This window comes from Diadema setosum, chromosome 6 (genome assembly GCF_964275005.1).
Source record: "Diadema setosum chromosome 6, eeDiaSeto1, whole genome shotgun sequence".
Lineage (NCBI taxonomy): Eukaryota > Metazoa > Echinodermata > Echinoidea > Diadematoida > Diadematidae > Diadema > Diadema setosum.
The window spans coordinates 1927930-1988877 of record NC_092690.1 but is presented as its reverse complement, the minus strand read 5'-3'; the positions used below and the strand labels follow the sequence as shown (position 1 = coordinate 1988877).

The 60948-nt window shown below is 38.0% G+C and overlaps 3 protein-coding genes across 3 annotated transcripts; 2 read left to right on the top strand and 1 right to left on the bottom strand.

The window, feature by feature from the left end:
* Positions 1-2842: 2842 nt before the first annotated feature.
* On the bottom strand, positions 2843-10944 carry LOC140229889 (uncharacterized). Its single transcript, XM_072310094.1, has 2 exons — positions 10734-10944; positions 2843-4683 (listed from the first exon to the last, which is right to left on the bottom strand). Exon 2 carries the CDS (start codon positions 4549-4551, stop codon positions 3052-3054), a length of 1500 nt encoding a protein of 499 aa, XP_072166195.1. The 5' UTR covers positions 4552-4683; positions 10734-10944; the 3' UTR covers positions 2843-3051.
* A 10525-nt stretch (positions 10945-21469) lies between these two features.
* On the top strand, positions 21470-22774 carry LOC140230135 (uncharacterized). The gene has a single exon (XM_072310328.1). The coding sequence runs from the start codon at positions 21470-21472 to the stop codon at positions 22772-22774; it is 1305 nt and encodes a 434-aa protein (XP_072166429.1).
* Positions 22775-26814: 4040 nt separating this feature from the next.
* LOC140230134 (uncharacterized) lies at positions 26815-41115 on the top strand. The gene is made up of 8 exons (XM_072310327.1): positions 26815-26934; positions 31589-31819; positions 32846-33292; positions 33918-34145; positions 34764-35030; positions 36493-36654; positions 37165-37626; positions 38430-41115. The coding sequence occupies exons 1-8, from the start codon at positions 26931-26933 to the stop codon at positions 38870-38872; spliced, it is 2244 nt and encodes a 747-aa protein (XP_072166428.1). The 5' UTR covers positions 26815-26930; the 3' UTR covers positions 38873-41115.
* Positions 41116-60948: the final 19833 nt, after the last annotated feature.

The window sequence follows — 60948 nt, the reverse complement described above, 5'->3', positions numbered from 1 at the left end:
ATCCATTGCACAGCAACATACCTTCATTATGTTGGCTGCATCTCGGCGTACGCTGCGTCATGTGTCGATCACCTGTATACGCATTTGCGCAGTCGAAATTTGCATAATAAGTGACACTAGATTTAAGCAACCTGCTATAAATTCTGGCCTAATTATGATTTACGAAACCACATGAGTTTACAATGGAGAACATTGCTTTCAGAGTCAGCTTGATTATTTTAATGTTAGTGCGCCCTCACAACTTCCATTTTTAGGCAGTTATTTACGACAATCTTACAGTGACACATAGTCAATCTATGCTAATGAAGATGGTCCAGTTCATACCAATAATTATATTCATTTTTTCTATTTTTCTTTATGGGGGGGGGGGTCGGAGGTAAAATTACTATAAAGTGTTCCCGTTTTTACTGTACAAATTCAATACGATGTTGATTCATATCTTTCTTCTTCTTTTTTTTCTCATGTATACTACATAATGATATACATTAATTTTGTATACAATAATGCTAACACTCGGTGAGCTTGTCTATCACTGTATCGGCAATGCAAAACAAGAATATCTGAAATGATCTGAACTCCCATGAAGGAAGAATAAATAATATTCATATTAAGGATTTCAGTCTTGATAGAAAGTACCACGCATAGACCTGCCACATGCACTTATTTCGAGCTCTTACTTTTATTCGGTCTTTACCTTTTTCCCTGAAAGAACATTCCTAAAAAAATATTATGCATACATTGACCTCCAGTACAACAAAGTTGCAACTACTCTTCAATCGTTAAGCGTATGGTGATCTTTCGGATCAGAAGGCCGCTTCTTGAAGACCCGGTAGCGTGGGGGATACAATGGGGGTGGGAAAGCCGTTCCGGTTCGTATACGACGTTCGAGAACCCCCTTTACGAAGTGTGTACAGCCGTATCACTGATCTCTATGTAAGTACACACAGAACCGAAGAATCATGGTTCGCTCATCGGGAACGATCGACTCCAGTCGAGAATCTTCGGCTCTGTGTGAACTTCCATAGAGATCAGTGATGAAGCTGTACACAACTCGTTATGCCGATTCTCGATCACAATTCGAACCGGACCATACGCAATCACATGGATATCGGGCGCTACTTGTGGTTTTGGAATGCCCATGCCACTGACTGTGGTCAGTGAATTCATTCGGACCACGCATGATTGCCCACTCTACCGGGTTTTAATAATAACAGTAATAATAATAATAATAATAATAATAATAATAATAATAATAATAATAATAATAATAATTATAATAATAACAATAATAACAGTAATGATAATAATAATGGTAATTATGATAATGATAATAATACTAATAATGATAATGATAATAATAATGAAAATTATTGCCATACTATCAGACTCGTGCTATCGTTCAAGAAAGACACATATTCCACGTCGTCCAATCAATCTAACTGAAATAATAATAACAGTTACAACAACAACAACAACAACAAAACGCGTTGTTTAACATTGTCATTAATCTGAAATAATTGTGAGCTCCATGTTCCGACATCCTACCATCACATTCGCTATTGCCAATAACTAAAAATGGAATACGTGACAAAGGTAACGCTTGAAAAGAAGCGTTAAAGTCTTTAAAATTGTTAATCCCTGAGTGACCAAAGTTAATATATACCTCATTTTATTTTTACATAATCAGTATAAGCATAAACAATGTAAGTAATGTGGTGCATGATAATGCATGTACAATATTGTGTGCTATGATGATGCTGATAGCATAATTTCATAAATGTGATATAATTGCAATTAAATGCATGCTTAGTTGTTTTTCACCTACTTGGAAATCACTGAATACATATCTCAATCCGCAAGTTCTATATCTTTTTCCCCCTTCACATTGAACAACAAAATTGGTAAACCGTGTCTCACATTCTAGGCCTAGAATAGGTGGAACGACTGGACATGGACTCGACTTGTCCATGGGGCTCTTCTGATTGTTAAGACAAGAGGCGCACACGGCGAAAGTGATACTTCAAAGGTATAATATGACTTTAAGTCGGCCACTGCCCGCCAGCAAAGAACAAAATTTAGCAATATTCTGTCGGATCTCTATGTACGAGCTTGAGGTAGACCCAAAGTTTTGAATCAGCTACTTGCATTAAGTTACACATATCAAACTAGAAGTGTATTATGATGTAATGCATTATAAAGCACAGAGGAAGTAAAGTTAAACATATAAGCAACAGCTCCATGAGTTTAGTACATATAGCATAATCACAGATTAATAGAGAGTGATATGGATCAGACACGGAAAATACAGAAGTGACAAGCAATAAACTGGAAACATGTAGAACATAAAGTGTCAATTAAACCGCTTTTTGGAGTGGGTAGTTTCGCAGTTGAAGCTCTAGGCATAACTATACGTAATGCCGTCACGCTTACACGTACAGTTGCGCGTGAGTCATAGAGGCTCCGATATTTTTTTTTTATTTGAATGCAATGTATAATATGCATATTTCAGTGCCACAGAAGGCAGCTTGAGCTGCAGATAGTAAGGTCCATGCTTAAAAAAAAACAAAAAAAAAGTTTCACTTCCAGTGTCGCAGAATGTATTAACTTTCGGTGAAATTTTGTACGTTGTGCACAGTTCACTTTTCAGTTAAATGGAGTGGAAATGAAGACAGTTGTCACTTCTATTGAAATTTCATTTCACATAGTGCCGGCAGCCTTCATTACATACATCAGATACACACATTGCATGGACTGGTAATTTGAGAGGAATTCAACAGAGTTGTTCAGGAAGAAAAAGAAAATCATAAAAAAAAAAACGGTCACAACCTACATCACTTAACATCTTGAGTACAGAAAGATAAAGAAGAGTCGAAAATTCAGCTTGCAGACCACTGAATGTCACAAGTTCACAATATGACGTAATCAATTAATTTTTGTCAGAGTCCAACATCCTGCCTATGGCGATAGCGCGCATCGGAAGCGCTCGCCCAAAGGTTTGTGGAAGGCATTGATGCACGTATTTCTTGAGGCCACGCTGGGCCTCATTCTTCATCATGTTAGTCCCTGTTTTAGCTTTGCTATTTTGTCCATCATATCCACCATGCTCGTGTCCAGTACGTTGAATTTGGGCAGTCGAAAGTTCCTCCTTCGGGGATTATCTCCGCGGTAATGGACCATCCGAAGCTCCGTCCAGGGGTCGATGGTCACGGCCGTACCGCCGAGCTTCATGGCGTGAATCTTGAAGTAGTGGACGTTGATCGGCCTAAGAATGTTCTTGTCGTGCGACGCGTTGGGCTCTGTGGGTTCGCGAGCGCGCCACGGATTTCTCTGCACTAGGGACTTCCCGCCTTGAGGCTCGGACAAGTTGGGCCGACCGAAGAACCAATTCTGCAGACGAACGGCACCCACTCGATCATACAGCGGATCGCGCAGGTAGTCTCCAATGAACGGTTTAGTCACATTCATCGGCTGCACGTACTCGTCGACATCGATCTTCAACATCCACTTGGAAGTGTGTCGGTTCCGCCACAGGCAGTCGTTTTCGTGAGCGATCTGGACCTCGAGGTAAATCTTGCACTTCGTTGGTGTGTGCGCCCAAGGAATGACCGTGACCACGCCCCTTTCGATGTATTCCGCTACGGTCGTCCGGAGTTTGCTCAGCTCCTCGAGTTGGTTGTCGTAGATGAAGACATGGTCGACTCCGACATGCAGATGAAAGTCAAGCCAGTCGCCGATAAATTCGTCAGCGTCTTTCAACATAGTGCACATTGTCAGAAAACGGCGCTGACGTTGCTCGCTTCCGGACAAACAAACAGTAATATCCTGGTATGAAAATTCGTTTGAGAAGGTACCGCCAACTTTTCGGTACAAAGACATAGTGAAATTTGTCCTGTCGTAGAATCGACGAGGTATCGGGCACGTAATCACAATCAGGTACTGTGGCTTATACCCAAAACTCCTGTCATCGTGAACGACTGGGTCGGAGGCTACACGTTCGCTGTTTTCAAACTGGCACACAAAATCGTCACCCCGCCAGTCCGTGTTCTGAAGTCGGACACCGTTAATGACAACATTATGGGAAATGGGATCAGCGAAAACTGAATGCAATGTCGGCATGCCCCGCCGTGTCAGTTTCTCCTGAAAGAAACACATGTTCGCTCTAGGTGAAGAATACAGATATCTACCGGGTAATGACTCATTAAGAGGAAGAACGTGTGGGTCTATCGCCTGTCCATTTTCTAACTGCTCCCGGCTTTGGATTTCCAATCGAACAGCCTTGTAAGTCAGTGCGGGCGCTGACGTAGTGTGGAGATAGATAATCGTTGTGACGATGAATATTCCGATCACTACAAGTATGACTCCCATGGAAGGTAACATGTCCTTAGCAATGTCTGACGATGACGATGACCGCTGATCCTGTTTGGAGGTCGATAGGTGGCGCTGTCGCGGTTCTTGCCTCAGTTGGTGGAGATGCGCCAAGTGACCTGATGAGTTTGGATTCACAAGGTCGTCCGCACCGCCCGTTCCATCAAGGTCACTAGAGTCCGCCATGGCGGGTAAGGAAAGAAGAATGCTAAGCCAAGATGGAGAGAAGGAACGGATCCGCTAATCACGTGATTGAGTTCTGCTGAGCTGATTGAGCTGCTACCGTGACGGATGATACATCTCAGTGGTTTTGGTCATCTGCAAGAGAAAAAGAACGTTAACAAAAATAAATACTCAAGAGCATTATAGGTATTACGCAATACCCGCACTGAGAAGATAACAAAACGGGGGAAGAGGTGTGTTTTTCCTCGTAACAATTTTAAATTCCGTGGTCTTGCAATAAACTCATCTTTGCGAGATTCTAATATACACTTTATTCGTGGCTTACCGATTTCCTGTAAACAAATAATGGGTATGAAGACATAAATCCCGTTTTCCCAAAGATCTAAATAGAAGGGATATGTCCGATACTGTATTATATGTCTTGTGGTTTATTCGGAAAAAAAAATCAGTGTTGCTGGTTTCCTGGTGACAATCATGATCATGCCAACAGACATTCACTATGATTTTTTTTTTTAATGGAAAAAATAATAATCTGATAATAATGATAATAACAAGAATGTCTTCTTTTTCCAGAGTAGCCTCTTCAGTTATGCCACTGTAATGCCAGAGGGCTTTACCATTATCCTTACCCTAGCGTTACCCAGTTGGTATCAATCATACACATGGATAGAGAGGGACATGGTGAGTGGGGGAAAAATGTCAAAGGGCGTAGATCACCTGACGAGATTCGACCCCGAGACGTGTTATTCAAAACCAATGGTCTCATCCACCTCGCAACAGTACGGTGCCTTCAGATATCTTCATCAGAATGTCTAATTCTTAAAACACAAAATGTTTTGCCGAGAAGCTTCACACCATTAAGCGTGGACAACAGAAGCATTGATCGTGAGTGATCAACGCCTCACAAACCCCGTAAAGAGTACACAATACCCACACCCCAGCGACACAGAGCTACACGTACATGTATATTGTTCTATATCTACCTACAACTATTTTCACGCTGCATCGCCGTAAATGTATATCGGCCTACAATTTCATGTACGATATAGATCATAGTGTTTTTGTGTTATGCGTGAAGAGAACATTCATAATTTCTTGTCACGGGCTAACCAGAGTAAGGCTTTCATGTCGAGCTTAACGCCGAGCCCATACCTATTTTTACTGCTTACTTTGGTAGGATAATGGAACCAAGATTAAATGTTTTGTTCTTTTTTCAGAGTCCAAAGGTGTATTTTGTGGTGACACGACATTTGCTCCTGCGACAATTGCTGCTGTATTCTTTCCTGCAAGGACTTAGGGTTAGGGTTAGGGTTGTGATTAGGTGTTAGGTTTAGTTTGATATGAGGAATGGTATTAGGGTTAGGATTAGGGTTATGTTTGTAGGTATTTTTTTTTTTTTTTAGGTATGGCTTTATAATGGCGAGTAGATATTTCATGGGAGCATAATTATCACAGGAGCAAGTGCCATGAACTATATTTTTTACTGAAGAAGGTAGCGACTGTTACTTCAGAATCACCTGTCTAAATCCACAAAAAAGAATTTAGTCATCCTGCACTTTCCGAAACCATATTATTCGTTAGCTTATTTTACATGTACATTAGTACATGTATAGAAGTGTTTTTCCCGTGTTGTCTTGTACATTGTACGTACACCTTTGGAGAGGTTGATTGGTCACAAATATTCATTGCTGCCTTTACGGCCACATAAAACAAATCCAACTATATAAAAAATGACCTTCAGAAGGTTCCAAGATTCTTCCTCTCCAAGCGGGAGGGGGTACCATTGACTGTAGCCCCCCCCCCCACACACACACACACATACACAAATAAACACACATAGGGGAAAAATCGAGGGCCCCTGGATATTAATATCACTGTCAGACTGGACTGTATACAATAATAGTAATGATGATGGTTTAAAAACCACAACAACAAAAGCACCAGCACTTCCACTTCCACTATAATTGTTACTACGATGATCAGAGGAAATACTGAAAAGGCTGCCCTGGATAAAGAAGACATTGTCATAATAATAATAGTAATAATAATAATAATAATAATAATAATAATAATAATAATAATAATAACAATAATAATAATGATAATAATCGTTATCATTATCATCAATTATTATTATTATTATTATCATTATTATTATTATTATAGTTATTATTATTACTACTACTACTATTGTAATTATTATCGCTATTTTATTCTGTTACTATTATAAAGAAGATGATGCTGATAATGAGAATGAAATTTTTAGATCACAAAGTAATCCAGTGATTCTATCATTTTGTTTACAGCAAATTCTGGTGTGACTTGACCGACACATTACAGAAATAAATGTTCACTTTTACATTTTTGGTGATGAGAGATGGCTCCGTTCATGCATAGTACACACACACACACACACACACACACACACATTCAGGGGCGGATCCCGGAATTCTGTAAAGGGGGGGGGGGGTGCGCAAAGGAACCACTTCTAAGTTGGGTCCATCAACTGACAAGCAAAAAAAATAAAAGCCCTAAGCGCATTTTTTTTAAATCATTATTTCTTTTAATACAAAAAAAAAGAAACCAAAGTAAAGGGGGGGGGGGGGGGGAGGTGCACGTCCGGTGCGCTCCTCCTGGATACGCCACTGCATACATTATAATAGTTACATTTTAGTTATAACAACACTGCAACATCACAAGCTTTGTTTATACTTCCTTCCTTAGCGCTCCTGGATTGTTAACTGATATGATTTTCTATGAATACGTCAAGTGGAGTGGTGACGCGAAGTGCGTGAATCAACTCGAGATAAGCTCACTTTAAAAGCTTTATTTACCATATGCAGATGAAACAAAGACCCAGCTCTAGTGCTTAAAAATATTCCCAAAGTATGTGAGAAAAGCATACAACCAACCACTGTAAAAATGTTAATCCGTATAATCATTAGTATTGTTGAGTATACAAAATGTGAACAATTATTGTTAGAGTAAAATTATTGTTTCTAGAATAAACCGTCTACAGTTATTCATGTTGTATGATTTATTTGTTATGGTTTATAAGAAAAATGGTGATATATCTCCTGATATTTTAGGCTTCATTGTGATTTTTTTAAATAATAATAGAAGGATGCATTTTTGTGATACAACTAATTTACAAATGCATGAAATGTGATATCTCGAACATTGTTTGTTAAATTACTGCCTCCAAAGGTAAACAATACCTTTAAATGCGAAGTATCACCAGCAAGAGCAGCAACAACAACCCCTTAACTCCTTGTATTTAAGTTTACCATGGATCAAAGTTTATCTGTCGGTAAGCGCAAGACGCACTTTTGATTACCACGAAAAACTCTTATTATGCAATCTAAATGTCAACTTGAAATCCTACCAAGACATCCGCGTCTAAAAAAAAAAAAAAAAAAAAAAAAAAAAAAAAAAAAAAAAAAAAAAAAAAAAACACGACCGTGTCTTGGAATGGCCCCGGGTAAAATCGCCAATAATGTTTTCTGTTCTTATCCTACACAGTCGCTGACCAAAGCCAGCTTTTCTGACTAACGATGCTATACCAGGTTCTTTAAAGAGAGCTGTTGGTACAGACTCGTAATTTGTATAACCAAAAGCAGAATTTTATTATTATTATTTTTGTCATTATTATCATCATTATTTTACATCGGCTATCTTTAAAAACAACTCGATAACTATCGCCACGTGCATGTGTAGTCACGTTACACTTCAACTTATAAATTGAATAAATAGTTATGATACTTAAAGTATGTATACATGTCATGTTGCATCCTCAATTAATATCTCAGTCTTGTTTACATTCTGGTGTTACCTATGGGTACCTAGGGATGTGACTGAACGGTGGGTTTAAGCCTCTGTATACAGTAGTCAGGTTCGGATTATGTCGACGCCGTAAGTCGACTTGGTCATTGTCACGTGAGATGGCTTTCAACTTAAACTTGAGGGTTTCGTTCTTCAAAGTTGTTTTTTTTTTTCCAGACGGATTTCGAAAACTGTAGATACGAATGTAGGTGCATCTTTTATTTTTTTCTTTTTGTTGAACTATTCAAATTGTTATTTTTTGTTAAACTATTCTAAGCATTGATATGAAACCACATATAAAATGAGATTTTACGTGAAGTGGTACTTCAGTGCTCTAGCAATCCACAGTTTTTTCATCATATTCTTCTGTGATTTCATTGAATCAGGCCAAGGCAGGTCCTCCATTTCGATCATAGTACTGTATCTGCGAGAGAGGTTAAATTCTTCAATTATTATAGTTATAATGATAAAAGAAATAGAATATATCTACACTGCAGCCCTTCCTGGAAAAAAAAAAAGAGGATTAGAGTTTTAATCTTGGAACGTCAGGAAAATGTTTCATAAACATACATGTACATGTATAAGAGATGCATGTACATAGTAAGACTATACATCACCAGCTATTGTTTTATAATCTGCAATATCCCTTTGATAACACCTTTCATTACTCCGAATAGCGATGACCAAGAACATAATAATTTGCAGCCAAGAAAATCAGACAACTAATAGCGTGCTATAGTCATGTTATTACACTTTGTAGAACAGAAATATTGTCCGTCTGGTTGTTTTTGTTTTGTTCGCGAGGACGATACTGGTTAGATGCATATCAAGCAATCTCTAACAAATACTATCATTCTTTCTTTTTTTTTTTTTCAAAACTAACATACTTCATTGAGCATTAAACCAACGCCACCACAGCTTCTTCTTCCTCTTCTTCGGAGACAATAAATTCGTCGGTTGAATACCTCCAGATGATTTTCCCACTACAGTTTGTATATTATGTATGACCTAACAGGACAAGGAAAATCACAACATGCTTCTCAAAAACCTGCAGTCCAAAAGAAAACATCTACAAGTTCCCCTTTGTACAACAATCAATATGCCTGAGCGGAATGATTTACAAAGTTCGGTGATTGATTTTAGTCCTCAATTTAAAAAAAAAAAAAAGTGTTACTGTCTTCTTACACATCATCTCACATCAGGCTCTACAGCTCTATGGGTAAGGCTACGATCCTCCTCAAAGCAACCAAACAAATCGAATTCATCTTCTTGATACACGCGGGTTGATATCCTCCCTCTCCGACCGGAGAAAACCCTCTCTGTTTCAAAATCTATCTCGGAGCTTTCTTCTTGACTTACATTTGACTTACATATCAAACGTACAGCTGTATACGTATCATTGTAATCCCGTGACCTTGTATACTGTTCATTCACAAACCTCGCGTTTTAGACAACTAGACTGCAATTTTGGCAGAGCTCTTGACTGGAGGAATTCAAGTAAAGAAGAAGGTTTTGCATACAGCAGTCCTTTCGTATACTTAGACGTTAGAAGAAGAATTCCCAAGATTTGAAGAAGAAGAAGGAGAAGAACAGCGAAAAGGGCGCATAACAAGAAGGGCCAGTGTTGGGAATAACTGAATGACTCTATGACCTAACAATCTGGCCTTTTTTTTTTTATCTATTTCTCACTATAAACAACATTTTAGACCGCGAGGAAGGGGAGAAATGGATTCATTTCTACTTCATTACACTGCACCCTACATTCTTTCCGATAATGCCGCTAATGACGTACAACTGTAATCTGGTGGTGGAGAGACCCTTGTCAAATATTTGCATAAAGACCGACTACAGTCCCACATGTTCCGATTAGACTACGTGTGGGGGTTGCCTTACTTGACGAGAAAAGACCACAGAAAACTTGCCTTGGTCCAGCTGAATGTGATAACTCTCCTGTCCTTTCAAGTAAAGGAAATGACAGAGAAATTAATTATCTCCGATATATTAAAAGGGAAGGAATAAAAGAGTCACAAAATAAGCACACAGATAAGCCGTGAACGGAGATTAACATTAAATGTTATTCACTTATTGACATGCCTACACACACTAATACGTTTGTTTGTACATGACAATGTACACATGATTACAGCATCGCCGATTACATGGTCATCTACTGTTCTGAACGTGGACGTATATAATACTTTTATGATATGTGTGAATGCGCCTACAGACAACAGTGTATGTGTATATTATGTGTGCATATTTGCTATTGCTACACACAACGAAAACGCGAGAAAACAAGCCATGAATGCATCCCAGGTAATTTGAGCGCGTAAGCAAAAAGAGCACGTTGTGATTTCACTTACCTTTACAACAGAACGTGTACGCCATAGAGCTGGCGGAAAAGCTGACGCCATGTCACAATGCATTGTCAGAAGCCACCACGAAAAATCCATACATTTTCACTGCACGGTGATCACGCCACGACACTTGCAGCCACGTATGCACCCCTCGCCGCTATTATCTACGTGTGTGTGTATGTGTGTGTATATGGGGTGACGTGTGAACCAAACTGATTCCAAGTTCTGCCGCAACGACTATCAAACTGGACTTGGACCGACTCTTAGCTTGTTTGACGTACCACCACCGATCAGCGACTACGAGGGGGAACAGTGTTTGTCTTGCACTCCTCAGATAGTGGCATGACCGAAGTGCTGGGGAGATGATGGACTAGGTGTGGTATGCGAGTTGGTACAGCACCTGGTAGACCCACTGTAGAATAACTGGTAAGGTGGATACCCGGTTGGAATGTATCAAGTCTTTGAAAAGATCACGCTGTGCTGCATATTACGCATCGCCGAATGTGCCAATGGTTCCTTAAGGAAGACAGCGAGTCAGTACAATAGTTGGGGGTCACTGGAGCGATGGGTCATTATCTTTGGTCAGTATGGTCTCAGATTGGTCTTGGGATTACGGGCAAGGGGGGGGGGGGAGGGGGAGGGGGGAGGTTCTTTGGTAGGGTGGGGCAAAATAAGAGCCGAACCGGGTTTTAGAGTGACTTGGCTTGAAATACAGCAAGGTGATTATGGTCACTCTCTGGCACACTGATTTTTTTTTTCTGTTCTTTTTTCTTGTTTTTTTTTCACTAATCGGGTGAGCTCTCACGAATTCAATCTGCAAAGATTAAAACACCGACGAAAAAATTCAAGACCCAACCAAACAGTGAAAAAAAAAAACATACTTGTGCCAAAGAGATGGAGAAAGACAACAGCAGATTACTCTAATGTGTCTTATTTGTGAGTTAAATGAGATACATCTATAGTTGACTGTTTAATTGGTCTCTCTCTTTCTGTTTCCCTTTCTCTAGTCTATATACATACAATATATTTTATACAATATAAAATGAATGATGATGGCAAATATCAACACAAAAGCACAGGTTATACAGATACACGTACTTATGTAGGCCTATAATTATATATAGTGCAAACTGTGCAAACATCAGTACTGGGTGTACCACACATAAACTAATGATATGCTGATATATGATTATATTCTAATAAAAAATATATGATATATATATATATATATATATATATATATATATATATATATATACATATATATATATATATCATTGTGAAAAACGAATGATATTTCCAATTCTAATTCACAGATGATTTTGAAGATGATTTACACTAGATTTTCCTCCATTATCATTATTATAAGAAATACTTTCTACAACAAACTTTCAAAGGGCACAATAAAAAAAAACACGAAATACCATCGAAAGGTTACGCGACAAGCAACAGGTGAAATACATTGTCAAATATTATGAGAAATACAGTGACATTCCAAGCAAAGAATGGTGTCGATTTTATTTTGCAGTAGCACAAATATATTAGTGGACAAAAAAGGGGGAAAAGTCTCAAGCAATATTTTAGGAATTATAATCCTAACATGCCCCATACAGTGCTTCGATCTTTTTTCTTTGTCACTGCGGCAATCTTTTTTTTTTTTTTTCTCGAGGAGAGGTTTTGAATAATCGTTCCATCGACGGGCTTGAGGTCAAGAGCGTTTGGGGTTCGTCTCACTCAGAAACCATCGAACTTGGAGAGGATGGTAAATATCAAGGAGAGGAGTGGCCGTATGGTATTTCAATTATTGATAGGAGGCTAACAACAAAGACATGCAACGTGCAAGGCTAACATTGTTCGCTTTTAATTCATTCCTCTCTATAAATGCGGAATATATCACGTACAATAACCCAGTACTTGAAAGAAAATGTATTCATGTCGCAATCTTTAAAGAATTAAAGCATAATCAATTTCATTTGCAATTTGATACTCTACAAAATGTCTGAATCAGTAATCTTATTGATTTTTTCAACTCCAGAAGGATGCAGAAGGATGAATTAAAAAAAAAAAAACACATGCGATATGAGGAATGACTGACAATTATGTTTTCATTCATGATTTCTCTTTATTCATCTTTTCCTTGTTAATTGTGACAGACAAAATGCCCACACTGCATAAAGTACGCAATGTTTACATCACGTCTTTCTTACAATACCCCTATAACGATGTAATCTCGGGTGATATTTCAGAAAATAAAAATGCTGGGACAACAGCTCTTGTTGGAATAGCAACAGCAAATCAGGAAACAGGATTCTTGTCATTATTACACTTAACATTGAAACAAGAGTGTCTATTAGAGCAAGTTTATTTATTTATTTATTTATTTTTACTGAACTGCAGCCCTGGTCCAACCTATACTAAAAATACCGTGCCAAACCGTTGTGGCAATGGCAATCTGAAGTAGCCCATCGTTTCAGCGAGAGTAGAAACAACAGCTCCCTCATTCGACAGGGTGCAGCGAAGCGAAAGGATTTTCAGGCGCATGAAGAAATGCGCTTTTAACAATGACGTAATCAACCGAGCCCATAGACTTCAGTGACCAACAATTGATCCATTGACGAAATCAATCGATCGATCTCCTTTCTCTCCCTGACCGAAAAGAACCACGTCGAGGTTCCGCTGCATTGGGTTCTACGCGTAATGACATGCATCATTCTGTACCAAAGTTCTTACAGTCTTACACACTCAACTCAGATCCAACGACATGATTATGATAGAATGAACAACTCGACATCTTGATGAGTAGCAGCAGTTCTTGGAAGGTCACAGATACTTATTGCTAATACAATTGCCTGGGACTCCGAGGTCCTATCTGGTAGACCCAAGACAGGTAAGTCACTGAATTGTATTTTGAAAGAATAATATATGCACATCATGCAGATATACCGGTGAATTGTCTTTAAATGGTTTTCAGAGCAAAAGAGCACAATGTCCTTTCTATGTGAACAGCTTTAAAAATACAGAATGCACTTGGATGTTGTGAAATAAAAAAAAAAATACATGGCAATGCGACGTCTGCTCTACTTAAATCAATCTTCTCCTTACCACCACTCACTCTTTATTTCCAAGTTATAATTACCCAATACTGCGGTAAAGTGAAGACAGGACTTGGTGAAACACTCGGAGGAGGCTATGACATTTTATGAAAAGCTGCGAATCGAATGATTTCATCTGATTTCTGACTATTCCTGACTATTCCTGTCCACTCAGCTCTGATGTGTTAAATGTTATGAATAAAGGGAAACAAGACAAAGTGCTTAGAAACTAGCATTCGACACAGTTTGCGTTATCAACATGGCTGCGGGGAGGTATTATACGGTGAGCTTGTTCTTTCCGTTAACAAGTTGTGGTAGACCCGGGTGGTAGACAGTGGCGTATCTAGGGGGGGGGGGGGGCAAGGGGGGCACGTGCCCCGGGCGCCACTCCTTTGGGGCGCAAAAAAAAAAAAACGAAAAAAAAAAGAAGAAAAAAAAAGAAGAAAGAAAAAGAAAATTAAGAAGAAGGACGGGGGGGGGGGGGCAGAAAACCAAATCAAACAAGATAAAAACAAAACATGACGATGACGCGGACAAATAACAATGTTTATTGTGTTCACACAAGAATTCCCAATTCCATGTTTTGTAAGCTGAAATACAAAAATTTTCGGCTCGCTCGCTGCGCTCGCTCGCCAAAAAAGAAAAAAAAAATTGAAGATAAGAACAAAACGTCACGATGACACAGAAATATACAAATTTCGGGTCATCACTCGAGCATGCTAATTTAGAGTATTTTTCAAGTCCTCAGTTTGTTGGTATGAATCGTTATCTATAAGGCCGTCACTATATCTTGATTAGAATTGTAAGATTCAATAAGCAAAAAAGACAAGAATTCCATGTTTTGTAAGCTGAAATACAAAAATTTTGGGCTTGCTCGCTGCGATCGCTGGCCAAAAATTAACAACAACAACAACAAAAAAAAAAAAGAAAATAAGAACAAAACGTGATGATGACGCAGAAATATACAAATTTCGGCTCATCACTCGCGCATACTCATTTAGAGTATTTTTCAAGTCCTCAGTTTGTTGGTATGAGTCGCTATCTATAATGCCGTCACTATATCTTGATTAGAACTGTAAGATTTAATAAGCAAAAACGATAAGAATTCCATGTTTTGTAAGGTGAAATACAAGTTTTCGGGTCGCTCGCTGCGCTTGCTCGCCAAAATTTATTGAAAAAAAAAAGAAGATAAGAACAAAACGTGATGATGACGAAGAAATATACAAATTTCGGCTCACTCGCGCATGTGATTATACTAATTTAGAGTATTTTTTCAAGTCCTTAGTTTGTTGGTATAAATCGTTATCTATAAGGCCATTACTACATCTAGATTAGAATTGTAAGATTTCATAAGAAAAAATGACATGAATTCCATGTTTTGTAAGCTGAAATACAAAAAAAAAAATCGGCTCGCTCGCCAAATTTGTCAAAATTTATTTCATTTAAATCACCCTCAAAAGACCCCTCTTAGGTGCTTCAAAAAGCATATCATGTGGACCTTTTTTTAGAGTCCCTACCGGGATGAGGTTGGGGTTGAACACTTTTTCAGAAATTAGGGGCGCAATTTTCGCGCTTGCCCCGGGCTCCGTTTTCCCTAAATACGCCACTGGTGGTAGAGCAATAAGAACAGAGACAATTTCTCTCAGATAAGACGAAAGAACTAAGAATCAGAATGCGGGTAAAAGATTTTATTGTTGAATGCAGGCGCTACCGGCCTGAGGAACGTTTGAACTCATGTGTTGTTGTTTGCGAATTCTTATAGTCCTCTAACTTACTTCCCCCTAAGACGTGTAAAATATTCTTGTTTTTCAAGGAATTAGTTAGCAGAATCCTTCAGGGAAATAGTGGGGGGCGCAAGGGATTTTTGGTTCAAATTTTTCCAAAAGCACCAAAATTTGGCACACATGTAGCCCAAACCATACTATTTCGATTTTTGATGGGCGCCAAGAAGGGCGCCCTCTGGGGCGGCCATATTGGCAAAATCCAATATGGCCGCCATATAGGTTTAAAGATCATCTGCATTTGAAAACATAAAAGGGTTACAATCATTTAAAAAGTCAGGTTAAGAGGTTTTCTGGGTCAAGGAATTCGAATCTGAAGTTGTTTTTGTGGTTTGAAGTCAATTTTTCCTTATAAGGTCACCTTAAGGTCATATAGGGGTCAAGCCATGGTATTCATAACAGTTTATTGAAAAAACATGGCTTGCCCATGGTCAATATTCCAGGAATGCCAGCCTTAGTAATAGAATTGCAGTTGTCAACGGCTGAAAAAAGGCGTATTTCTTGCAAAATCCAATATGGCTGCCACTTACGTTTAAAAGCCAGTATAACAATTAAAAACCTTTTAAGTGTTACAATGATTCGAAAAGTCAGCTGTAGCGGTTTTATGGGTCAAGGAATTCGATTCTGAAATCATTTTTATGGTCTGATGTCAACTTTTCCTTATAGGGTCTCCCTAAAGGTCATTTGGATTTTATATTCACAATAGGTGATTTAGACTCTTGAAATGGCTTGCCTATAGTCAATATAGGAGGAATGCCAGCCCTGCTAATAGAATTGCAGTTGTTGAGGGCTGTGAGAGAGGGAGAGGTGGGCTTTCTCTCGAGTAACATCAATATGAATTATCTGCTTTCGTGTTAAGATTTCAAACACTAGGTATACACTCATGAATTATAATAAGAACCCCTTTCTGAGAGTAATTAGGTTTAAGGGATCTTACTCAGATCCTTATTTCACAATTAAATTTGAAGACTTGGTAACCCTTCAATTTCATTTTTAGTGATTACTTACGGTAATTTTTTTTTTCTGCATCATTTCAATTATGGCCTGTTATAATATGGCTACACAAGCTTTGAAGTAAGGTTCTGTACAAAGCTATGGAATATCATAGTTCATGCCACAATCATTTCAATAATTATTTTTACATTACAGGCGCTAAGAAGAAATGTCCTCACCGACTGGTCATATTTGCGGAATTCAATATATTTGCATTTGCTTTAATGACAGCCAAAAGAGCTAGTTAGAATTATGGGTAATGCCCTTTCAAAGAGTTTTCAAGATTTGATTATTGGATTATTATTTTCATCTTCATCTGCAAGGAATGCAATAAAAACAGGCATATATGAGAAATAGATTCCTATTGCTACCTAATATATTAATAGTTTAGCAATAAGGGGAGGTGGCTACTCTCTATATTACCAGCGTTCTTGACGTTGCCACTAAAAAGAGAAATGTTTTTATTTCTCTGTTGCAGTTCAGGGATCCTCAATCACAATAGATATTCATAATTCAGATTCAAATTTAGTGGAATAATGATTATAAAGATCACTCCTAATCTGGATGAAAAAAGGAGAAAAATCTGTCGTGTTTAAGGGAGTTTTTAGTACATCAGGTAGGCATCAATTTGCTATTTTCGAACTTGTGTAAGAAAGTTCGACTCTAAAGTCCTTACAGGAAATTTTATGTGCCTCCACAGCTAAATATGCCGTTCAGAGAACATGAAGGTCCTGGTGACGCCATGTAGGGAACAAGCATATTTCACAGGTGGTGCCACAGTGACACCATTAACAGGGTACAAATTAGATATGCTATAGTACAACTTCATAACACCTTCTAGGGTCTATTGAGATTCTATCCAAAGTGCTTGGACGCAAATTGTATATCACAAGACTTTATAAGTTGGTATCTCGTTGGTCTGAAGACTATAGGTTGCAACTCTACGCATCTGGAGACGAGACCAATCTCCAGGATTTGCCGGAGAATCGAACATTTTCGATTTTTTGCAGAGACTATTTTCGTCTTCCAGCTTGTCTCCGAGACGTCTACGAGACGTCTCTGAGAAGTCTCCATCACTGTGGCCATGTCGTGGGGACTAAATTTGTCTGCAACATCTTCGAGATGTCCCCGCATATTGTGGAGGCCGTAATAACGTAATGGCGACGAGATGGAGAAGTCGCTGAGAAAAGACGTCTCTGATAAGTCCCTGTGCCAACATCCCCGTGACTTCCAAGCAAATAAGTTGTCCCTTTGTTTGAAGACGTCTTGAACGTTGACCTGGAAATCGGTTTAGTTGTGATAGCGAAAATAATTTCTTCGAGCGCTGGCATTGCGACAATGTTCCTCCCGTCAGAGGCCCTCAATTCCCTCCCCCACCCCCACTTTAAGTTTGCAGCAATATCAAACTACTGACCATGGCTCATCTGACAACTGCTCTACGTTGTGCATTTTCACATTTATTCATTCATTCGTTCATTCATTCATTCATTTCATTATTTTTTTTCCATTTCCATGTTTTCCACCTCCCAATGCATGACTTAAAAAGCTGTGGTGCAGAAGAATGAAATTTGCTACTGAAGCATTGCGGAGAGTGGCTGATAGTACTAGCAATTGCCATGTACCTGTGACATCTTTCCTCCAACTCCACTCCCTGAAGTCAGGGATCACATCATGACCCATGCTGTCATGATTCCAGTAGAAACTCACTTGCAGCAGCACTCATCTTCGAAATGTTGATACAGCGCCTCTTGAGCAGATAGGGTGGTTTCTGATGATCTGCTCCCACGTTATGACGAGATGATGCCTACCCTCGTTGACGCTGGCTGCCCCATAAACCTTGTTGCTCATCAGTCCTTGCTGGACATGAGCACGATTACTAAAGTAGTTAATGTGTCAGTGAGCTTTGGTTTGCTGACCCATACTACTTAGGCATTTTGCATTCCACATCAAAGCAAGTCTGAAGTAATGTCGCACCGTGTCAGTGCCTGATGTTGTGCTCTGGAAGAGAGGTATGCTGTACAGGAAAGACCACGACCCACCAGTAACTCCCTCAGATCAAAGGGATTAAAAAAAGCACACTACCGAAAATGTGATGTTATGCTCATCCGTGCGACTGTATACTGTTTTCAGAAAATGCTTTCAGAAAACATTATGTCATCCTTTGTAAGGATGTCTTTGCATAGATCGCATCTAAGATGTTGGAAAGCTGAAGGGTTGTGAGATCACAATTCCTGTTGGATATTTCCGTCTCGAATCAGGTGCTCAGGATGAGTTGTCCGTCCAATTTATTCTTGGATATCTGTGCGCTGATAAATGAGGGCAGTTCTTTATTTTTCAATCGTAATTTTCAGGAAGACGCTACGCTCTTCCAATCATAACTTGAGATTTGAGTGGTGCCATCACCATCTCTTGTCAGAGGACTGCACAGTGTTGCTGCACAAAAATGTTAAGATTATTTTCTTCAGGATCAGTATCCCATACAACATCAATAGGTGTTCAGTCTCCCTAGTCATTTGCGCTTTCAGTAAAGAAACGGTTCCGTTTGATAAAAAGAGAATTTAAAAAAAGATAAGAAAAAACCTTCAGCTGAATTGTCTTCACCTACTCTGATAAGATACTGCCATTAAAGGACTTTAATGATCGAATTCAGTTAAAGAGGACCGCCGAATGATTTTCAGACTTTCACATTTGAACAATTAAAAATTAGTTCAACTGAGTACAGAGTTTCAGAATTTTTAGTGATTGGTATGAGGAATGAGAATGTTTTCAAAATCTATATAGATTGCAATGAACAAGGATGATGACATAGCAGCCTCACCATAAGAATGCATGAGTTGGGGCTCAAGGAAGCAGAACAAAAGAAGAAGGCATGCATAGATTTTGCACAGGTGAACTTGTTGAACAAGCGGTATTGTAATTGAATTACACTGCTACATTTCTGAAATAGATGAGGCTCTGATGTCATAGACACTGTTCAGTGTAATTTGTTTAAGATTTTCAATTTATTGGTTTCTCTGCTCAAGGACCACAATAAATTCAACAAATCTATACATGGAGCTGTCGATTTATGTACTACATGATGTGGAATTATGAAAATCGTCCGGAATGCCCCTTTAACTGCCCCTATAGAATACTGGTCTGACCTCGATTGAGGAGCTCCATTCCCTGGAAGCTTCGGCCATTGCTCCTTCACTGAAGAAGCAGACACTGTCTTGTCAAGGGAGAACAGGCATACACCAATTTCAGCAGGAGGAGAATCATATCGCTTGCCAGCTGGAAAGTTATGTAATTGACCATGAAAGGTGACGAGGTGGATCAGTCGGTAGCGTATGACTTGCAGTCTGAAGACTTGTGTTCCGGCACGGGTTCGAATCCCACTTATCTCAAGTCTAGCTGAGCAATGGTGTGTGTATTAGAGGTACAACACTTTGCACCCCATCACTTGGATATAAAAAGTGGAAGTCTCTTGTGTGTAAGAATCACAAACCCAGACAGATGGAGATCCCGAATCGGCATTCCGTTATCGGAAAACTCAAGGTGCATAAATCGGTAAAGTGGTCCACCCCAAGTAAATACAACTGACCAGCTAGTTGTATACGGGCTATGCAGCTATCTCGTCAGAAGGAAAAAAGAAGACAAAATAAGATTAGGCGTGCTATTACCCTCTTTGCCATTGCACCCTGATTCAGCACCTTGGAATAGGATGGCGGCCGTATTTAAGCATGTATATATATATATATAATATATTGAAACAACGAAAGGAAAAACTGACCAGAAACAATTGATAAATAGTGAAAACTTTGAGCAAAGAAAATGAGAAAAGAAAACGAAACCAATGGAAGCCCGTTTTCTGTGCTCAAAGATTTCAATATATATATATTATATATATATATATATATATATATTCTCTATATCTTAAATACAATTTTTTCATTTATTTGTCATAGTCATTATTAATATGTAGGGGGATGGAACAGCTCTTGGCCCTAATGGACCATTGAAGGAGTATGGAAGGGGTGACAAATGGGACAAAATAGGGGTACCAGTGAATTGCAGTTGAATGCTCACAGACACCATTTCGAAAAATGCCTGATTTGACCCTTATTTGACCTTGAAAGTGACCTTGAGAGGTGAGAGTGACCTTGAATTGCAGAAATGATATTTAAAATCACATTCTCTAACCCCGTAAAATCTTCCACATTGGATTCATAACATTAATCAACCTTTTCAATTTGTAACTGCAGTTGACCTGTAACCCGGATGGCGGCCATATTGGATTTCACCAATATGGCGGCCCAAGGGTCTTTAGTCTTGGCGCCCATCAAAAATCGAAAGAGTATGGTAGAAGGGACCTATGAGCCAAATTTGGTGCTTTTGGAAGAATCTGAACCAAACCGCCCATTTTGAGCCCTTGGGCCCCCAACTAAAAGGAAAACGAATCGACGGCAAACGACACACATATGGCATATTTATAAGTGGTGTATAAGAATTGTGTACTCAAATGTTGACTGTTCGTATACTTGAGTAAGAGCCTAGTCATGCTTTATAATAATGATAATTCTGCGTCATGTTCTTTTCTCGCACTTTACAGAATGCAAAACACCCTCCTCACACTTCAGGTAACAGATGTTCTGATGTGACACAGAATGAGGAATTTCTGTGCAGAAAAGGTGGAACTAAACAATTATTGTCGGTAAAATTCGGGGCGATGGCTGATTGTAAAAGGAAATACAAGAGAAACACCTTACGGACGAGAGAACGACCTCTTTTGTTAACTAACGGAAAAGGCTGAATGGAACTCAGCCTCACCATGAATCGGCGAAGAGGAGCATGGTTTCGGAGAGGAAAATGGGACACATTATGGATGTTGATCGCCATGGCAACGATGGCTTGCATGATATTGATAGGAGCCATACTGCAAAAGTCACTGAAACATCATAATCAGATGACAAGGTCCAGACGACTTTTGGCGGGTAGGCACGATCTGCTTCGTCCAAAGCACAGTAAATTAAAACTAAACAGGACATACCTGTATTCGCAGCCTAGGCAGAATATGTGCTTTTTCAGCGGCTATATGGAGCGAGAAGGAATGCCGAAACTCCACTCTGTTTTCTCTGATCCCGTTTCGAAGAATGTCGTGTTTATAGGGACGCGGTTTCTGGCTCAAAACTGGACCAAGGAAAAATTTGTCAGTCATTTTGAGACCGGAGAAAGCATACTGTGTGACCCAATCGTGGAAGACTACCTCAGCTTTGGTTATCTTTCTCAGTTCAACGTCGTTCTTACTTGCCAGCTTCCCTCATCTCTCGTCGGGAAAGCAAACTTTTCGCTGACTCTCCAACGTATTTCAAACGTGAAAAGGTTCCAACGTTATGCTTATAACGACATAATGGTGTGCTCATCGGGATCATCGAAATTCAAACGTTTTATGCTGACAGCCTGCACCATGATAAGAAACATGGACGACTTCGTCCCGGAATGGATTACATTTCACAGGTATGTCGGCGTTCAGCATTTCTTTCTGTACGACAACGAGTCGCCGGAGAACAGCACGCTACGTCACACTGTTCGCGAGGAGATCGCAGAGGGCGTGGTTACAGTGATTCCCTGGACTCACGCTGCTGTAGGACAGAAGACATACCTCGAAGTCCAGATCGCCCACGAGAACGACTGCGTCTGGCGAAATCGTTATAGGTCTAAATGGATGCTTAAAATCGACGTGGATGAATTCGTTCAGCCAATGAATGCCAGCAAACGGTTTATAACCGATTACTTGGAGGGTTCCCTGTTTGATCGCGTTGGGGCCGTCCGATTGCAGAATTGGTTCTTTGGTCGCCGTGACAACATGTCAATTCAAAGTGGAGATTCAGTGGTGGAGCGAAATACCTGGCGACCCAGCTACCCCACGGCACAAAACAGTGGACGCGACAAGAATATCCTCCAACCAATGAACATCCATTATTTCAAAATCCACGCTGTGAAAATCGGCGCGCCTGCAGTATCGCTGAGTCCCCACCTAGAACTGCGGCTGGTCCACTATAGACTCGACAACCCTCGCATCCGGAGATTCGACTTCCCGGACTTCGACACGCGCGACTTGAGTATGGTGAAGATGATGGCTGAGGCTAAGAAACTTTACGGCCGGGGAAGATTGTCGAATGCAACTCATCCTGTGGGATAGGTTCTATACCATCTGGGGCACGGAGAGTGCCGCTGGAAATAAATCAAATACACTATGAGGAGGATCTTGCTATGTAGTTGTTCGCAAGGGAACATTGTTAAGTTTCGATGTGCTGACCTCTAAATTAAACAGGGAATGAACTTTCTGCAAATTGATGGCTACTCGTGACCATGTGTACCATCTTGTGATATGCAGATGTAAGAAATCATTTGTCCATTAAAAATGCAGCTAAGTGTTATTGTTTGAAAGCTACCCATCATCACATATATTTGGTACGCCTATTCATCAAATATTGTAACTTAGTCGACGTGTGACGTAAGTAGGTCAGTCAATTAACGAAACAAAAAACAAGCAAGCAAGCAAACAAACAAACAGATAAACACGCACACACAGAACAAAAACACACCCACATTTCATTTTGTCCACAGGTATGACTTTCGGTCGCTCATGATATTTATAATGTGACTCTGACAGTGGAACTACAGAATATGACAACAAAACAATGCATTTTTGAACAGATCTTATCACATGTGTCCATCCATGTACATGGTAAGAGAGTGCGTTTTGTGTGCTAGTCACATTACAATATTACTTCTTTTCACTGATCGTATACTTTTTCTTATTTCTGACACATTGCCATCAATGTCTTTCATACACAATCTGCAAATTTTACAAAAATATAAAACCACAAAAGAGAAGAACAATCTTCCAAAGTATATAATCCAACAACAGAATAATAGTTAATTACGATATATGATTGTACTTAATGTTAAGATACTGGTACATGTACTGCAAGCTCTTGTTTAAACAAGCCTTTCATTTAAAAGCATGTTTCGAAAAGTGCAAACATAATGTGTTCCATGTCCTCTTCAAGAACATGTGATATTCACATCAATGTTCTCAAGGCAAACCCTCTAAGGTTCTCAGTTGATTAGAAATAGAGTCTGATTTAATTTCTGCCTTGAATGTGACCGTGCCCTCCATACACTATCCTAAGTCAGAACGCACAAGTGGAAATCGCTGTCAAATTTTCGAGGATGCTGTATTGACGCACACAGAGTCTCACTAATGAGAGCTGGATTAATTGTAGGTGGTTTTTGGAAGTTCTATTAGTTGTCATGAAAGTGAATTAAAGACAATCTTTTAGATGTCCAAGTACTCAAGCACAATCACACAAATAGCAGTCGAAATCACAAACGCAAAAGACATGCACACGTGTATATATATATATATATATATATATATATATATATATATATATCAATATAACGAAGAATCCAGAAATAAACTAGTAATGCATTTTCTTTGTATTTTGGTACCGTCATTCCCCGTCGAGACTCCTGAAGAAGGTGGAGGCCACCGAAAATTCGAGTACAATAAATTCATTCTTTATTGGCAAAAAAAATGCATTACTAGTTTAAAAATACGTGAATTCTCAACATGTTTATAAATATATATAAATGTCTGAGTGTGCGCGTTTTAATTAACAATTTTGAAACTTTGAAATTGATTGAAGTCTTTTCATCAAAAAAATTAAAATGTTGAAGATTGAAACAAATTGCGTAAAACGTTACCTGCCTGTTTTCATTTCGTATTACATTATTACTTTGTTTCATATTGTTCTAGATTTAAGTCATTCAATCACTTTAATCTAACCAATGCCGTTGGTGCGTCGTTGACGACTCTTCTTTATGCAAATGGGGGTCTTCAAGTGGCAAATTCAATCATTATTCTCTTGAAGTATTTATCAAATGTTTTTAGTCATTCAGTTTTTCTTTATTTTGCACCTACTTCATAAAGCTCCACTCGGAAAATATATCCATCTTCATGTTTGTGATGTCATCAGCTGCAGCAGTATAGCCAGGTGAAATAAGCATAACAAAACCCGATGATACCATGGACCTAATATGTGACCCTGCACCTCAAAACAAACAAAAAGTCGCCAGACATGAATTTTTAGTTAAGACCATATTCTGAAAGAGCAGACTTTAAGCTTTAAAATGATGTATAACTCAAATCAAATGGACTCTCCCAACCTATCTAAATATTGGAAAGAAAACACAAACTCGGGAAAAGTGTGAACTGAGGAAAGAGGCTCTGAAGCACAGTGTTTATTCAAGCGCTTAATCTTTACCAAACCGTGCTGGCTGTGCGATGAATGGGACAAAAAACAGGAAGTAAACCACCAGAGTAACAACAATGAAGGGATTATCAGATTAAACTGAAATCAAGCATGCCTCATTATCACATTCTGTCCATAATTAATGCCAACTTTCAAAGCAGTAGCACTATACTTTCAAAAGTTATTAGACTTGAAAGTGAAGAGTGTGGACAAGGTTTTTCAGAAATGAAAAAGGGATTCTAAAGACACACCTAATCACACTATTCTACCAAAAATGTTCAAGATAAACTGTTAAAAAATAACACTTTCCTGGCCGTTTTATGATACCAAATTTTAGCATAATGTAAAAGAAGACCCGCTCTTTCAGAAAATATGAAAAAGTCAAAATCGGCTAGATTGACCCATTTCACTTATTTTCAGTCCTCACGCAAAATCAGTGTGTGCGACTTTATGTTCGTTTTGAGGTGCACTGTCACATATACAAGGACATTCATCGTATCGTTTAATTCATGCACCTATACATCTCAAAAGCGCCACAAAGACATTTCAACATGCTTCACTGCTTTGATCCCATCATCGTCGCCGCCAGAAAAACAAGACGGAGATTCGAGAAATCTAAAACTATGCGCAGAAGAAAATAACTCACAAAAATCAAATAAAGTGAATGTGCAGTTGTGGTGTATGTCAGGAAATCATGCCTCAAACAATTTCGCTTCGGAGAAGCAGGCAGTTTTTTTAAAAGAAAGCTAACATTTTGGCAAAATGATTGTCATTTGTGATCTCAATTTTTCACCTTTCCGCAGCTTATTCCACAGCAAAAAGGGACGGTAACGGTAAAGAACAGGTTTATCTTGCCATTAGGCAAGCTCTTATGCACTGGATATGCGAAAATGTGGAAATCAGCAATTACCAATCTTTTGACGCAAAATTTGTCATGTTCTCAGGTTTTACTGCTCCTCATCATTTGTATTCATTCAAAGACATTTCCGTCTGAAAAGGGCACATCAGCGAAACAAGACTGAAATGACGGAAACGATTCTTTTGTTAGTGACAATACATGATCACACAATCGTTATTGTCCAGACACCAGAATGTACTCATTAAGATGCACATAATCAGGTATCGGCGACGATGATTACATCAAAGAAAGACTGCCGTGAATAGTCCATGTATATTAGGCCCACGGTGATACGCACCTTGTAACCAGGTGCACCTGCTCCCAGGAGGCAGACCGAATCCATATTACACAACTCCACACCTTTTGTTGCCATACATGATCCTAAGACATTTCCATATTTTTCAATATATCCCCGCAAAACGGGTTAATAGCCATGATTCTAGAAAGTGTTCATCATTTGACAGAGCAAAATAAACTCTTTTAACAAATACTTACAACAAACAAGCAATATTCTTAAAGTTACAATTAAAGATATTCAACATTTTCTAATCAGTTCCACCTTCTTCTATCAGATTTATCTCAAGTAAAAACCTAATTAAAAGTTAACGTAATCAAAATTAAATTCTTGAATTTGTGCACTAATTAAAGTAAGATGCGTACTACCTGCTTTTTGATGCTTACTAGCTGAATTCCCTCTCAATGACATCATGGAAGGATGTATCTTTGTTGTTTGTTGTTGTTTTGGGTTTTTGTTCTGGAGTTCAATGGGAGCTCACACGAAGAAAAAGAACAGAATATAAAATGATAAAAGATCTACGAAACATATTTTGAGCAAAAAGTTACAGAACTGGCAATTTTTAGACATTTTCACACCACTAAAGGATGTAGTGGATATCAGGGTACCTGTAAGGCTACAGTTTTGCGACGTGACTTTACAGGCAGCTGACTGCGCTCTCCCGGAAAGACGTTCGTTGAACCGCGCGCAGCACCCACCCATACAGGGAGTCGGCGTCTAGAGATGATATAGTGACGTCACTAATTGAATCGTCTTTTCCTCGACAAATCGAAGGACGAAGGTCAAAGTTCACGAGGGGAGGGATAATGTGAAATTTGTTCGCCGACATCAGACGCGTTGGATGGGTAGGCAGATGTCTTTCGTGTCATGTTCGCTGCGACCGTCATTTATTTTGTCAGTTCACATAGTACGCCAAGCCCGCGCGCCTCTCCCCTGTGGGAAGTGGGAAGATAATCCTTGCGAATCTTGGGATGCTTTCGTTGTTTATATTGTGAAGAGAGCAATATTACCACGAAAACTCATTACGATTTTTTTCCTTCGATTAGAATACTACGTTTTGTAATCCCTGATTACTTCGTTAGCGGCATTGAGTCATGGTACTTTTCACATTACTGTCGAACCTGACAGAACCTTGAAGTAAAAAGAAATTGGAAGTAAATGGATTCAAGGCCGAATTGCCGAAGACACGGAAAAACAACAAAATAGGGAAAACACCAAGATGAAAAGCCAAATAATGGAAAGAGGAAGTATGGTGAAACGATAGACAAAGGGGTTCAATATGATAATGATATCTATAGCGCATACAGAAATATTATATTTAACTAAAGTTTAGAGTTTTTTTTTTAATGTAAAAGTTAACTCCGTAACAATTATGGACACACACACACACACACACACACACACACACACACACACACACATACACACATACTTATCATAATAATATGTATAAATCATTAACATAATTATGCAGATACATTCATAAACATATATATTGCGATCATCACATACTATGACTCTTTGGACCCTGAACTGACGCGCGATCGCATGACTCAAAACCTCGCCCTACTTGTTGCTTAAAACAAGTTTTTTTTTTTCCAGATTTACGTCAGAAGGATTGATCAACACCTCTTCACGAAAATGTCATCAAAAACGCATTTTCTACTTATTTTTTTCTCCACCCGAGGTTGTCACGCGGCGATACGAGGACGTAGTTCGGTCTCTCCTGGGTACTGTTGCCATCCGGCGGAAGACCCTGCAAGCTTGCAAAATCATATGTTGTGGAAAATTGCTTCGGTAGATGGAGGATCTAGTCGAGATGAGAGAAGGAGATATAGATAGACACAGAGAGAGAGAGAGAGAGAGAGAGATGGGGAGGAGGGTAAGAGGAAAGCATATCATTTCACCACCGAAAATAAAGGAGAAAATATTACGAGAAGGAAGAATTTAAACATGGTAAAGAGAAAGAATGGGGAGGGGGTAGAAATGAATTAAAGTGAAAATATTGAAAAGGAACTGAAAGCAAAGAAAAACAACAACAACAGCAAACAAACAAACAAAGAAGATGAAAGACAGATGGTGGGGGACGTTTATATCATTCATAGAAAAAGAGATTGCTTAGAAGTACGAAAATGAATACCCATAGGAGGTATATAACCTCCAGCTAAGAAAATAGGTCAGTCGGAACATAGTGTTTTCGAATACAGAGCGGAGTAGTGAAATACAGGTCGACATCTACGCAGAAAAAAATCGACAGGCAGGGGAAAAGAAATAGGGAGAAAGAAAGAGACGGAGATGGATGTGTGGAAATTTAGAAAAGATCTTGTGTCACTGTGATAGGCCAAAAGGGCAGAACGTTAAAGACGAAGATACAGAGAAGAAAGAAAGTGAGAAAGACAGAGAAGAGAGAGAGAGAGAGAGAGAGAGAAGGAAGGTGGGAGGGGTTGAGAGAGGTTTAAACTTATCCCATCTCCGGGAGACGCTGTTATTGTCTCGGGGAAAAGTCGCGACCGCCACCCGTCGTTGCCCTAGGTCTCAGAACCTTTTTGAGATTTGGTCTTGAGTAGACGTGAGGGGCTTGATCATCCCCTGTCAATCTATTTTTTCCCCTTTTTTACCTATCAACTGCAATCAAGTACAGAGGAGAGGAGATTTGCAACCCAACGTGTACAAGCAGACAGGAGAAGGCAGAAGGCATGGATTTGGGGAGTAAATACTCTCGAGGAAGTATGGCGGGATACTTGTTCAATATTTTCCTGGGCGGATTCATCGTTTCTTTTTGCTTCCGATCGGCGCACACGGGAGGTATGTGTCTATCAAGCATATGCAATCGCTTTCAGAATTATCATCAGAAACTAGCAGAATAACGTCATGAAAAAATCTGTTTTACTCTTCAGTCATGATGTTGAACAAGCACCATACATCTTTAAAAATGATGTCTGTAAATATGAAAGCAGTGTTTGGAAACTCTTCTGCACAAAAGTTCTATTAAATTTGGCAGTATTAGGTGGTGAGTTTAGAAAGATAAGAGGAAAAAAAACCCGACCATTTGCTTTGTATGTGTTTTGTTCTGTTCGTGAAACAGTCATAGATATCGTTGAAATTAAGAGATTCCAGTTTTCCGAGAGGCGGTCGAAATCGAATTATGTGATTTCCTTCCCTACACCAGAACTTACTTTTTTTTTTTAATCCTGTTTCGCTGTTCGGAAGAAATAACAGATACACGAAAGAGAAAACGGTTTTATTGCAAGGGGAATATTGTGTCAATACATTAGGCCTATCAGGTATGTATATATAAAAATGTATACAGGTATGTTTACATAATAAATTGTTTATCAAATATATATATCTATGTATATATCTATATACGACTGTTTATTGCACTTATATTTAAAAAGGTTTACTGAAAACTGGTTTAATGCTATAAGCTGTGAGACGCAAAGTTAAAAGAAACGGATCTATAAAGAACCCAGAAAATGATACTAACAAACACGTTTTTATCTTATCGTTTTTATAGTGTTCCCCTGTAAACCATATGAAAAAAGATAAAGTGTAATTCGATAACTCATCTCAAATAAAGCCAAACATTCCTATGATGTAAATAGCATACTATAAATTTGAATTTGTTCAAGAATCTGCTATTTTTTTTTCAATTTTGTTTTTATTGAAAAATCATAAGGAATCACAACATTTACCAATGATTGTTACAAAATTAGCATACAAATCACAAGAAATTAAAGAAGTAATAATAAAAAAAAAGGCAGAAGGAAGATAAAATGTATATATTTTTCAACAGCGGAACTCCGATATATATAAGAACTGAAACCAAGGAATGCTCGACATTTACAATACGGCTAATGTTTAAATTCTAGAAAATATGCTATTCTTACTGAGGCGGCTGCTCTGTAAATAGGTCTACATTGTGTTAAATCATGCTATACGGGACCTTACTCAAATACGATGTTATTGGGAAATGAGCTTAAAAGATATTGCACCTTACGAATCATGAATTCGCGAAAAAAAAAAATGCTGGACAAGTTTTTGATAACGATTCGATTGAAAATGATGACAAAAATATTCAATAATCTACACAATGCAAATTACATAAATGGCATGGTATCGACCAGATGAAACTACAGTTGGCAAAATGAACGTTGTATCAAAATGTGGTGTCTTGGGCCACGAGCCTGTGTGACCCCCTACGTTATGTTGATACAGCACATCCATGTCTTTTTTTTTCTTCTTGGTGATGGAAAATCAGCACGCCAGTTCGTCAATTTTGCAATGCAGCCGTAACGTCATAACAAGGGAGCATTTGTCAAGTGTTTTGTCGGTTATTTCCACTGACAAATTTGCTGTCAGCCAATCAGATGCAATGATTTCAGTAGCTTAAAAACTGTTGTCAGTGACTAACAAGTTTCATGAAACGATGCCCAGAAATTGACGGCTCACTATAATCAGGGTTCATACATGTTACGTTTATTCATTTTAATTCAATCATACCATCCAACAAAGAGGTAATACAATGATACCCAAAATACATATACACATTGATTTTGATAAACATGATAATTACGAAAAGTTGTAAGATTCAATGTCACAGTTAAGTCATCAAGTATGATGCAGAATGTACATACAAGTGTGCGTATCACGAGAGAGACATTTGACAAAATATTCATCATTGTCATGACAATTTGCAATATGTCCAAATTTATTTATTTTATTATTGTCCAAAGTTATTGAGTATGATACAACATGTACATACATATTTGTGTATATAAGGAGAGAACCATGCACACTTTACAAGGATTACAAAAAGTATGTGTTATAGCGATGAGAAAGAATGAGCTTGAAAGTAGAGCTTGAAAAGACGTGAATCACTAAAAATTTGATCCAGGGATTCATCACCGTAATCTTCTGTATCTATGGCTCGAGAAAACATTAAATTATGCTTCCATTATGCCATTCGGGATTTCCATAACATTGATGGTCGTGAAATAATGACCAGAATTTATTGATATCATTAAATATCCCAAGATACAGAGCAGTGCTTTTTACAGGTCAAAACCATTCCTTGATAATCAATTATGCAGTGTCCACAATATGCATAATTAACCCTCGTACTGTACAAAGCTACAGAAAATTCTTTGAGGAGTATTTTTTTTTATTGACTTTTATCATCACCTCTCCCCAAAAGCTAGCCTACTGTTTCACTGTGTATATAATTCATATCATTCACAAGTTGCGCCATCAGCATTTATGTATTAGATGAATTTGGCACCTTATAAATTACATACATACATTCTTCTTCTTCTTCTACTTTTACATGTTGTTACTATCATTATTATCATAATTATCATGACATTAATGATACTAATAATAATTATAATAATAATAATAACAATAATGATAACAATTATCATTGTTATCATTATTATCGTTATTATCATCATTATTATTATTATTATTATTATTATCACAACTTGTTTGTGGAAATAGACTGGGACAGCGCCAGTATAGAGTCGGAATGGAGCAGCGAAGACCCGCAGCTAATGCCGTGCGTCTATAGTGGCGAGGTCTTCAACCACGGAGACACGTGGACCGTCGACCAGGACACTAGCTGCCAGTGTGACGACAGCGAAGTCGTCTGTGACGTCATGACGTGCCCTTATTTGGACTGCGACAAACCGATCGATGTAAAGGGGGAACGGTGCATATTGTGTCAGCACAGTAAGTATAATTATTATAATTATGTTTGCCAGAATACTTGAGTGATGCAAAGGGAATACTAGTAGTTAAAAATGAAAACTGGTGATATCTTAACACAGTGAACTCCTAAGGAACGCAGTTATAACGAAGTCCCCTGTACAAGGAAGTGAACATCCCGTTCCCAAAATTATCATCTGTATATCTTGATATTCTTACTTTATTCGGTTTGACGAAATTTCGATATAAAGACAAAAATAACACTAGTCCCGAGGCCTTCGTTAAATATGGAAGTCGCTTGTGCCGACATCATAGAATTCCTTGGAAGGTATTGTGTTTACTCTTCTCTTTATACTTTCCTAATTTTGTAACACATATAACACGTGTTAACAACATAATCGCGGAAAATAACTACTTTTTGTTATGAAATGTCAACACAAATGCCTGAAAATAGGGACATTATAATAATGTATACTGCAATCATGATTATGACATAAATGATAATGATAAAGATGGTATCACTCATAATCACAACCATTACAATCACAGTGTGAATAATTAACATCATAACAATTTTATTGTGTTTTCAGTGTATGTCTACTAATTTTGATTACTACTATCATGACGTGCATATGTTTAATACTTATCAAAATAAAGCACAGATTTGGCTCTTAAATACCTTTATAGGCCAGACATTATCCACTCTTGTAATTCCTTAATGTCATCTTTTCACAGTAGTTTCAAAGCAACAATATGCTTCTTTAACTTGACCTCAATAAATTCCGCATCGGTCGTTCTGAAAAGAGATAGATATAACTTTCATGACAGTGTACATAAATTCGCTCTATAGTCCTGAACGATTTTACTTCTTTAGGAATATTGAAAAAAAAAATAAGGCTATTGTCAGCGTATATTTCATTATCACATCATTGGCAGTATTCTTGTTATCAATATTGTAGGCGTTTGATCTATCCTAAGTCATTTTGGCGTTAAAGTTTCAATTGTCCTTCATTCTATGTCCATGCTTTTAATTACTTTCTCTCCCAATAGACGTTGTTGCCAGCAGGCTACACGTAAATATCCGTTCGATTGATGACACCATGATGGTCAATCAACCCTTCACCATGACCTTTGACCTCGAGGTTCCCTTTGAGGAATATTCCCAGACAACCGGTGTTTCTGGAACGAATTTGTGGAAAATGAGCGCTTGGGGAAGCACCTCATCGGACGGCGGGGGCGCCCGGCACAGCTACCAAGACCAAATTCTGTCCACGCGCCAGGCATCACGCGCGTACCAGAAGGACGCGCCGTTCACTATCAACAGAATTTCACTGAACCTCGTCCCAACTAACTGCCCGGCTTTCAGGCACATCTGCTTAGGTTTTACCAGGGGCGACAACCCCGCCACCAAGTCGGGGCTTGACTTCGTCTTTTCAGGACCCATCCCAGACAGCAACAACGTCGTAACCTGCTTCTCTGCTCCAGAATGTCTCGAAGGTAGGCCAAGGCCACTTAGAAAGCATTACTGACAACATCATATGGGATGGATATCAGATATTTGATGTTATTGGCGCATGCTGGAACAAAATTTACGCCGACCTGCTTTTGGGGATAAAAAGTAATTGACTGGCTGTGAGAATCGGTCTTTCTCATAATGTTTTCTTTAAGTTTTGGGGGGAATCAGTTTAACAGGTGCAGAGTCTTGGCATGGCTTATGAGTGAAACCCTCAATCAGATAATATTTATCGTCTTACTTCAGTCCTTGGTCAGATTGAATTCTTCTCAATTGTCACTCAGCTTCCTATTACGAGATCAGCGCTGCCTTAACAAGCATATAACTCTGAAGCATTTGTTATTACCATGAAAAATTGTGGCAACTTGCATGACGATTCAAATATTTGTAACGTACTAAATCATTCGTAAATTCCATACACAGTAAACATTAAAATTCTTCAGATAGTCGTCGTGTTACTGTTATTTTCAGAGGATGCCATTCTCTGTGTGATCTCCAACGAAGCAGGGTCATCATCTCTGTCTATCTCTCCCCACCCCCCCCCCCCTCTGCTGTGTGTGTATTTCTCTCTCATTCTATGGCTTTGTGCCATTTCATCCACTTACGCAGAAGAAAGGCCTATCCCTCCCAAGTCTTTAACCGAGACGGGGGCGGCCCGGAAGAGGTGCCGAGCGGCGGGAAAGGTGTACGAGGACGGCGAAACGTGGCAGACGGACGAGTGCACGACGTGCCGCTGCAATGCGGGCCGCTCGTCGTGCGACACCGAGGAATGTGAGACGTCACAGTGTGCGAGTCCAAGGGTTGTCGAGGGCCAGTGCTGCAGGAAATGCCCCTACAGTAAGTTGTGGCGCCCTTCCGGATACAAATGAATGAATGGATAAATGACTGATTGACTGAATGAATGCCTGAATGAATGAGTAGATGTTTAAACGTATGAATGAGTAGTTGAACAAAATATTAGATGACTGAAAAATTATTGAAGGTTTGAATGTCCGATTAATAGGAATTTTGATTGGATGTATGTCTGAATGAATGAATGAATGAATGAATGGATGCACGAATCACTAAATGAATGATCTAACAATGTAAATGAAATTAAAGACTTGAATATTCCTAACTTAATAATAACCTGACGCACACTTTGGCTGACCAACATTCTCATTCTCCAGTCATTTAAAGGTGACTCTTGCAATCGTTCGTTCCTTCGGTGGCTACTATCATTCTCATTATGCCATCTTGTCCCAGAGGTGTCCTGGAAGTAACGGTGGTAATGGTCATGACTGTGACATTTTGGAGAATCTGCTGTCAGTATCATGACAATAATATTATTGTCATTTTTGTTTTTATAAGTGTTCTTTAAACAATGTTGGTACTTTGAATGTCGATGAATTTTCATTTGTATGACCATTATCATCATCATTTTTTTTTTTTATCATTACTGTCATATTACAACAGCTGTTTCTGGGAGGGGCATCGGTTTCCAGCTCTCCGGCTCGTATAACTACGTGACAGGTCGTCTGAACCAGGTAATCGTGCAGATGGAAGCCTCGTTCAGGGACAAGCGGTCGACCGCGGTGGAAGGGGAGCGTTTGTGGAAGCTCAGCGGGTGGGGGAGTTACAACAACGACGGGGGCGGACGCCGATTGATGTTCGTCGATAACTTGCTGAATGACGCTCAGAGCTCGACCCCTTTCGTTCCGGGAGAAACATTTCGCATATCAGGTGGGGCCTACATCGCAACATACAATGTAATAATTAGCCTGCGAGCAAAATGTTTGCCTTTGCATTGCCCAATCCGTCGCTTATGGTCAGTGTCTCATCATTTCCAAGTTAACGTTAATGAATACGATGTGGGGAGAAATTAGACAAAGAGAAGTGTAAATGGTTCATCATAATCGGTCGTCAAGTATACAAAAGTTGTTGTTGTTTTTTTTTTACATTCATATGGTTCACCTAATTTGCATACGTGGTTCCGACCAGTAGCATTTCAATTTTACGTTTCCAAAGCTTCTCGTTCAATTTTCATAAAACTTCAACCAAGTCTGTTTAACTTTACGGGATTCTTCTAAGTCAAACTAAACACGGTGGGGTTAATTCCTTTATTCGGAAGGACGTGTGTCAGCAATAAGCTCTACTGTAATAAAAGTTGCATTTTAAACTTTTTGTGTCTGCGTGTGTGTTTTCAGTGACCAAGAGTAGGGTGCCAGGCATCAAGCTTATCTGACACATGTTCAACACTCTTTATTTCATTCAACAACTTTCGTGATTATTTTCCAGGATGAATATTTGTGTAATTATACTAGGTGTTACAAAAAACATTTCCCACTTTTGATGCTTAATAACTCAAAAACTATATAACAGATTGAACTGTTATTGATATGAGTAATTGCTGAATAGTGTACAATTTGGTTGGAGGTGATTTGAATATGAAAACCTACATCAATTTCATGAAATCTATGATTAATTTCAAAGTTAGGCTCCAGATTTTGGTCAAATTTTAACCCTCTGTACAAAACCTAAACTTTACACAGGAACTAATGATGTGTATGTGAGTGTGTACTTACGTACTAGTATGACTCTGAACAATGGACCTGGGTACCACCTGTTCAGAGCTCTGCTCCAAGGCACATGAATGCTTTATTAATTATTCATGATGGATTGCCCTGGGCCCTACTAGTCTGAATTCACAGCAAAGGGTGAAATGCATGCACATGTTTCCACGTGCTTGCATACACCACATTTCAGAATGAATAAAGACTAGCTGTGATAGTGGAATTTCTCATGAATAAATAATGGACCATCCTGGTCATTGTCCAAGACCATTGTCTGGGTGTCAACTACACATTCCCATACACACCAACTGACTTCTGTGCAAAGTTAAAGTTTTGTACAGAGGGTTGAAAATAGAGCAAAAATCTGAAACCCAACTGAAAGAATTAATGTTTAATATCATGAAACTGAATTATGCTGTCATTTTGAAATTGCCTCCAACAAAATTACACTATTCAGCTATTGCTCGTATCAATGTCAGTGTTATCTGATATATAGTTTTTTAACTACTGAGTATCAAAATTGGGATTTTTTTTTTTTTGGTAACACCTAGTATTTACTGCCTGCAATATATATTGCTTGATAACATTCTCGTTATCCATAATCTACGTATTATTCTCATGGATTCCACAAGGTATCACTTTCACCCTCAAGGACTACGAGTGCGAACAGCTACGGTTCTTCTGCTTCGCATTCTCAAAAGGCGATAACCCTGCGCCAAGATTCGGACTTCCGTTCGAGGTCAGGGGTTTCACTTCCAGTGCCGTTACGTGCGTGAATTCCGAGCAATGTCTCCGTGAGTGTCACCTTAGTAACGACGATTTTTTTTTTAATAACAGGGAAAAAAATTGTCTTGATGATAATTATTCTTTTCACATGACGATCTGAAGACTTACAGCAATAGATAACGATTAATGAAATGTGCCGTGAAATATCATGAATCTTCCCATGTTCCTCATCAAACAGGATCTCCCCCACGAAAAAAAAGAAGAAAAATGGGAAAAAGAGACATGTAATAAATGGTGAATAAAACGTTATTACAAATGTGTTTAAAATACCATCCTATTGACCAGCATGATATACTGGTCATGTTCATTCATAAAAAGCAAACATTTAATATTCTGCTGTATAGAACGGGGGACAACATTGTATATTTGGTAAACTTTTCAAATACTTACAACGTCATGTTTATACTGTTCAAGTGATAATAAATATTATTTTCATAGTCCTAATTTTAGGATTGGGAAGCATGTTTTGCACTACAACAATCTTAGCCAATGTATACTTTTTGGTTTATGCGTCACAGCCGATGACATGCTGGACGTCGCATCGGAGTCTTCCTTCCCAGTACCTGTGGTCACAACGTCGCTACCGGCCACGACTCGCGGTCGACCGCGTGGCACCGAGACCGACGTGAACGAGATACCTACTGGACGAGATCCGTCAGGGGTAGGCCGCGGTCAGACAACAGGAAACGAGGTTACCGGAGGAGACTGGCAGCCGGACCGCGGCACTGGCGGAGGTGGTGGAACAGGAGGAGGAGGAGGAACTGTGGGGCGCCCCCAGAGACCGGATCAGGAACGCGGACCCCGGCCGTGCTTCACGCGCGTCACAGAATATCGGCATATGGAGAAATGGCGGATGGATCCGTGCACGCGGTGCCAGTGCAAAGACGCCAATATCCGCTGTGTCATCAAGAGTTGTCCACCATATTTCTGCTTCGATCCGATTTTCCGGGAAGGATCCTGCTGTCCTATCTGTCCTCCAAGTGAGTCAGCTATGATTGCAGTCCTGGGCCCCGTTTCATAAAAATTGTTATCAGTGAAAAGTTTTTTTTTGTTTTTGTTTTATAGTTGTGACAAGGTACTGAAATCCTTGCATCTGATTGGCTGAGAGCAAATTTGTCATACAAATGTGGCAGTTGTCACTGATAACAAGTTTTATGAAACGGGGCCCTGGTCCCGGGTCCATTCCATGAAAGATTAATAAGAGACTTTTCCCTCATATGACACACTCATTAAAGAGGCTTCATGAAATTGAGTTTACTTCTCTCTGAAAATTTTTCATAGCTACATATAAGCGACCTAGGCCAATTCTGAGATTTGCGGAAAGATTTTGATGTGATGACTTCATGAAACGGACCCTTGGCTGCTACTTTGGTCAGAACTACGTATCGATTGAAGTCAAAGTATTACATTTAACCTAACAACGCTATACAAAATTCAATATTGTTAGGACGCTGAAAAATGAGGTGTAGAAGGAGAATAAGAAAACGGATATAATAAAACATTCAATGAAAATAGAAATACATGAAAGAGAAGACAAAGGAATGAAAAAAGGAGAACAAAACATAATCTTACGCTAAAAAGTTGTTACAATACAGTAGTTACGGTCGCATTGGTAAAACTTCACAAGAAATAAAATGTCAAGAGTTTGAACATCGAGAAGTTTTGTCAGTGTGACCGCGGCTAAGGATGTAATTATCTAACTTCAGTCGAAATAATATGCGGAAAGAAACCCAGAGAGCAACATTCCTTTATAATAGTTTTCTCCACTTTAATCTCTTTGCAGACGTGATCGTCGACGCAGTGTCTCCGACTATCCTTTCCGCTCCGGCCAAATTGGTCATTGGTCAGATGACACAGGTGATCCTGCACGTGAACGTGTCCTTCATGGAGACCTTTGAGACCACGAGCGTGTCCGGCACTGACCTCTGGAAGCTGTCCGTGTGGACGAGCCGAAAGCCGGACGGGGGTAGCCCGCAGGGCGTTCTCGAACAGGCGCTCAATGACCGGCAGCGGATGAAGAAACACACGTACGGTACTCCGGTAATGCTGCGAGGCATCCGCTACGAGTTCCGCGTCGGTACGTGTCCGGAGGTGCGCTTCATCTGCGTCGAGTTCGGCAAAGGGGAGAATCCAACCACGAAACACGACTTTGGCTTCCATTTCAGCGCCTTCCCAGACAGCAGCAGTCTGCTCAATTGTATCCGCCTTCCGCTCTGCGGTAGATAACTCTCAGCTCGAAGAACGGCAAATCTGAGTAATTTAAGTGCGACTATCATACCCGTAACTACAATAATATTGACAACTGATATGAGTCTGTCTCAACACAATTTTGGACGCCTAACGGAGCGGGCAACCACTACACTGGTACCGGGAAAAGGTCGATATTCAGACAATGCTAAATGGTATGGGGAAACACAGAGCTTGAGTTAAGTTGAGACGTGTCAAACGTAAAGGATGTTTAAACATTGCAGCTCCCCATACCATGAATATCATCTCCACCCTGGTGATTTAAGAATATACCGAAAAAAACAGATATCTCGTTTTATTCCATTTTTTCGCTTCCGGTTTGTGTTTCCGTCAATCTTATTTTTTCCAGCACTCGACAGGGAGCTCGTAAAACCACTGCATTCACATTGTCATGGCGCCACGAACTGTGATGGGTGATAAGGATCTGTTAGCTGTCTGTGCCACTGACATGTCATATCAAAAAATATGAAAGTCCTTGTATAATGTAGAAATCATTGCAACAAAAAGAAATGTGCGCATGCTGAGTTTGACAAAATTGTTGACGATAATGAATCGTCCCTTAAATGATATAAACATGAACATGAACGATTTCATTACCTTCCAACGTTTAGAACATAATTATTTGAAATATTTAGAAAGAGTTTGAGAGAGAACAATTAGCTTGTTTGCAGTAGACTGGTGATCTTAGGGACTTTACTGAGTCTTGAATGACATATCTTCAAAACCACCCACTGATAATAAACAACAGCAAAAACCAACACGTGTTTGAATTAACGTGGGTGATAAGGCGATGTGTTGGTCTTAGAGGAGTCACTGTGTACTCGTTCTCTGTTCCAAGAGAAGCTAGAGGTAATGTTGTCCGTTGTAACATTGGAGGTTCAGTAAGACTGCGCACTTGAATTTTGTTGACTGTAGTAAAAATTAAGTTTATATGGGATAGATCTATGCGTGCTTAAAGGAAAGTTACACCTAAGGCTGTAAGTTGAGAGTAGAGCCAAAGAGACTGAATGGTTAAAAAGGATGGCATTTAAGATTTATATTGTTTTCAGCAATGGTGTCGGGTACAATCCCAAATTATACAGATTAGGAGACGTACAGATATCATCCTCTCCCAGTTGTCCATTTACCTCCCAAGGAGTAAACATTGCAAAAACCCATACATTTCATTGTGAAGACTTTAGTAACAGTGGCATTGCCTCTGTAGTTGTGACGTACTAAAGCTCGTGCGTAAGCCGACTTCACAGGGGGTCTTCTCGTTACGTCATTGACTTTGCACATGTGGCAGTCATTGATATCACTGCATTATCATAATTATGCAATAAACTGAAAGGACGATCCCAAATCATGTTAACACTTGATGCTATAGATTTACTTTTAAACTTACGTTTAACCATTTGATTTTCACTGTTGTGTTTGCCTGATTGCCTGTTACGACACTGAAGTCAACTTGAAAACGGAGAGCGGTTTATTTGTACAATAACGTCAAAGTCCACACAAAATTCAGGCTGAGTACATCAAAATAGAGCATACTTAGATGAAGAGAATTATAAATAATATGATATGCAACAAAATCACACATGTAACGAACAAGTTATGTAAGATTGGAGTCTTATTTGTTCTCATCTAATTCTAATATTAGTTTTGTCAGAGCCACGCAGAAAAGAACAAAAAAATATCTGCATTTAGTTTGCATGCTAAAGCTGTTGCTGCTCAAGGAAATGGAAGTAAAAGCTGCAAAACTTTGACTTTTCTTATATCACATTTATCTGAGTAGAATTATCCTTGTCTATTTATTTGCGTTGAATTATTCACGAAATTGTGTCCATTGTGTGTAGGTGTGTTAATGTTCCTTACTGCTTTTTTCTTATACCATAAGTTAAAAACAAAATAGTAGCAGAACACGTTATTCAATGATCGATATAACATTCAAATTATATGAAAAGAAAATATTGTTACTGCACTCTGTTTGCTTAATACTCATGAAAACATCTTAGTATAATGGTCATTTTTTTCCGAAGTTGGACAGAACTTAAGATTCAGCTGCTTTCTCAGTAACAAAGAAATGTATGTAAATATCATACCTTAATGTATTAATACCAAAACGGTGTCAAAATGGATAATTCCAACACATTTCTTCTGCGTATGACAAATTCAGACAGATTAGGCAGACGTGACTTAATGAGTAAAGAGAGAGAGAGAGATAAAAAAAGTCTGAAGAAATGTCGGAAAATGTTAATAAATTGCTTATTTATAACGCTGCAAATGATATATCTGTTTCCTTGTATCGGAATTAGGTTAGAACACAAATGTGCTATGGAAAATCTCCTATTATATCGGCATTAACGCAAAACATACGTTTATAATATATATTCAGATTTCTTTCATATACATGTGTATTGTAAATGCTAAGCAAATATCCCTGAGTACATGGGTCGGTATAAAGATACATAAAAACCCACACAGCGCATATTTTAGATAGTTCTTAATACCAAAACATCATACACATTTTTCTCCCCCACAATATATGTATATATTATATATATACATATATATATATATATATTATATATTATATATATGTATATATACATATATATATGCATATACATATATATGAAGAGTTTATTTGCAAAAACCGATAAGTCCATTTTCGAAGAGTTTGAAGTACGATCGCTGTCATAAAGTTTAAAATAATACCTTTTAAATGATATATTGGTCACTACATATAAAGGTACATTTTTGAAGTTATGGTCAAAAGAAGCAAAACATTTCTTATTATTCTCCATTTGACAAATATGGACTTATCGGTTTTTGCAAACAAACTCTTCATATGTACATGTATATATATGAAGAGTTTGTTTGCAAAAAACCGATAAGTCCATATTTGCCAAATGGAGATATTTGCGATTAAAGGTCAAGAAAAATAAAGAGAATAATAAGAAATTTTTTGCTTCTGTTGACCATAACTTTAAAAATATACCTTTATATGTAGTGACCAATATATCATTTGAAAGGTACTATTTTGTACTTTATGACAGATATCGTACTTCAAAATCTTCAAAAATGGACTCATCGGTTTTTGCAAACAAACCCTTCATATACACGCACACATCACATGATAAAAAGTATATGATTTTTCATTTCATCTCATTGCTATATGTATTGAAAACATAAACGTATTCATGGTATTTACATCACTAATTTTGGTGCAATGAGAATATTTTCAGCATTGATATCAAAAAGACAATTATTTGATTCCGTACATTTGTTTTAGTGGTAGCTTGATGATTGCTAGGTGATATGCAGTCTTTTTCTTTCTTAATCAGAAAGTGAATAACAGAAGAAGAGATCAAACAGTGTCCAGCGGTCTGTAGCGCACACCTGCATATCCCACATTCAACATCCATGAATATTGTATTCTTGCAGTACTACATAGAACAGAGCAATCAAGGAATGGGGAGGTATAAGGCATGGAGAACTTCAGAGCAGCATGGTCTATATGTGTCTGTATCATACTGGTTATAAAACCTGCCAAATTTGCAAAAGAATCTTAAACTTAATAAAATAGGGATTTTTTTTTTTTTTTTTGCATTTGACGTTGAACTTTGGCATTTCTTTAAGAGAGTAATCCCTTAAAGGTGATAGGCACAGCTTCACGCACTCATACATCAACTGGCAACATTTGGATACTTCAAGCGATCCTTAGGCTACATCGTTCACAGAATCGATCACGGACGGAAGGACCTATGGACAACACGAGAAGATAATGCCTTCGGCATAGGGATAAAAGGATACATGTTTTTGTAAAGATTTTTATTAAACTGAGAGTGCTTGTCATTAAAGTGTGCTTTTCATGGTAGCGATTTTATCAGATCCACTTTTTTTTTTTTTTACCACGTCTGGCATGTATACAGTAAATATCACGTGGGGTCGAGATCCCACTAAAAAATAGCAAGTTACCCCAGCGAAAAATGGGAAATAATAAATATTAAAACATACAGGTTGGCAATTTGGATTTTACAGGCATCTCAATGCCTCACATCTCCAAAGAATACCACATCATGTTATCCCCGGGCTATTGCCCCATCGAGACGGATCAGATCTATGGAATATTTACAGGCGTCTCTTATCCAATCAGGTGAAGGCATATGAGAATGTATTAAATATTCAACAGCCAAAGTGGCCAGCTTGGCGCCCCTCCTTATATATTAGTCCTTCAAGAGTTATAGCTCTTCACTTCTTCGTTTAGAAGTTGGCCGTCATGAAGGCAAACTCTTCTAGTATGAAGGAAGGACTCTTAATAATTGTCATGTTATTTGATTTCACTGGTAAGTTATCTTCATATCAATTCATCGATAGACGTATAGGCCTATGTCACTGCACTGTATGGTGCGTGTGTTATTCTCTATTTTCTTCAAAACAAGTGGACACTGCCAAGAATAAATCAAGGCGACAAGTTCGCCTTCATAGACATGTGAGTTGAGTGAATGCAGCAGTATTAGTAGAGCATATCAGAGAGAGTTTGAGGAAAATCGAACAATGCGTTCAAAAGTTACTGATTACTGAGGTTTCTGCTCAGTCATTGCTGGATGAGAAGACTGCTGCGACTTGAAAGTAAGGTCGCATTGTGTAGAACAACATGGAGAACAGATTATGTGACCCTGCACCACAAAACAAACAAAAAGTCGCCAGACATGGATTTTTAGTTATGAGCAGATTCTGAAAGAGGAGACTTCAAGCTTTAAAATGATGTATAACTCAAATCAAAATTGGACTCTCCTAACCTATCTAAATATTATTGGAAAGAACACTCCAGAAAGAGTGAACTGAGAAAAGAGGCTCTGAAGCACAGGGTGTATTCAAGGGTTTAATCTTTGCCAAGCTGTGCTAACTGTGCAATGAATGGGTAAAAAAAAACCAGGATGAAAACCACCTATTTAACCACAATGAAGGGATTATCAGATTAAGCTGAAATTGAGCACATTCTACTAACAAATTCTGTCCATGTTAAATGCAAATTTTCAAAGCAGTAGCATCATCCTATCTAAAGTTATTAGAGTTGACAGTGAAGAGTGTTAACGGGGTTTTTAAGTAATGAAAGGGGACTCTAAAGACACACCTTACCACACTATTCTAGAAAAAGTGCTCGAGATAAACTGCTAAAATACACACTTTCCTGTTCATTTTATTATACCAAATTTTAGCATAATGTAGAAAAAGACTTGCTCTTTCAGAAAATATAAAAATGACAAGATTGACCAAATTGACCAAATCAGTGCGTGCGACCTTTTGTTCGTTTTCTGATGCACTGTCACATATAAGGAAAAATTAACAATTTTCACTTTTCTCGAATGATGAATTAACGCGTGAATTGCCTCTTTTAGAAGGCAGGGGGAATAAGATTATCTTTAACATGCGTCAGCGATAAGTCGAGGAAAAGTAATGCACACCTTTTTCAAAAAGTATAATTTTGTGAAATTCTCTCTATATTTTCCTTATGCCTTTCTAAGCTTGTGGCACCATGCACTGTTATAGTCTTTCCATGTATCAGTAACCGGGTACATTTGAACGGATTGTCCGATTTTCATCAAACTCTCAATGATGTGTTCTACTGATATTGCTGCATTTACAAAATCCACATGTATCATTTTGAAGGTGGTACATTAGACTTTAATTGAAAATTGATGGTGCAATGACAAGCATACGATCCGTAGGTATTTGTAAGGAAAGAAATTTTGATAACATGGAATGAGGTTATAATTATTATTATACAAAGACTTTGGATCGAAATAGAGTTTGTTGTGAACAAATTACATGACATTACAGTTGCGGTTCGTTTTGGTTTATTTCTGCCATTACCACTCATTCACATCGCTTGATCTGTGTATCATACTCCAAATCATTTCCCAACGCTCTTTAATCATTATTGATATCTGCCTTATCCCTTTAAATTTCTTTAAGAATCTAACAAACTTACTTCATCCTGCTCTTCCTAACGGAAAAAAGTCTACATAGCCATTTATGCTCAAACTTGAAATTTCGAAGAATGAGAACAGTGTTGAACAAGGTAAATAGATATTAGTCTTATATACATATATATATATATATCTGTATATATATATTGCATTTACTATGTGCGGAAAAAAAAATTTCCTTTACATACTTTTTATGAACTGAAGAGGGATATCAAAGTGGGGAAACCCATAATCTCAGAAAAACAAATCAAAACAGAAACAATATACCGTCAGATGATTGCTAAGTTATCAACTGAAAAATAAACCCACAGTGTATAAATTTGACATAGTTGCGTCAAGGGCCAATGAGAATTCGATTGGGAGAGGTAAGTAGTTGCTTATTTGATTTTCATATGTTCTATGTCACCTTTTTTTTTTCTGCGACTCCACCCCCCCCCCCTCCCCCGGCCGCCAACGTTTCCCGGCTTTTGCTTTAAGAAGGCCTAACCATCGGATGCGTTGCAGCAATTTAATAATTTTATGGCAGGTTAGAATTTCTCATTAAACCTGAGCGAAAAAAGTTTATGGGGTTATTTGTTTTTTATTACTTTCGTTGCTGGAGAATCTTTGTAAGGTCTTACAGATTTAAAGTACACACTTTTTGATAACGTGGATTTATCCCTCAAAATCATATTTTTTTTTTCGAATTGTTTTTTATTCATTTGTCCTTTGTGTTTCTTCGGCTTTTCTTGGGGAGGGGGTGCAAGGTAAATGCTGTCGGCCTAAACAATATTTCTAATTCGACTTTATGCACTCTTGTGGAAGTAGGTGACTACCGCTTTTCCTTTTAAGTTGCATCAAAGATGCTGGATACAAGGCATAAAATTTACGCCATTCGGTTTATCATCCATTTAGAAAATCTTTTATAACAAAGTTTGGCCACGTGCCTGCAGATAGCCGGAAATAATAGCCTCCGATATTATAAATTATGGATGAGAAGCACACTTAAATGGAATTATAAATCATGAACAACTTGACAAGCTCGCGTGAATGCCCGGGCGAATGTTGCAATCGACAATCCCGTAGCCAAGATTTTTCAGCGGTATATGTAATAATAATAATTATAATAACGATGATGATGATGATAACAATAATAATAATAGTAATAAAGTAATAATAATGATAATAATGATAATAATAATAATAATGATAATGATAATAATAATGATAATAATGATAATAATAATTATAATGATAATGATAATAATAACAATAATAATAATAATAATAATAATAATAATAATAATAATAATAATATTAATATTAATAATAATAATAATACTAATACTAATCAGAATGTTTAATCATAGTTTGTGATACGGCCCGCTGAGGAGGGGCTGGGGTGTGTTGGTTTGATGGTAACCATAATTTTGGTAAAACATTTGAAGAAATTCAAGTAAAACACGTAAAGAAAATGAACATTTATTGACAAATGAATAACTGAGTGGTGTTACAGTCCGACCTCTCTTATCCGGACATGTCGGGACCGGCGCTCATCCGGATAAGGGATCTGGCCGGATAACATACACAGCTGCCTACCCGATGGAAGCTACATGCACATGTATTTGTTTTACGTGAAGATGTCACGTCCTCATCTTCAGCTGGTCTGCTTTCTGATTTTCTGATGATTTGCTCAACGAAGGATGGCCTGTAGGCCCTACTGAGCCCTGATTAACCGAAAAAAAAAGTGTTCTGTCAATGTTCTTCTGCGATGTAGATGGGAGTAGTGAATGTCTGAATGTATGCTATTTTGATGACAATTAATTCATGAGAATGTGTTTTAATCATGTAAAGATGTAAAACTCATTTAAAGAATAATAATGATGTCACATTATGGAGGATTTTTTTTCTTTTATCTGAGATTGGAATCCCCCTTCCCCCGTAATTATCAGATTGGAAAAAAAAAAAAACATGGCGAGGTCGCGTCCGGATAATAGGGAGATGTGACTAAAGGGAGGCCGGATAGGAGAGGTCGGACTGTACTTGTATCCTCCGTGATCTAGATGGGCTTCTCCTGTCAATATAAAGCTCATGAGGTGTCCCCTCGCACATGAGGAAGCTTTTGCATTAACCCTATGAAGCTCAAAGTGGAGGGGCATGTTGTGCATCCTCATGTGTGTCCTCACCATAGGTTTAGGGAGGGAACGAGAAGGGGGATTGTGAATTCCTCATCCAACACGAGGAACTTTTTTGTAAGATTTTTTTTTTTTTGATTTTTAGAATTCAAAGTACCGTTTACAATTGGGAGCAGTAATTTCAGAAAAAAAAAAATGTTCGAGATATCACATTTGATGCATCGTGTGTAGGTAAGTTGTATCACAACCCTATACTGGAAAGAACACAGTGTCCCACAGTGAGTTCACAATGTGGTCACATAGTCGACTATTTGTGAAAACGATCGAATTTAAGAGTGTGAAGATGATGTGAAATGGTTTTCACAGAGTGTTCACATAGTTGTTTCACACTGTGAATTGACGGCTCACATTGTGTTCATACTGCTAAAACGCTAGGATTCAACAGTGTGAAGAGATTTCACAATGTGTTCATACTGTGTTTCCCACCGTGTTTCTCTTCAAACTGTTAAAACGTTCTAATGTAACAATGTGAAGAGATTTCACAACGTGTTCACACTGTGTTTGACCTTATATTTCTTACACTATGGGACACTGTGTTCTTTTCAACGGGATAAACATAACAGTATTTAAAAATTTCGCAATAAAACCTAAAATATATGGAATTTTTTCTCTATGAAACCATACCATATAGACGATTTAGTCTTGAAACATTCTTATAATAACTAGTGTTCATACTTTGGGTATTTAACAATACTTACCATTAATTACACGGATTCAAATTGTTGCATCGGCTGTTTCTATCCCTAACGCATATTTAGAAAGCTCTAAAGCTGGGCTATTCTTTCATCTGAAATTAATAGATAATTCCTTTAAAAGTCGGCGCGAACTTGTGCCCAAGTGCTGCACACTTAATTCGATTATTTTCGCTCTTTTTCTTTTTGCAGTGGTTTAAGTAGCATTGCCGATGAAAAAAAAAAACAACTATCAAAACAATAAAAAAGGAAAGAAAAGTAGATGAGAGAATATTCGCCTTTAAAACATGTGAGGTCGGTTTGCTCATGCTGCGTACATAAACGTACAAAGGTGTTTCATTCATTATTCAAACAATTTTTATTTTACACATGGGAGTAGTTGGTATGTTATCACTATCAAATACGTTATTTTGAAAAATGGAACTTTCATATTTTCTCCATTATTTTAAAGGTAGGGGATACCTTTTACAGAACTCCCAAAATGCAGCAAAACATTAAATATGAACCTCAGGGGACTTGTTTAGGCCACTGCTTAGAAATTTGGAAGTCAACAGTTATCTACAATTTGAATAATGCACAAAACTCAACTACTCAGTAGTTCTGTGTGTCAGCCACACTTAAGCCTTTTTGTTGCAGTCTTCTGTATTTTTTCATCTATAAACACAAATCTAAAAGTATATGAGGTGATGTAATAACATATAGAGTGTGTGGCAAGAATGCATGTAGAAATGTTTGTAAGTTTTGATGAACTTTATTCACAAAATATACATGATGGACACACATGCAGTGCATGGGTCTGCAAAGGTAGCCTAGTAATGTACTGGAATTTACGGGGAGCCCCGAAAAGAATTCAATTCAAAATCTAACGGTCAATAAAAATGTACTAAATGTTACCTTCCACTTTCAATACTTTATAGGAGTTTCTAAAATGATACTCTCTTCAACATACCACTGTGTTTATACAACTCTTCATTTAAGGCATGCAAATGGATTCCCTACCTTTAAAGCTGTGCGCCGGATTCACACGCATGTATGGCTACGGCATGACGTTGCGGAATAATTGTGAAAAAAAAAATGCATCAATGTAGAATTTTTTAATCTTATCCGATTTTTTTTTTCTTTTTTTTACAATAGCCTCGCAGAAGTGCAAAGAAATTATCACTATCTGCGGGAAGAGAATGATGGCTGATGAACGTGTGGTGCAACTAGTAGCGAATAGTTCAATTACAAGGCCAGCAGGGACGGCCTTCACATCGGCCTCGCCTAAGAAACAGTGGGTCCTCTGCCAGGAGAAGGGTAAGATGTCTCAGGTATACTCAAACTTTGCTTAGAAAGAACACAGTATCCCAAGGTGTTTCCATACTGTATTAACAGAGTAGGCTATGTGAAAAAAAAAGTTCGCATTAAGCAGTGTGAAGATTAATCTATACTGTGATGTGATTTTTCACTGAGCATTCAGATAACGATTTTCCGTTTAACGGAAAATCGTTATCTGAATGCTCAGTGAAAAATAAACACTGTGAATTGATGACGTGTTCACTATGTTTTAATCGTTCATCTGTTACTGGTAGATTCACCAGGGACGGAACACGTCTATGCAGTGATCTATAAGAGCAATTCGTTTCTGTCAGCTGACGTCCCAGTGGTAGATTTCGAGTCCACAGCGTTTGGGAAATGGAGTACACATACATGGATACGGGCTTCATCTGTTGCCGTATTCGATCCAGTTGAGACGAGTGTGTATTGGATTCACGGTCAAGATAACTCTATCTACCGGACTTCGTTTGTAGACAACACAACTTTCCAGATCACCGAAGGTAAGGAGAAAGTATGAATTTGCATAACACAGGTCTTTACCTCCTCTATTAACGTTTGACAAAGCCACCCCCCCCCCCATCTTTCAGTGGCGGCACAAAACTTGAAGTCCTATTTCGTTGTTGTTGTTTTTTTTTACTGTTTTTGTTGTTGTTGTTGTTGCTGAATTTATTCTTTTTATCATTATGTCTCTTTTTCATCAGACATGAATCTATCATTTTCAGAAATACAATATGATACAACACTATTCAATAGAAGAAAATGGAATTATTGTTTGATATACGCATTTCCAATTGAGTCTTAGGGGGTGTTGCAAGAAAGTCGAGTTGCGATTAATTGCAAATATCTATTGCAACTTTGCAATAGATAGATCTATTGCAACTTGCAATCAATTGCAAGTTGCTGTTGCAAGAAAGGAGCTTGCAATTAATTGCAAGATGCAATTAATTGCAAGCTCCATTGCTGTATTTTGTATTTATAAAAGCGACTGGCAAGACAAGCCTAGCCAATTTGTCCATTTTTCAATGCATTTTGCGTAATTGCATGCATGAGAGATACTCCATATACCTCAATGTGTTGTGTATCTCCTGTGGTAGAGGTTTGCTGTGCGATCGTTGGGGATTCGAAACAGAGTAAGTTACAAAAATTGTCGATTTTGATCCCATTATTTACTCATTGTGTCTTGTATTTAAAAGAGCTAGTTCCTTAGACTTACTTCTTATAAGAATTTTCTTGAAAAATGGGAAAATGTGTTTCCTATAACTGACAGAGTTGTGGCCGTCTCGACCACTCATTGGGCACACAGTACATCAATCATAGTCCCACACATAGCTTTTTGTGTTAGCATTTTTTCTTGCATTGGCAAGCTCCTTTTCTTTTCTTTTCTTTTTTTTTTTTCTGCTGCCAGAGGCAGGGCTCTTATGTCTATAGGCTAGCTTAAAAAAAAAGTCAATGTCAACTAGACTTTCTGAAAGTACTCTAGACGCTATTCATTATCGATTCATTATCCAAATCCGCTATTTTCAAGCAGGATAAGAAGATATCGGTAGGCCCTAGAGACCTATCTATGCTGCCATTGCTGGACAGGTGAGTGCTATGGCGATGAATAGGTGCTAGGCTTACGCTACGCCTTACACAATGTAGGCACCCTACGTAGCCTACAGTCTAGTCTAGTCTATACTCTAGTCTAGCAGAACCATCTAGATTTTACATAGCCCTAGGCCTACCCCCTTGGCCTCATTCCCCTCCTGTACATGTGGGCTAGTTATTTTGCAGTGATACTGTCCATGTGACGCGAAAGCTTGCTGAATTTTTTGATTGATGTGTAAATTTATTTTTGATAGGCCTAATCACTCGATTAGACTCTGTGGTCTAGGCCTGTGTTAGGCCTAGATAATAAAATAGTCTATAGGCCTATTTGTAATTTGGGCTAGTTTCTAGACCTAGCTAGGGGTTTACATCTAGGTAGGGCCTAGAGGTTCTAGGCCTAGTAGAAGTTCTACTTTTGCAGGTCTTAAAAGAAAGTTAAGAGTTGGCCCAAGGGTACGTGCTCCACGATTTCACTATTTTAACGTTAGTCCAACGGTTAGAACTAATCAACCGTATCAACTGTATCAGTGACCCCTACACAGACGTGTCGTTATTGATATTGGTGTGAGCCTACAGCGCCCCGGGGTTAGTCTAAAACCTTCTTTGAGCAGGGAGGTGGAATCAAAGAGGTTGGAGAACCTCTTTGGGTGGAATAGACCTTGCTTTTTTAGGTTGTTCTGTTCTGGAATTTGGACGGATCAATTGAAATCTTGCAATTTAGTGTTGACTAGCTGGATCAATAAAAAGCTAGGATTTAAAACGAACAAGGGCCAAGTGCATCCCAGGGTCCCAGTCGCTGTACTTCGCACCGCATCTGGTTGGGCTACTGTTTGGGGGGAGGGGAGGGGGGGGGGAGAAATTGAACCATTTCTATAGCAAGTACCTACAAGTAATCAGAGTTGCAATGATAGTACTGTAGTGTAGTGTATCAAACAGTGCCAGTAAAACTTTAAGTTTTGTAATACAGTGTGTAAATATAGGTCTATAGTCACCAAGGCTGACATTTCAGACAAGAAGCGTACGGATAAGATGAGCAAACTGACTGTAGGATATCCAAGCAGAAATATTTACATGTGTCAGTGCTTTTGTTGAAAACAAGTGCCAGTGGTTGAAGGGGTACACTTATGAAAGCTACCCAGGCCTGGAATTCAAGTGATTTACTTGATGGAGTCATAACTAGGAGTACAACAATTCTTTATGCTCTTTTTGTTTGTGGAAAGAACAAATAGGCCTTGTTAGAATGCATTTAAACAAATGGTATTTATGGACACTTACCAATTAGATACCAGAATTTGCATAGTACCATACTCTAATACAAGGTGTGTGCCACCCTATAGTGTAGTTGTATGTAACCCCATAGGCCTACCCAAGCACCACGTCACAGTGACCTCCGGATTTGGGAGATGAGGAAACATAGTTGAGAGTGCTTGCAATAGGCAGGACACATGAGAGCCTAATGGATGTGTGATTTGCAATGTACATTGTATAATATATACGGTACAGCACTAAAAATATTGTACATGTCTGCATATGAATATGAGTGGGGGTGATGGATTGATGGGCAGTCAACAGTCAACCGTGCCTAAGTCGATTTGATTTGGACTAAAGAAATAGATTCTGCTTCAAGAAATTTTGGCTTATGAAGATTAAAATTAATAGAATATAAAGAGAAGAGGATGTGAAAAGACTGCAGACATTGGTGATTATTTGACTTTAATATGCAAGGTGAATGACTGTATAGAGGGTTAATTTGTTACAGAGGGGAGGATATGAAAGCAGTTCAAAGAGTGTTCCAACATTATTGTAATATCAAGAAAAAAGTGCCTGCTTCTAAACATCAATGTCCATTTTGTTCCTACACTGTTTGGTTGTAATTTTGCAAATTTTCATTGCTCTTTTGTACTTCTGCACGATGAGACAATTTTATCTGTTCTATCAGCAGGGAAAGGAAGAAAAAGAGGAGAAAAACCATGTTTCTTCAAGACCGAGACTCACACCAGCATGAGAATTCCAGCCAGTGCACACAGACAGTAAGTGAACATTGTACATTGTACGATAATTTCCAGTTAAGAGAGAGAATGAAATGTGTAGAACCTCTCAGCTTGAAATGTGAATATATTGATTTGTTGGAATCTGTCATTATTGTTTTAGGATAAATTCTGATGTGATGTCTAATTTGAGGATACTTGTACAATGACTTCATCCTACTGAACAAGAAAATGTACAGCATGGCATAGTAATGAGTAAAGAAGACTTCGCAGCAGTTCATACAAAATTATAAGCAAAAATGATGCATTGAAATTTACATAACACAAAGTTACCCATAATGAAAGGAATGTTTTGTACAGCAATGGCTTATATTATGTTTAATAAAGAGTTAAGACATTCAAATCTCTTTATCAAGCCCCCTGAAAACTGAAAATGCTCTACATATCCTGACAGTAGTATTCAGACCTTCATGATTCAGGTACATTGTATTATTTTGGCGCATGAAGTTGCATGTAATACGAATTCTTCAGTATATTACTGATTGTTTGAAATTTCCCTCATTTTCAAATTAAAACGTTGGTACCATCATACCTTTACACAAAACGCCTATTGGATGTCCACAAAATGATTTTGTGAGTGCAATGTTTCCATTTTTATTTCCCATTTCTTATTTCTTCAATATTTCTTGTATCATGTATAGGTATAACTTCTGTGAATCAAGGGGAATGGCAGCTGAGGGCAGACAGGCCAAACTTGATGTCAAGAGACGGTATACACTGCAAAGGATGAGCAGATCGCTGTCAACAATGAGGAAAAGTGTGAACAAAACAAGGCAGTGATTTTTTAAACACATTTCATCAGGCTGAGGTCATCACTCTTAGAAAACAAGGGACACACGAAGCAAGCAGTGTTTCAGAGCTGCATCAAGTGCATGGGTAGTAATAATCTCGGCTGCATCACATGCATCCAAGTGTGCTAGCTACAATAATAGCACGTTGTGCTTTTCAAAGATATTGAAGAGTCCTTTGGATATTTTGCCCCTGTCACTTATTCTGTGTGAGTCATTTATTCTGCAGTATTAGCACTGATAATGGGATAATCAACCTTTTACGGAACCAGTGTTCAAGAAGTTACGTGTAACATCCAAAACCCTCCACGTAGAGATTGGCAGAAAACATATTGGAGAGCCCTGTTTTGTTCTTTTTCATGGGAAGAAATGTTCAGTCCATGATGTGAGTATGTATATAATGCAGGGAGGTGACTCACCTCCCTGGTATATGTATGTACACTGTAAAGCACCACAGTTTGAGTTTCTAGAGAGCTGTAGGACAATTCTAACTTAAATATACAAGAGTAATCTGGCCATGAACATCATGTCTATGGACATGTTTTATTATATTTTTTTTCCTTACCCTGGTCCATTATACACCGTAAATACAGCTACTACTGTATTCATAATCTCCAAGGTAACAGTTCACTGGTCCTTGTTATGTTATTCAAACCACAAAATATGGTTTGTTACTCTGAAGGCTTTTAAGTCTCAGCCATATTCCATTTCAGGCTATCAAACCTTTAGAATAAGGAACATTCAAAATAACAAACAGTTGTATTAAAGGACATCATCGAACTCAAAACTGCCAAGGTATATTGTGAGACATTTCATGTTTCTTGGTGGTAAAAAAAAAAAAAAGTTCTTTAATAAGTACTGGTTGAAATTATGATGATCTTGATCTTGTTTACAGTTGTGTAGCACCACCTGGGGGCAGATGAACCTGTGCTGTGGCAAGATGGCACTGAATTTGATTTCTCAGCAATTGAACCACTTATTTGTATTGCATTCATGGGTCCTGGGATAGTTCCCACTAGAAGGCTAGAAGGTAGTTACGAGATATGTAGTAAACCATATTTTCCAACAAGCTGTATCTGTTTCACACTAGCACAAAAGATCAGTAGATACTGCTGTGGGCCAATTTGCAGATTACAGTACTAATCAGTTGTACAAAGTTACATGTACAGTATACAGTGAACACAATGGTGGATCTTTTTTGGTTAATATGTTGTTTCCCAATTGACATCGTGATATTGTAGCATAATTGAACACATTTCTAGGGCATTTGCATACATTTTTGGGCAAAAAATTAACAGTTCTGCATGTCAGAAGTATTTTTCGCTGTAACATTGGTTACCTTAAACTTAATAAAGACATGTTTGTATGAGTAGATCACAGCACAAGTATACAAATTCAGATAAGTTACATGTAGATAAGCTAACTTTATGCGTGGTTGTCTTGATATTCAGTACTGTATTAGTACCTCTATGACCATGCATGCTTAAAAGATATGCATGAGTGCATGACAGTGGGGAACACACACATGAGTATTCAGCCATAGATGTGGGTTAATTTTGAGCTCAGTTGATGGTATGATCTGGGATAGATAGGGTTTATGCAATGGGAAGAGAAACTTGGTGTAATTCAGATGTGAGTGCATGATGTTATCATGAAGATGTTCATGTCATACACTACATATGTATGTGTTCAGTCGTGCTGAACTGCAGAGAAGACATAAGATATAGAATACAGATTTCAATGTGGAGGCTTTGACACATTTAGCGATAGGCCTACATGTCCTTGGAAGAGAGCATGTGAAGTAATCCTACTTATGAGGATAGCTACAGGTAGTTGACTGAAGGGTTTCCAGCAGACTGTCAACCAGTTTGCAATTAAGCATGTTACAGAGAATGTTCATTCAATTTATCAGTTTTAAGTATAAATGAATCTGATTAATCAGCAGTAATGAATTATTGAACCTAGTAATTATTCCAGTAGTTTAATGTTACATATATCATAATAATATGTAACACTTTGATTTACTCAACCCTTCTCATTTTGCAGGTGTAACTAGTGTTTCATAATGAGGAGTGTATACTAAGTACACGTGTAATTGGCTCTTCTGTACTCAGCAATGTGTGCATTCTCATTAACTGCCTTTTCATACTTGTAGTATGCTTTTCTTTTGCACATTTCTTTGTACTATCAGTCATTATATGAACATTTCTTTCAATATGAGAGCAACAAGAAAAGAGGTACAATGTAGGGGTCCTACATATCTGTGAAAGTGCATGCTGTCTTGTTCAGAGAGACAGTGTGTCTTTTGTCTCCATCATGTCTTGTCATCAATTGCCCAGCATCATCTGATATGGGGCAAATGGGGGGGGGGGATGGATGAGGAGCAAGCTTAATTTGCGATACTGTACGCGCCATATATTTAACAAGTATTTATCAAGACTGAGACAAATTGTGCAAGTAGTTCAATTCATGATTGTGGGGTACAAAGTACTGAATGTAGAAATATATGTTTGCAGATGGACCCTAATGTCAGTGTCAGAGTTGATATTTTTGTGTGTCTTCAAATTCATGGATACATGTAGCAGCTGTCTTGGGAAATTCATGAAGATATATACCTTGCAGAATATTGAGCATATACAGTAGGTTAATTTTAGTGTGGTATGGTGTATATCATGTAATGCATCATATTCATACTTTACGTCATTAAAAAAATGTCATTCTAGTGCTTACAGCTGCTTTAATAAGTACTTGAAGTGCACCTTTAAAGTACCATCCTGACATGCGCCAAAATTTCTTCTGAATTTCCTGAAAACTGCAGGTGAATTTAAATCTGCATTTTTAAACTTGTGTTTAGGGTCAAAATGCACTGTTTCCATAACAACAGAATTTCAACTATACTCTTGTTAAATGTGTCCATCACAAATTTGCACTGACCTTGCTATGTGTGTTTGTGTGTGTGTCTGTCTGTGTGTGTGTATACATATGTGTAGTACCTCGTGAGTACCTGGTGAATTTGACTACAGGTACTTCACAATTGTGGAAGTAGTTCACTGAAAAAGATTTGAAGAAAATATGCAGTAACCATGGCAACACGTCACATACAAACACAAAGAGTGTCTTGCATATTACTACACCTTTGGATCATTTCACGCCCTACATACTGAATTTGAAATAAATAAACTAATAGTTCGTTCAGCAATGTTTTGGGTAGTTACCATGGCAACGCTTTCCCCGACAGACACACAAAAACATGTGTTGCATATCTACACCTCAATGTCATTATGTACACCAAATTTGAGTTCAGTTGCTTCAAAATAGTGAAAGAAGTTCAAATCTTAAGATTTTCAAGAAAATATGCCGTTACCATGGCAACGCCTTGTCGGGTACAAACACAATTAAGTGTGTCTTGCATAATTGCACCTATAGATCATTATACATACCAAATTTGAAACGAATTGCTTAAATACTATGAAAGTAGTTCACAAGGTTTTTGGAAAATTGCGGTTACCATGGCAACGCTTTCTCTGACAAACACAAAAGACATGTCTTACACGTCTACACCTCAATGACATCATGTACACCAAATTTGAGTTCCATTGCCTTAAAACTCGAAATAGTTTCACCCCACATGATTTTCAAAGAAAAAATTGCCGTTACCATGGCAACGCCCAGTCAGGTACAAACACAAAGTGTGTCCTGCATAACTACACTTATAGATCATTATACATACCAAATTTGAAACAAATTGCTAAAATACTGTGAAAGAAGTTCACTCCACAACGTTTTGGGAAATTTGTGGTTACCATGGCAACGCTTTCTCAACGCAACGCCCAGTCAGGTACAAACACAAAGTGTGTCATGCATAACTACACTTATAGATCATTATACATACCAAATTTGAAACAAATTGCTTAAATACTGTGAAAGTAGTTCACTCCACAACGTTTTGGGAAATTTGTGGTTACCATGGCAACGCTTTTTCAATGCAACGCCCAGTCAGGTACAAACACAAAGTGTGTCCTGCATAACTACACTTATAGATCATTATACATACCAAATTTGAAACAAATTGCTTAAATACCGTGAAAGTAGTTCACTCCACAACGTTTTGGGAAATTTGTGGTTACCATGGCAACGCTTTCTCCGACAAACACAAAAAACGTGTCTTGCACATCTACACCTCAATGTCATTATGTACACCAAATTTGAGTTCAAGTGCCTCAAAATTGTGGAAGGAGTTCACTCCACAAGATTTTCAAGAAAATATGCCGTTACCATGGCAACGCCTTGTCGGGTACAAACACAAAGTGTTTCTTACATAACTACACCTAAAGATCATTATACACATAAAATTTGAAATGAATTACTCAAATACTGTGGCAGTAGTTTACTCCACAAGGTTTTTTGGGAAATTGTGGTTACCATGGCAACGCTTTCTCCGATAAAGACAAAAAAAACGTCTTGCACATTTTCTCTTCGATGTCATCATGTAACCCAAGTTTCATCAAAATTGCTTCAAAAGTGTAGATGGAGTTCGTGACGCAAGATTTGCAACGGACTGCCCGACCGACCACATGCTGATTCATATACTAGTATACTGAGTAACCCCTTATACACTTTGTGTATGTTAAAAAAAAAAGTATCTTACACAATCATACATTACATAAAAATGTCATTTATACGGAATATTTTCTTCTTTTTTCTTAAAAGAAATGATCAAGTTTGGAAATTTGTCCCCCAGCATCTATATAAGCAGCCGCAATTATGACATTTGTAATCTATTGCAAATCGATTGCAAAATTTGCAACTACCCCTGAATCTATTGCAAAGTTGCAATTGATTAGCAATTGATTGCAGAGATGCAATCGATTTGCAATCAATTGCATCTTTCTTGCAACAGAATTGATTGCAACTTGCAATTGATTGCAAATTTGCAATGGATTTCAGGATTTGCAATAGATTTTGGGGATTTGCAATCAATTGCAACTTTCTTGCAACGCCCCCTTAGAGCGCTTACAAAATTACAGAGATAAATGAAGAAAATGGTGAATAAAAAAGTAAATAATTTGATCAACTTTGGATCCATCATTAATAATTGGACACCACAATAGGTCCACACACGGATATTACATTGTACACAATTCATGTTCACTATTAATTTTGCATTACAAACCATCGTTCATACTAAAAAAAAAAAAAATCTAGGTGTGCTAGGTATACGGAGTTTGTGTATTTCTAAATGAAAGAAAATATCTCCGGAATATAAACTAACCTTATAATATATATATATATATATATATATATATATATATATATATATATATATATTTATTTATTGTGTGTGTGTGTGTGTGTGTGTGTGTGTGTGTAAATGGCACTTTTGGAATAACGAACATCACCCATCGTTTCAAGGTTTTCTTGGCCGAGGACTCTCCATAAATCTTGATCACTATAACCATCACATCTATGTGCTCAATTACGACAAAACCAGTAATACTTCAGCAGTTTTGCGTTCTGGAAAGAAAAGGGGTCCAACACGTGCTATTCTGAGGGTTGATAACCGTGGTGTGATCACAATGCATCTTGACGCTGCGAACAGGTGACTTTTAAGTACTTTGTGTTTGGTATGTTGTGTTTAGTTTGATTATGAAGCCAATTCGCAGATATTTATTGACATTGTTATCATTTCATTGTGCAACCAATACCTTTGGTTACGAATAAAACCAAAAAAATTACCCTCTTAAGGTCGTCTACTTTCAAGTACAGCATTCGTTCCAATAGATCGCAAATAAGAGGAGAAATCTATTCAGGAGTTCCAATAAATGACAAATTGAAAATTAAATTAATAAATGGATCTCCGAATATCATATACATAAATAGATATATAATGTTCACATTAAATGTCTGCAATAATGAATGAAGAGTTTGATCTCTAAACAAGTTAACTTGATGTTCATCTAGTTCATTTATTTTCAATGTTAGCTGTACAAACGGACAAAGCTTCGGATTTTTTTCCTCAAAAATTCCCCTATCACAAATGAGGATTCACTGGAAAGGTTTTATGTTGCTCTGTCTTATACAACGAACTTACTATGGGATGCTTAAAATTGGCTCATAGCTCATTCATCCAGCTCTTCAAAGTGTCTTATCCGCTTTATTGACGTTCTCTTGTTGTATTCCGTTTGTTTTGATTTTTGTATCTACATCATCAGGATGGTTTATGTGGTCTTTCATAACAAGATCATAGGAGCGTCATTGAACGGACGTAACAAGAATACGATTTATCCAACATTGATGTCGCCCGATTACAGCATTGAAATAATAAAAGGTGAGAAACAGAACATATTAGAGGATGATTATCTTAACTCTTAAATAATATGCCTGATGTGAAATCAAAGAAAGTATGCAGTGCAGATGCACACTGACTTGAATTGATTCATTATCCAGATCATCAAAGGAAAAAAGAAATATTTGAATATAAATCATGCCATACATTTTTTTCAATAATTATCTTTTTTATTTGAATGCCTCAATAACACAACCAAAAAGGGTCAAAACCAAGAATCTGTCAGTAAGATAATCTATCCATCATTCCTATGATTAACAGACGACACGAGAATACACCTCACCCAAAACCTAGCATGAAATATATCAGTTTCAAAAGGCAATCTTGTATTAGTATAAGCGTACTATATCCATGTCTTAGTAATCTGAAGAAATCTATCGGTCACATATTAAAGTGATACGTTTAGATTATCATGTATCAACAAAGTCTACATTAATTTCTATGATAAGTATTATACCAAATAATCTATATCTGTGCACTCCCGACTTAGTCGAGCTCGCAAGTTTATACGTTCGCATGATATTGCTCGAACGTACAAACCCGCCAAAGTCAATCGATAAATCGCCTTATATGCCTCAGTACAATGAAATGTCCCTTTGCAATTCCATTCTTGTCAAGAGTACTATATAGTTTGCTTTATGTGGTGTTTGAATATCAAGCGGTATTCCTTATTTGATTTACGAGTATATTCTAGGTTTCTATCACTGCTTGTGTGTAAAGGTTTATGACTTTAAAAGGTTATTTGAAAGAAAAATAAATGAAGAGTTTGTTTGAAAAACCGATAATTCCATATTTGCCAAATGGAGATATTTGCTATAAAAGGTCAAGAAAAGTAAAGATAATAATAAGAAAATTTTGGCTTCTTTTGACCATAACTTCAAAAATGTACCTTTATGTAGTGACCAATATATCATTTAGAAGGTATCATTTTGTACTTTATGACAGAGACAGTACTTCAAAATCTTCAAAAATGGATTTTTGCGAACAAACTCTTCAAATAATAGCTTAGTACAATGTACATCATAATACAAGCAGAATAAACCGGACACACTAAATAGGAGAATGGAGTTAGTAAGCCCACATGCATCAGTGTCAAAGGGATCGTGTATTTTTGGTTGAGACCTAACT

Coding starts and splice junctions, on each gene's coding strand:
- LOC140229889 (XM_072310094.1), bottom strand. CDS start 4,551: ATGGCGGACTCTAGTGACCTTGATGGAACGGGCGGTGCGGACGACCTT.
- LOC140230135 (XM_072310328.1), top strand. CDS start 21,470: ATGGCAACGATGGCTTGCATGATATTGATAGGAGCCATACTGCAAAAG.
- LOC140230134 (XM_072310327.1), top strand. Junction 31,820..32,845: donor GTGCATATTGTGTCAGCACA/GTAAGTATAATT, acceptor CTCTCCCAATAG/ACGTTGTTGCCAGCAGGCTA. Junction 33,293..33,917: donor TGCTCCAGAATGTCTCGAAG/GTAGGCCAAGGC, acceptor CCACTTACGCAG/AAGAAAGGCCTATCCCTCCC.